General features: G+C 51.6%; 1 protein-coding gene across 2 annotated transcripts; it reads left to right on the top strand.

The window, feature by feature from the left end:
- Positions 1-18,963: 18,963 nt before the first annotated feature.
- On the top strand, positions 18,964-64,088 carry GPD2 (glycerol-3-phosphate dehydrogenase 2). Of its 2 annotated transcripts, XM_084209035.1 has the most exons (18): positions 19,045-19,115; positions 27,136-27,287; positions 28,689-28,796; positions 33,378-33,546; positions 34,995-35,119; positions 36,333-36,430; positions 37,172-37,335; positions 49,529-49,681; positions 50,795-50,939; positions 54,944-55,137; positions 56,926-57,060; positions 57,306-57,481; positions 57,946-58,077; positions 58,376-58,534; positions 59,312-59,424; positions 59,503-59,581; positions 59,681-59,779; positions 63,543-64,088. In XM_084209035.1, the coding sequence occupies exons 3-18, from the start codon at positions 28,695-28,697 to the stop codon at positions 63,666-63,668; spliced, it is 2,169 nt and encodes a 722-aa protein (XP_084065161.1). In that variant the 5' UTR covers positions 19,045-19,115; positions 27,136-27,287; positions 28,689-28,694; the 3' UTR covers positions 63,669-64,088. The 2 variants fall into 2 exon arrangements, with proteins under 2 accessions (XP_084065160.1, XP_084065161.1); XM_084209034.1 differs by lacking the exon at positions 27,136-27,287 and having other exon boundaries at positions 18,964-19,115.
- Positions 64,089-66,570: the final 2,482 nt, after the last annotated feature.

Here is a 66,570-nt window from a genome sequence, read left to right as displayed (position 1 = left end):
CCCCATCCCCATCCCCATCCCATCCCCGTCCCCATCCCGTCCCCATCCCGTCCCCGTCCCCGCCCGCCCCTGTACCTTCCTCCGCCGCGGGAGCGGAGCGGGGCGGAGCGGCCGGAGCCGGGACCGGAGCCCGGTGCCGGGGGCCGCCGCGCCCCCTCGCAGCTGCCGCCGCGCGTCAGCGCCCGTCACGGCCCGTCAGCGGCGGCGGCTGACGGCAGCGCCGGGGGAGCGGCCCGGGGCCGCCGCGGCGGGGGCTGGGCGGGCGGGGGCGGCCCCGGGCTGACCCGTTCCCCACGGGCTGACCCGTTCTCCCCCGGGCTGACCCGCTCCCACCCGGGCTGACCCGTTCCCCCCGGGCTGACCCGCTCCCACCCGGGCTGAACTGCTGCCCCCCGGGCTGACCCGTTCTCCCCCGGGCTGACCCGCTGCCCCCCGGGCTGACCCGCTCCCAGACGGCCGTCCCTCTGTCCCCTCTGGGCTGACCCACCACCCCCGCACACCGCCCCGCTCCCATCCGGGCTGCCCCGCTCACCCCGGGCTGTCCCTCTGTCCCCTCCGGGCTGACCCGTTCTCCCCGGGCTGACCCGCTCCCACCCCGGGCTGCCCCGCTCACCCCGGGCTGTCCCTCTGCCCCCTCCGGGCTCCCCCCGCGCCGCCGCTCAGAGCTCCCGCATAGCCGAGGACCGGGGAGTGCTCTGTGTTTTGGTTTGAGGGGGGTTTCATTTGGGTTTTTTGTTTGGTTGGTTTGGGCTCAGTTTAGTTTTTCCCACCCACCACGCACCCCTCGATGTTCCAGCACCGCGCTGGTTCAGGGAGCATTCTTGCTGGAAGTGTTGGATCGGCTCCAGCCCTGGCCCTGGGGGGCTCAGCCCGGAGCAAAGGAGGCTCAGGGGGCCCTTGTGGCTCTGCACAGCTCCTGGCAGGAGGGGACAGCCGGGGATCAGGCTGTGCTCCAGGGAACAGGGACAGGAGCAGAGGGAACGGCCTCAGGGTCGGCCAGGGCAAGTTCCTTCCAGATATTGTGGAAAATTTCTTCCCTAAAAGTGCTGTCCAGCCCTTTTGGGATGGCCCCCAAGGATGGGGTCGCCATCCTTGAATGGATTTAGAATCCCCATCCTTGAATGGATTTAAAACCCGTGCGGATGGGGCACCTGGGGGCTGGCGTCAGTGGTGACCTCAGCAGTGCTTGGGGAATGGTTGGACTCGATGGCCTCAGAGAACTTTTCCAAGCCCAAGAGTTCTGTGATTCTGTGATTTTAGGATCAAACGGGCCCAGCCCTGCCCAGGGGGCAGCTGCTCCCCTCTGTGACGAGGAGCGCATCGCTGGGTTTGATGTCAGACACACGTCCCCTGCATGCAAGTGATCCCAGCAAACAGACTATTTAAAGTGCCTGCTGAAGTTTTCTTACATAAAACATCTCCAGACTCACCCCCCACGCACACACGCTCAAACAGGCGTCGGTTGGGTTTTTAACTTGGCAGCGTTTTCCTAAAAGGCTTGGGAACGCCAAAAGCAGTAACTACGCTGCAGAGTCTGTTACAGCTCCTCGTGCTATGCAGTTCTGAACTCCTGCTCGCCGACAGGCTGCCAGCCAGGCTGCAAGAACGGAAAAACAACCCCAAGACCGTCCCAGGAACGGCACAGACCCCCTGGCTGCAGGTGGGCTGGGGAAGGATCGGGGACAGGCAGCCCAGCCCCAGGGACAGACGGGCAGAGCTGCCCCATTCCCACTCCTCCAGCAGACCACGGGGACACAGCAGCACCGTCCCCTCTGGAATTCACCTGTAGGGCCACCGAGCTGCCCCTGGATGCCCTCGGTGGAGGACACTGAGCCCCACAGGAGCAGCAGGAGGGGGTCCCAGCTCTGGCCACGGTGCTGGGGAGGTGTCCAGGGTCTGCACTGGCCATCGCCTGCTGCTCTGGGAGTGCTCTCAGGGACTGTCTCAGCCCAGGCTGTCCTGCCAGCTCTGGAAACCCCCAAAACACAGCGCTTGACTGATGTATTTGTGCCACAAACAGTCAAAAATAGCATAATTGCCCATTGTTTTCCCTGTATTTTGGGAATTACTGACACGAGACGCAGAAATCTGGAATAATTAACTGCTTTTGTTAAGTGAAATGTATTTTGTTGTTTTGAGTGAAATCCTTCCTCGGTTTGGGAAGAATTTGCTCAACATATCTGGGATCCTTCCCTTCAGAAGCACATTCCCTGGAGGACGCTGCCAAGCAGGAAAACAAGTGCCCCCCGAAGCAGGGAAAAGGGGCAGGTTTGCAGTGACTGCTCATAGAGGGAGGTGCTGCTGGCCCAGCTCCGGACGGACAAGGCTGTGCAGAGGTCCCTGCACACACAGAGGGGTCAGTGACGAGCTCCAAAAGTGCCCCTGGGTCTGCTGGGAGCAGAGGCCAGGGGAGATGCTCAACACAAAGCCCCGTGTTCTTCCTCCAAGGTGTTTCTCATTGCCAGGGCCCGTGCGAGGTCTCTGGGGCTTGTATCAGGAGCCACGTCCCCGGTGCCAAAGCCACCCGTGCAGAGAGGGGGTCCTGGGGACAGCAGGGCAGCGCTGTCACCCGTCCTGCTCTGCAGCGCAGGTGTGACACAGCTCCCACCGAGCCAGCCCAGGCTGCTCTGCGAGCCCGGCCCCAAACCAGAGGCTGAATTCCTCCCCATTTTCTGTGGGATTTCCGGCTCAAAGGCAGGCAGAGCCTGGCCTGGCGAGCACAGCCCTGCCGAGCACAGCCCCAGCCCCTCTCTCCTGGAACGGGCACAGCCAGGGACTGCGGGGAACGGGGAACGGGAACATCCTGGAACAGAGAAACGGGCACAGCCAGGGGCTGAGGGGAATGGGAACATCCTGGAACAGAGAAACGGGCACAGCCAGGGGCTGCGGGGAGCGGGGAACAGGAACATCCTGGAACAGAGAAACGGGCACAGCCGGGGCTGTGGGGAACGGGAACATCCTGGAACAGAGAAACGGGCACAGCCGGGGCTGCGGGGAATGGGCACAGCCAGGGGCTGAGGGGAACGGGGAGCAGGAACATCCTGGAACAGAGAAACGGGCACAGCCAGGGCTGCAGGGAACAGGAACATCCTGGAACACAGAAACGGGCACAGCCAGGGGCTGAGGGGAACGGGAACATCCTGGAACAGAGAAACGGGCACAGCCGGGGCTGCGGAAAATGGGAACATCCTGGAACTGAGAAACGGGCACAGCCGGGACTGCGGGGAACAGGAACATCCTGGAACAGAGAAACGGGCACAGCCGGGACTGCGGGGAACAGGAACATCCTGAAACAGTGGAACGGGCACACCCAGGGGCTGCGGGGAATGGGAACATCCTGGAACAGAGAAACGGGCACAGCCGGGGCTGCGGGGAAAGGGAACATCCTGGAACAGAGAAACGGGCACAGCCAGGGGCTGTGGGGAACGGGGAACGGGAACATCCTGGAACAGTGGAACGGGCACACACAGGGGCTGCGAGGAACGGAGCCCACGGCACCACCAGTGAGAGCCCGGCCCGCCTTGCCTTGCGGCTGCAGGGGCCCGTCCTTCCCCTTCGCCCACAGCTTACCAAAGGCATTTTCCACCGGGGCTGCGAGCCTCGAGGCCTCCCGAAGCAGAGCTATTTTGAGTATTTTCCACAGCATCTCTGAGCACTGCTGTGCTCAGGACTGGTGAGTGGGAGATGCATGCACGCAGCTCTCCGGAGTGTGCCAGCCCAGCCTCCTCCTCCTCCTCCCTGCAGCGGAGCCTGGGCTGAGGTCGCGGCTCAAGCAGAGCCCCACCAGCCCCAGGCTGTCCCAGGCTGTCCCTGCAGGGCTGGGTGCAGTCCTGGCACCCTGGGTCACACACTGCCTGTTGGAGGCTATGTCCCCTCACCAGGACATGTCCCAGGCAAGGGGCTGCTCCAGGGATGGAGGGTTTACATCTCTCCGTTCCCTCAACAGCCCCAGGGATGGCCTGGTTTGCAAAAAATGAGATTAATTTCTAGAGGGGACCCAGCTGTGTTTTGTATTCATGGTCTGAACTAAAGCTCTGGCAGTGTCCCAGCCAGGTGGGACACTGGGGCTTGGAGCAGCCTGGGGCAGTGGAAGGTGTCCCTGCCATGGCTGGGGTGGGACACAGTGAGCTGCGAGGTCCCTTCCATCCCAAAGCATCCTGTGGCTCTGTGATGCTGAGCCCAAGCTATAAAGCACAATCTCCTCTGGGCAGAGGCTGCTGGAACCTTCCTTCACTGCTGAAGGTCCCGATGACACTGGCAGAGTGTGACAGCCCCAGGCTGCAGCCCCGAGCCCAGCCAGGCCTTGCCCAGGCTGCAGACAGCTCCTCCCCGGAGCAGGGAGCTGCCGCTGCCTCCTGCAGGGATGTGGCCCAGCGCTGGGCTTGGCAGCAGTGATGGGTCAGTGTTTGGGCTCCGTGCTCTGAGAGGGCTTTGGCACCCCAAACCTCCTGTGGCTCTGAGGCAGCCCCCAGGGATGGAGCTCAGCGCCGTGTGTGTGTCCTGCCACCCGGCTGTGTGTCCTGCCAGCCGTGTGACAGCGCTGCCTCCCGCTAAAAGGCTCGCACTGTGCTGCAGGCCCCAGAAAAGGGGCAAAACAAAGGGAAAACAGCTCCTGAGAGTCATGAGTTTGCTGTCGTTAGGGGAAAATGGCAGGGACAACAAACCCATTAATGCAGCTGTTAATTGAAAGCAGGACCGGGTGGAGAATGGCGTTTGTAATTATGAGAATAGTTATTGAAATACCATTTCTGCTTTTTAAAATGCCTGACTTCAGTACAGAGTATGGAGGAGTTATGTTTTAAAAAGTTAATTCTTTCCAGGAGCCGGGAGGGGCCGGGAGGAGGAGCCGGGAGGGGTCGGGAAGGTTCGGGAGGAGCCGGTCCGGCCCCACTCCTGAGCCCGGCGGGGCTGAAGGCGCCCGGCAGCCGTGGGGACAGACAGACAGACAGACAGACAGACAGACAGACAGACAGACAGACAGACAGACAGCGTTTGTGTGCGGACTGAGCGCAGCTGGAGCCGGGCGCGTGTGAGCCCAAACAGCTCCTGCGGGCAGCACGGGCTGCGAGAGCGCTGGGCTCCGATTCTGGGACAGTGATTCCTGCAGGGGCAGTGATTCCTGCTGCAGGGACAGTGATTCCTGCTGCAGGAGCAGTGATTCCTGCTGCAGGAGCAGTGATTCCTGCAGGGACAGTGATTCCTGCTGCAGGGGCAGTGATTCCTGCTGCAGGGACAGTGATTCCTGCTGCAGGGGCAGTGATTTCTACAGGAGCAGTGATTCCTGCTGCAGGGACAGTGATTCCTGCAGGGGCAGTGATTCCTGCTGCAGGGACAGTGATTCCTGCAGGAGCAGTGATTCCTGCTGCAGGGACAGTGATTCCTGCTGCGGGAGCAGTGATTCCTGCTGCAGGGGCAGTGATTCCTGCTGCAGGGACAGTGATTCCTCCTGCAGGGACAGTGATTCCTGCAGGGACAGTGATTCCTGCTGCAGGGACAGTGATTCCTGCTGCAGGGACAGTGATTCCTGCTGCAGGAGCAGTGATTCCTGCAGGAGCAGTGATTCCTGCTGCAGGGGCAGTGATTCCTGCTGCTCCCAGTGCCAGAGGGCAGGGATGGGTGGGAGATTGGGAACTGGGAATTCCTGGCTGGGCTGGGATTGCCAGAGCAGCTGTGGCTGCCCCTGGATCCTGGCAGTGCCCAAGGCCAGGCTGGACAGGGCTGGGACAGGGGGAGGGGTCCCTGGGTGGGATGGGATTGGATGGGATGGGATGGGATGGGATGGGATGGGATGGGATGGGATGGATGGGATGGCATCTCAGGTCCCTTCCAGCCCAACCCATTTTGGGATTCCATGATCCTACAACCACGAGGGTCTCCAAGCTTCAGCTCCTCTTTCCCTCCCTCAGCACTTCTTTGCTTCCAGCCAAGCTCAGCTGGGATTCAGCACAAGTGTAGGATGGACACACACCCAGTGGTACAAAAATGTACATTCTCCCTTTCCCAACAATGGAATAATCACGGAGAAGAAGGCAATTAATCATGCATAGTAAATAATTTAGTCTTTTTTGCAACACCTGAAGCACAGTGAGTAAAATACCAATGATTTGAGAAGAGTAGTATTAAATAAAACTATGCAAAATGAAGCTCAGCCTGCACACTGAATGGAGGAAAAACTGGGTTTTATTCAATTTTAATTAAATGGGATCTGGTTCTTCAATATGGAAAAACTAGATTAAAACTGAGGCAAAAATTGAATCCCATTAATATTACCAGTAAATAAAAATACATTATTTTTTGGTTGAGGGAGCTTTAATAATAAAAGGCATCATAAAGAGAGAAATCAAAACTGGATTGTACATTCACCAGATTGTTCAATACAAAAGCCAACAAAATTAGCCCATATTGATGTGACAAGCAAGAAGAAATATATTAGTTTCCAGCTCACAACATTCCACTACAAGATATCATTGGAAAACCGAGTCAATTTTGATATCAGTCAGATCCCGATTAAATGAGGCCACACCTGCAGCAGCAATCCCACAGGCCTGGCCCCCACAGGCACACAGAAAGGAGAGGAAAATGGATTTATTGCAGCCCCTCCCCTGCTCTCCAGCGGGGCCTGGCTGGGCAAAGGCTTGGGGTGGCCAGCACAGGAAAGGCCAGGAAAAGGCTTTTTCTAATATCTGCAGTGAGACTGAGCTCTTCGTGTTCGAAAGGATGCTGGGGGTCAGCCTGGATAATGAGGGCTGTCTGGTGCTTGTCATGGAAGGTGACGTGTTCCAGGGATATAAATATGTATTTCCAAGGCTGTTCCAGGAAAAGAAAAAAAAAAAATTGGGTCCAGGAGAGAGTTCCTAATAGCCATACCTTGAAAACGTGATACTAAGCAAACAAACTGAAAACCAAATATTTCTTACCTAACGTGTTTCTGCTGGCTGGGGGCAGAGTGAGAGCTGCAAGTGGAGAATGAGGTTCAGGGAATAAGTCAACATTGAAGGAAATATGGTAATAACATCAACAACAGTATGAACTATATTAGTAACAATAATAGCATAATAATAATAATAATAATAATAATAATAATAATAATAATAATAATAATAATAATAATAATAATAATAATAATAATAATAATAATAATAATGTGTACTTTTTAAGGGTTAGGGTAAAATATTTTAATCAGGCATTCTCTAAGCAAATGGAAAGTGCCCTGTTGAGTGATCTGCCTAACGAGGCTCCACGCAGGTTTCCAGAGCAGCTCCTGCCTTGCTTTCCCAGGAAGGGCAGAGAATTAAAGGCCTGTGAGGAGGCAGGAGCACCCCGCTGCCTGGACAGCTTCCTTACCAGTGTAACCTGGTAATTGTGCTAGAGCCTGGCCTCCTCCTTTTGCCTCAAATCCTGAAATGTTAATTTTCATCTCTGATTAAGCTGCAGACCAGTCAAGGCTCCTTTTATTAAGTCAGGCAGACTCCTACCTGCTTCCCGAGGGCTAAATTTGGCTGGCAAAGCCATTGTAATATTGTGTAATTAATTTGCCAGTCAAATAATTTCTGCAGGGCTCTAATTTACTTATCTGTCTGCAACACTAATGAATCTCCCAGCTCAGTACTTTAATCATGTTTTCTGCCTTTTTATCTCCTTTTTTTACTCCAACTTTCCTAATTGTTTACTATGGGCTCATCTGTCACCTGTATTTTGGGGCTGTGCTTGTTCTCACAACAAAAGGCAGCCAAGCAGGTGGACTCTGTAGTTCTCCTTCATGGCTGGGAGCTGCTGAAAGAGTTCCTTGCTTTATTCTTCAATTACAACAAACAAGAGAGTTGAGTCAGTAAAACTCAAGATGCAAAAGTCAGGAGAAAAAGCCATTTGTACTTGGAGGACTTAAGGTGGGAGCTTCATTCCAGCTCGTGTAACCTGTGTGCAGAACTTCCTAAAGGTCGTTCTGAGCACTCTATTCCCTGATTAGTGCCAGTGGGAAATATGTTTCAAAAATGGGGATATGACACCTGAGGGCACCTTTGGAGGGTGGCCATGGTGGTGGTGGTGGGTTGACTCGTTATCTGAAAGCTCTCTTCCAACTTTAACGATTCTTTGATTCTTTGAAATGTAACATGGTCAGGTTTTTTACTTGTTTAACTTTGCAAATCACAAGTCTGTAGTCATTTTTTGTTTTTCTAATGCATTTATTACATAAAATGCTGCAGTAAGTGGCACATTCCTGTAGTACTTCAGTGTTCTTCCAACACACCAACTCTGATGTTTGTCACTTCACAGTTTTCCTGGTCTCTAATGGGAATGGTTTTTGAAGGAGAAGAGGAATGATAAATAAAAGATAAATACTCATACAGAATCACAGAATTCCTGAGGTTGGGAAAGCCCTCCCAGCCCATGGAGTACCAGCTGTGCCCACCTTGTCCCCAGCCCAGAGCCCTGAGTGCCACCTCCAGGAATTCCTGGGACACCTGCAGGGATGGGCACTGCAAACCTCCCTGGGCAGTTCCAATCCCTGAGCCCCCTTTCCATGGGCAAATTCCTGCTGTGCCCACCCTGAGCTGCCCTGGGCCAGCCTGGGCCGTTCCCTCTGCTCCTGTCCCCGTTCCCTGGGATGATCCCAAATCCCCCCGGCTGTCCCCTCCTGGCAGGAGCTGTGCAGAGCCACAAGGGCCCCCTGAGCCTCCTTTGCTCCAGACTGAGAGGCTGGAATTCAGGTTGGAATTCTGCACCCCCTCATTTGGATACCTCAAATGAATGGATGATATGGCCATGTGATGAAAGAATCTGATGTATTTAAGTGTAAATGGCTGGTGCCAGTGTGAGGGCTCAGGTGTTACACGGAGGTGTCAGACACACCTGGGAGCAGAGACCCTCAGCTCTGGCATTGCTCCAGGGCTGGATCCACCACACCAATCCTCTTCACCTGTTTGTTTTACACCACTGGGCTTTGCTGCTGCACTCTACTGAACAGGAGCGCTGGTTTTCAGAAGGAACTTTGAGTGTAAACATTTAATCCTGGGAACACGTGCCGTGGTAGGAAGCTGTGCTGGAAGGAAACACAGACTTGTCCATCTGTCTCCTCAGAGCCCTGCTGTGATCCCTGTTCCCGTGCAGCCCGGGGACTTTGGAACAGGGCTCTTGTAGGTTCCACCAATGTGCAGAAGAGTCGCTTGGAAAATGTCGAGTTTATGCTTGGAAAACTCGAGTTTATGCGTGTATCTGACAAGAATTGACGAAAAATCAGAAACTTGAGTAGATCAAAGACAAGCCCATTCCCAGGGCCTCCCTGAAAGGCGAGAGGTTCCCAAGGTACCAGGAATGAGTTAATCCCACCAAGGAATGCGGACGGGCTGCCAGATAACAGAGTGACATTGTTTTTCCCTGATGTCAGCACAGAAACCCAAACACAAAGAGGTGAATGTAGTCCTTGGAGGCAGCTGAATGTGGAGCTTGTGCCGGCATCCAGCCGCATTGAAACAAGATGACAAAGTGTTTCCTGGAAGCAGGGGCTGGGCCGGCCAGCTGGGCCGGCCACCGTGCTGGGGAGGTTCAGGGATGTGCCCTGGTGGGGAGGCTCAGGGATGTGCCATGTCAGGGATGTGCCATGTCAGGGATGTGTCATGGTGCAGAGGCTCAGGGATGTGCCCGGGTGGGGAGGCTCAGGGATGTGCCCTGGTGGGGAGGCTCAGGGATGTGCCCTGGTGCAGAGGCTCAGGGATGTGCCCTGGTGGGGAGGCTCAGGGATGTGCCATGGTGCAGAGGCTCAGGGATGTGCCATGTCAGGGATGTGTCGTGGTGGGGAGGCTCAGGGATGTGCCATGTCAGGGATATGCCATGGTGCAGAGGCTCAGGGATGTGCCATGTCAGGGATGTGCTCTGGTGCAGAGGCTCAGGGATGTGCCCTGTCAGGGATGTGCTCTGGTGCAGAGGCTCAGGGATGTGCCCTGTCAGGGATGTGCTCTGGTGCAGAGGCTCAGGGATGTGCCCTGTCAGGGATGTGCTCTGGTGCAGAGGCTCAGGGATGTGAGGGGCCCCATCCTGCTCCCTGCTGTTTATGAACACACAGCTCTGATAGGGCTGGGGCTTCCACCCCACAATGCACATCCATCCATGGGCATTTCATTTTCCTTCACGGTCACTACAAGGCAGCTGCTTTTCTCCCGTAGCACCCTAGTGCTGTGTCTTGCCTGAATAATTTGCCTTATTCCATGTTTGGTAGGTGAGGAGGTCTAGAGGATATTTAGACCAGGCTGGAAGAGAAGCCTTGTTTCACTTCAATACAGGCAGCACTTGTGTTGCTGCCACAGGGACAGTAATTAAACACTTGCTGATAGGCTTTGGATGCGGAGCTGCTCCTCTCAGCAGGCAGAATGTGCTCTGGCTCCATCCACCTCCCAGACGGGAAGTTTCACAACTGGGTGACTGTCCAGCAGAGCTGACAAATCCATAACAGCATAGCAATATCTGTATTATACATTTTTGGCTATTCTGAATTCTGCAGGAAAGTAAACAAAAGGAGAAAAAACTGAAGAGAAATATTTAATTGCTTTGTGTTTTTATTACAAGGTTGGTATTAGCCCCCTTGGCTCAGCCTGGGGAGGAGCCATGGCCATTCTGCACCTTAGGTTACACACAAACCAGAGTTTGTAACCAGATCCAGTAACTCATGGAAAGCAGCTTCTTAAAATCCAGCTGGAAGAAAGTCAAGCTGTAAGTGCTGTTTTTTGACAGGATGGAAAAACCTGAGTGGCCAAGGTTATGGATGTCAAAATGGGAATGGCCGGGTGCAGAAGGGCCCTGAGGGATTGGTATTGCTGCTTGTGGGAGAATAAATTAAACTAATTTATTTAATAAATTAAATTTAATATTTTATGTAATAAATATTTATTTTATAAATTAAATAAATTAGTATCCAGTGTTCCTCCCTGTGAGGGTGGGCAGGCCCTGGCCCAGAGCAGCCGTGGCTGCCCCGGACGCCGGGCAGCGCCCCAGGCCAGGCCGGACACCGGACGCCGGGCAGTGCCCCAGGCCAGGCCGGACACCGGACGCCGGGCAGTGCCCCAGGCCAGGCCGGACACCGGGCTGGGAGCCCCGGGGCAGTGGGAGGTGTCTGTGCCCTGGCAGGGTGGCTGCCATGGCATTCAGGGTTCCAAACCCCGCAGGCTGTGAGCTGTGCGGAGGCTGGGCCGCACACCCAGGGCACGCAGGGCTGCCGCGGAAAGGGAGTTTGGGCTCTGGCACCGGCGGCACCGGCAGCTCCGCTGAAGGCAAGGGACGGCGCCGGTTCTGCTGTGCCTCCGCACGGCAAGAACGTGTTTGGGCTCCTCTCCGTCGGCACCAGGCCTCCAGACCCGCCGGGTCCCGTCCCCGCCGGGGATCCCGGGGGATCAGCACCGCGGGCTGCCCCGGGCCCGGGGCTCTGCCCGCGGCTCCCCGCACACGGACGGGCCGCTGCCGCCCCCGGAGCTCCGTGCCCGTGTGCCGGGGCTCCATGGCCCTGTCCCGCTCCGTGTCCCGGTGCGCCGGCGGGTCTCGGTGGCCGTGTCCCGGAGCGGGCCGAGCGCGGTGCCGGCAGAGGGAGTTGTGTGGGGATAGAACAGGGCAGGACCGGCACCGGCACAGGCCGCGGCCTGCCCCCCATTTCAGGGCGCCCGGCGCGAGGCCTTCACAGCCGGGGATGTAGCTCAGTGGTAGAGCGCGCGCTTCGCATGTGTGAGGTCCCGGGTTCAATCCCCGGCATCTCCAGGCGGTTCCTTTTCCTTTTTTTTTTTTTTTTTTTTTTTTTTTTTTTTCTCAAATATCTTTTTTTTTTTTTTCCCCGTCTCCCCACGCGGCCGCTGGTTCCGCCGGGCCAGGCCAGCCCGCCGTGTCCGGCACGGCACGGCACGGCACGGCACGGCACGGCACGGCACGGCACGGCACGGCACGGCACAGCACGGCCGTCCCCGTGCCGCGTCCTCCCGCTCGGGAGCCCCGCGGGGAAAATGAAAGCGCGGCGGCCCCTCCGCCGGCAAAAGACAAGTTGCATTGGCCGGGAATCGAACCCGGGCCTCCCGCGTGGCAGGCGAGAATTCTACCACTGAACCACCAATGCGCACTTTGACAAGTCTCCCCGCCCCTGGCTGAACCAGCTCACCCCGGGCACCGACGGCATTGCACGGACCCGCTTCATTCTCTTTCTCAGCCGCACGTGCTCATGCAGCTCTGCTCAACCATCATTTCCAGGGCAAAAAAGTTCTTCAAAAGTCAGCACTACCCGTTATACATTGTTCCTGTAAAGGATTAAAAAAGAAACGGGAAAACACCCATCATACAACCCACAGAGTCTGGCCTGACTGTTGGTTTTGTTCATCTCTCACAGATGTAAGATATCACTAATCATTATTTCTCTAATAATTTTAAAAACTTTTTTTTCTCAGCATATTCCTTGAAAACTTCTTTAGTTTCTAACCATTCTGTTTGTACCAGGGATAAACTAATAAGCAAGGAGCAATTTAATGGAAGAACTTCAGGAGATTACAAGTGAAGGTTTCCAAGATTCTTTACCCCAAGCACTATGGTTGGAGTCAATCTTAAAGGTTTTCTCCAACCTAGAAGGTGCTGTGATCATTCTTTACATTTAAAAGCTTTCAGATTAAGTCACAAATTAGTATTTTTGTTCCTTTTCCATCCTGGAAGGACTTTGCCAGGGGAGGCCAATGGTTAACGGCTCAGAGGCTCAGCTGACCCACAAAGGAGTCATCAGAGTGTGCTCACGATGGTCTCTGTGACTTGCCAGGTGATGACATTTCAGCACACTGTGCCTGTGAGTGGAGATGTCAGCAGCGAGTCCTCGATTGTGCTGTGACATGGCCATGCTGTGTCCCAAAATAAACGATGCACACTCCTGACGCTCAGTTTGCCTTGGACATGCTCCCACAAACAGCCACACGTGAGCCAGAGTCCAAGGAAAAGCTGCAACGAGTGCTTCACGTCAAGGGAACATCGAGATTTACGTACAAAAGTGCTGGAGAACACGGCCTGGAAGAACAGCTACAACCATGCACCTCAGCAGCACAGGTCAGAAGCAGGCAGGTGTTGTCTGGTTCAACCTTCTGGCACTGCAGGTCATGTTCCAGTGTCCTGTGTTTGGATGTGCATGAACACCACAATGTAACAACCCAGCACAGCTCCCTTTCCTTCTCAGCTTCCGCTGCCAGAAGGCAACATAATACAAACTGTAAGTAATAATTATTATTTAGGCTGTGGCTTACGGTTGGATTAGTCAGCCTAGCAAAACAGTTTTCTCAGACAAGCCCAGGACCAAAAACCCCCCAGGCACTTAGGCAAAAGATATTCATATTGAGAAGCCCTAATTCCCTGTTTTACTGTGTCTGGGAGTCAGCCGTGCAGAGGCTTCCCCCTCCTTCTGTTCTCCACCTCCTCTCACTGCTGGGGAGCTGAGGCTCTGCCAGGCAGGGACATCTGGCAACATCTGTGCCCAGCCAGCTGGGACCAGCAGCGTGCCCTCGGAGAGGGGCACCGGGACAAAGAACCGGGACTGGCTGGGGCTGGAGAAGCCCTGTGAGATCACCGGGTCCAAGGGGTCACTCGGCGCTGGCAGGGCCCTGTCCCCAGGTGCCCTGTCCCTGGTGCCCCTGTCCCTGAGCCCTGTCCCCAGGTGCCCCTCTGTTCTGTGGGGCAGGCAGAGCAGAACGTGCTGCCTGTGCTCGGAGAATCATTGCACAGAGGGTCCCCACAGGGACAGACTTTGCAGTACCCCTTCCAGAGCAGAAATGGCACCTGTCCTTGCACTCATGGGTAGCAACTCACTGAACAGTTTCTCATGTCCCTCAGACTGTTTTGCATCTGCTCAGAACATCTGGGAGTGTTGGCTGACGTCCTGCAGGGAATTCTGTCACCAGGAGGAGTTTGGTGACTCCCAGGCCTCCCTGGGGCACAGATGTCACCCCAGAACATGCTCTAGGAACCTGTTCCCAAGCTGTGTGAGCCAGACTCACACTTGGCTTCCCTCAGAACTGACTGGGAGTAGGAGAGTGCTGAACGGGGCAGAAATCAACACCTGCAATATGAGAAACGGTGCTCCAGAGCCTCAGAACTGTTGAAAATCTCACAGGATCGGTTCAGCTGAGTAGGAATCAGAACCCTACTCCAACAAAACAAGGAGTTCTAAGGGGTTCCTTGCCTTAGTTGTCACAATGGCTGGGAGAACGTTCCCTGCCAAGCTTCAGCCTGGAGGGGAGCAGGCTCTGAGCACACCTCACAGCCCCTTCCAGTGCCTGAAGGGGTGCACAGCAGAGGCAGAGAGGGACCCTTCACCAGGAGCTGCAGGGAGAGGGCAACGGGGAATGGCTTCACACTGACAGAGGGGAAATTTATGTGGATATGTGGAATAAATTCTTCCCTGTGAGGATGGGCAGGCCCTGGCTCAGGTTCCCAGAGCAGCTGTGGCTGCCCCTGGACCCCTGGCAGTGCCCCAGGCCAGGCTGGACATGGGCTGGGAGCAGCCTGGGATAGTGGAAGCTGTCCAGGTGTCCCTGCTTCTGGCTGAGGCCTGACAGGGCAGAGCCCAGGAAGTTCAGGTGTTTCTGCTGACTCTGCTGTGCCCCTCTGAAGAGGATGCTGCAGCTCAGGGCCACCCGCAGCCTCTCTCCCCAAGTTCAGCTGGTGCACTGTGACAGGAACAAGGTTGGGTTGATAGGCCATGGTAAATCTGCTCAAATCAAGCCTAAAAGTGCAGGTGTGGCTCACCTGGGGTGTGGCAGTGGGTATCATTGCTTCCCTCCTGCCTGCTGGCTTGGACACATGCTCCCATGTCTCATGGAGGGGCTGTGCAGTCACCCCATATAAAATGGGTGTTGCACTGATCTTTGTCCTGGCACATGAAATGGGAAGTGTGACGGCACAGCTGTACCTGCACCGCTGCCTCTGGGCCACCTCCTCACGTGGAGCCGTATTAAACCATGTATGTCCTGAAGGAGCAGCTGAGGGAGCTGGAAAGGGGCTCCCTGGAGAAAAGGGGGATCAAGGAGGACCTTGTGGCTCTGCACAGCTCCTGCCAGGAGGTGACAGCCGGGGGGTCGGGCCGTGCTCCAGAGAACAGGGACAGGAGCAGAGGGAACGGCCTCAGGCTGGCCCAGGGCAGCTCAGGGTGGACAGCAGGTTGAAAATTTTTAGCGATTCAGGAAGAATTTCTTCACAAAAGAGTGGTCAGGCCTTGGCAAGGGCTGCCCAGGGAGGTTTGCAGTGCCCATCCCTGGAGGTGTCCCAGGAATTCCTGGAGGTGGCACTCAGGGCTCTGGGCTGGGGACAAAGTGGGCACAGCTGGGATTTGGTGGTCTTGGAGGCTTTTTCCAACCTAGGGATTCTCTGACTCTGTAAATGGAGATCTTTGAAATAAAGCCCAATGAGTAAATCAGAGCACCATGAAAGACAGCAAACCTCTGTGTAAGAACCAGCTGGTGTTTCACTAATTCACACACCAGGCAAGCCCAGTCAAGACTTCCAAAGGACTGAAGATGACAAAATGGCTTCTCAAAGCCTCTCCATAAAGGTTTCCCAAGCGTGTTCCTGTCTCCTCTTCCAGAGTGCAGAGAAGTTGCTCCATCCCCGGCGAGTTCTCCGCTGAGTGGAGCACACGCACATCAACTTGATTTTAACAGGTCACGGAATAAGCCGGGCATTTAAAAATATCCACCTACCCAAAAGGACAAATGAATCCGTATTGTGGAGCCCTCAGCAAAGATGGTTGGAACAAAACAAACAAAACAATCCTGGTAATCTTTTAGGGAAGACTTATAATGTAGAACAACTTGTCAGTGCGGGTTAAAGTTTTAAGGCCTAGCAATTTTGACAGCGTCCCTTTGAGCACAGCGAGCGCGCGGGGACGAGCAGGACAGCAAAAGGTCACTTGGTCACACATATCTGCTGCCTCTCTGAAGTTTAGCTCAAGACCCACCAGGCACGTCCCAATTAATTATTTAAATCTGCAGGGAGAAATATTTCAGTAGATGAAAAAGCATAATCTGAAATTCCGGGGAAGGTACAGGACGGCTGGCTGGCGTGGTCAAAATGGTGCTGAGGGAAAATGGGGCGAGATATCCCTGCCACGGGAGACAGAGGAGCCACTCCCAGCCAGGAATGCTGATTGCTCCAGATACCAGCCTCCCAGGGATTTTCCAATATCCTTTCTTTTTCAATGGAATCGTTCTGGATCACAAAAGGTCACTGAAACCAAATTGACAATGATACATGTGGTTATTTAAAATAACTTTTCCCGGCACAATTATTGATGAGGTTGCTGGCAATCTGTAAGTTCCTTATAAACCCTGAAAGTGTTCATCCCAGATCCTGCCTAAAGTGTCCCAAAGGAAAGCCATCAGGCAGGAAATGCCAGGGAAATGGGCATTGGAAGCAAACAGGAGACTCAAATCCTGGATTTATTCATTACAGGACACCAGGCTGGGAATTTTAAAATGTCGCTGTATATGTCTTTGAACAGGTTTTCTAAGCTTTTCCTAATCAATTCAATGGAGAAGATACCTGGATAAACAGCAGACGTACAGTCACCAGGGCTGGTTTTCATCTGTCATTGTCTGAGAGAAAAAAATAATACAGCACAAATTCTGAAGAGCCTATTGCCTTGCTTTTGCTCAATACAGTTTCTCACTCCAGCACATGTACAGAAAATAAATTTAATAGGGTTTTTTTTCAGATTTCCTGCCACAACAAAGCTCCTTAAACGTTTAGAGAAAATAACTACTCTAGACTAGTCCAAGCAGTCTTGCTTTCTAAAAGATACTGTCCTTTCTAAAAGATACTGTCCTTCTTTTCTTTACCAATGGAATTCACGTTGTCCATCAGACCTAGCTGGGCCATTTGCCCCAGAAAAACACAGATGCTCCACATCCCTTCCTTCCATTCCCTCCTGTGCTGCCATTGCAGGGAGAGGCCAATTAATTACGGTGTGTGTTCTGCCACTAATAACGTGACCCGTGACCTTATTCTATTAAAGCTGCAATTTTTGCATTTGTTTCTGCGGCTCAGCCCCGATGCGGGACCTCGATGGGACAGCCAACAATCAGACGTAATTACAGTGATAACACAGCATCACAGAAAAATCAGCCCCTTTCTCTCCTCAGAGTGCTGGATCTGTCTGCTGCAGGGCAGGGGGACACCTGAGCAGCAGCAGCAGCAGCACACGGTGCTCCGGGGAAGCTGAACAGGGGAAGCCACGGGCTGTCCCCGCAGTGACACCCGACACCCGGCCCGAGACGGGAGTGATCTCAACGCCTAACCACAGCCACCACCGGGCACTTGCATCCTCCATCGGCAGGACCTACCCTGGATCCTGCTGGGAAAATCCCAGCAGAGGAATTCTGCATCTGTTTCTGTCCCTTTGTCTCAGCTCTCCTGCGACTGTCACCACCCTTGCTCCTCACAAAGACATTTTCCTCAAGACAGATTAGCAGAAAACATATTTGCGAATGTATGAACAGATTTTCTTCTCGTGATACATAACTTTGGCATGCAGTCAGGAAACGATGATGATCTTTTTCCCCATCTTCCCTTGCTAATGAAGAGAAACTGCCTCTGGGGTTGAGGACAAAAGGTGAACACTCCCTGCACACAATTTACACCTGCTGAGCACATGATTTTGGGCATCTGAAATTCCCGTCTTGGCAGGTGTCCCAGTGACCAAGCCACACGCACAGAGACTTACTCTGGAGGTAATATTTTCATCCAGGCATTAAATAAAAAACAGACTTGAGAGGGATGAATTTTGCAATATTTTCAGGCATCTCAATTTTTTACTTAACCTTGTAAAACTCTTTCACTCTTCAAACTTATGAAGCCCAATGTTGAACAATCAGTAACTAAGATAAAAAAACTGCTGTAGTTGAACAGAAGCCTAAAGTAGGGGAGAGAGCAGCCCATCCCTGTTTGTTGGTAGCTGCACTGTGAAGGTGGGGAGAACCTCCCCTAGAAAGTGAGATTGCTCGGGAAATGTGCTCCTTATGACGTTTACACTTTCCCTTAATGAGGAGAGTAGTACAACGCTCTCATTTTCTACCCCTTCAAGATTGTGCAGGTTGGAAAAAGCTGGTGAGACATAGCAGTGCAAGGGTGCAGAAAATGCTCACTTGGAAACCAGCCATAGATGCATGCTGCAGTCATAAACTGCCCTATATCAATAAAAATTTGTCATGAACACTGACAGTGCAGCTACATGTGGGTAGACAACCACTTTGAGGAGTGGGAGGAAAGGGGATTCTCCTTCTCTCATTTGTTAGAGATGGATGAAACAACATCTAGTGCCATGTTGGAACACATATATGGGGTAGGCATCCACATCCAGAACTTGTATGTGTTGGATCATGCTGAAATTATTTGCCAAAAAAAAGCATTTAAATACTTTTTTTTTTTGGTATCCCAATTATTCTTCCTTTGCGCTCCAAAAAACACACACCCTAAAACCACATCCTTAGAAAATAATGGATCGTCTCGTCTTTTCCCTTTTATTTTCAATTCTTTCTCTTCAGTTGACAGCTTCTAAGCCGGAGTATCTACTAATTCCAGCTGCCACTCGAGATCTCAGCCCCTTTTAAGAGAACTAATGTTCCTGGGATAAACACTGCTCCCATCACCAGCGACTGAATATCACTGACTTTGCAGAACTCACGAAATCCAATCCTTGCAGTTGTTTACTGACTTGAAATGACACCCAGACAGCTGAAGACCACGATCAGCTGCGCGGGCGGTGGAGCCGGGCCCCACGCGTGGGCCGGAGGCCTCCGGTACCGCCACGGGCGCAGCCCCGGGGAGGGGCGGCCACGGGCGGCGACCCCCATCACGCAAGGCCGGGGATGAGGAGGCCGCAGCGGGCCCCTCCCCGCGGGCCCAGGCCGCAGCGGCGGCGCTCCCGCGGCCTTGGCGGGGCAGCCGCGGCCCCGGGCGGGGAGCAGGGCGGGGAGGCGCCGGCGGTGTTCGAGGCGGAGCTCGGGGGAGCCCGGCTGGCTGCTGCAGGCGGAGGGCGGGCAGGGAGAGAGCCGCCCTCCCCGATCTCCTCGCGGCGGCCGGCGAGCAGCCCGCAGAGGGACGCGGGCTGGCGGCGCTCCGCAGTAAGTGCCTTTCGGGTTCCGTGCGAGCGGGGTCGGAGCCGCGGCGGGCGGGATGAGGGAGCGGGGCCGGCCCGGACGCGCGGGTGCAGCCGCGCCTTGAACACCGCAGTGCCTTTTATTATAAAGGCATATCAAACGCGTATCAAACGCGTATCAAACGCATCCTGCATGCCTGCCTGCCCTCCACATCCTGCCCCGCTGCCCAGAGCAGCTGTGGTGCCCCTGGGTCCCCGGCAGTGCCCCAGGCCAGGCTGGGACAGGGGAAGGTGTCCCTGCCATGGCAGGGTGGGACCGCAGCATCTTTAAGGTCTCTTCCCACCCGAACCATTCTGGGATTTTCTCGTTCCCTGTGGAAGGCTCAAGAACAGCACAGGTGGATGGGATATTGGGAAGGAATCCTTCCTGGGAGGGTGGGCAGGCCCTGGCACAGGGTGCCCAGAGCAGCTGAGGCTGCCCCTGGATCCCTGGCAGTGCCCAAGGCCAGGCTGGACACTGGGGCTGGGAGCACCTGGGACAAGGAAATGTGTCCCTGCCATGGCAGGGTGGGATGAAATGGTTTTTAAAGGTCCCTTCCAACCTAAACCATTCCATGATTCTTTGATCTTACACAGCAGCATTCACTACCAAGTGCTCTCAGCCTCCTCCCCCTGTTTTATTTAAGCTTTTGGATGGGAAAAAGAAAATACTAAATAAAAAGGAGAGTGTGGCAGTTTTACAGAAGTGGTGCAGACCCCCTGGCAGCTGTCCTGTGTGTGGGTCATCCCTGTGCTCCCTGAGAATGTCCCACAGTGAGAGGTCCAGCCTCTGTGTCTCCCTGTCCAGGACAGCTGCTGTGTGCCTGTAGGTATCTATATATAATAAATAAGGAGGTTGCAGAGCTCATTAACTATTTTTTTTCTTGGATGGAGCTGATAAATATAATAGCGCCCAATATAAAAAAGCCCCCAAATTCTTGGTAAAAAATAGCACAGCTGTAGTTACACTGAACGTTGTAAAATGAAAGTAAGTTATTACTTCCTCTCAACGTACTTGTGGGACCATTACTTGGTGTCCTAAACTTCTCTGAGTTCTTACCTCTATTAAGCAATCAGTAAATGTTTGTAAGCCTGATTCTACAGGAAAAGATGTAAATGTGTGTGTGGAGAGCTTGGGTTCCAAAGCAGCCAGATTTACTCCTGCCTTGACTTCCTCTGGTGTTACTGTGAGCAGGTAGTACAGGTGTGCTGAGGGCAGCTCCTTTCACCTGCTGCTGGGAAGCAGGGGCTCTCCTCCTCTCCAAAGAATTTGCATTTTCTTCTCTTCTCTGCTCCTTTCCACCCTTTTCTTTTCCTTGCTTATTCTTGGTTACAGTTCTTTGGGAGTCGGTGATGGGCAGTGACTGATTAGCCAGTAATGACTTGGTCTGATAGTTCAGGATCTTTCTGTGTAATATGTAAAGCAAAGTCCAGTATTGCCCCTTCAATAGCAATAACCAGAATATTATTCATTTTAACATTAGGTATAAACAGCTTACTTAGTCTGAAGTCGGATGGAAGTTTTGAGTAGGCACAAGTGTGCACAAAAAATGATTCACACCCCTTGTATCTAATTGGTAGCATTACTTTTTTTGTGTATATATATGGATTTACTCTTTGTTTTGCTAAATTATGTGTGTGCACAGGAGCACAGTAATAATAACAGCTAGACCTCGCTGCATAATGTAGTATTTTCTCTAGAGATCCATTGCTACCTGCTGCTGTCCCTGACAGGAATTTAGGAAGCCGGCAGGATGTGGTCAGTGCAGAGGCCATTCATGCAGAGCCGTTTTCCAAAGGACAGCTCCTGCAGGTTCCTTGCTGCTGCCTGCTCTGTCTCCACACAAGTCTCTGCAAGCTTAGCAAACATTTGAAAGAAATGTGCATTTTCTGCTGTCAGTCTGCAGTTGTGACTTTTACCTTCCACTTGTAGCTGATGGTTTCAAAATAGGGCTTGGCATTTGCAAGTAGCTCAGTTAGGCAATCTCTTCCTTGTGCTGGTGCTTGCTTGTGTGCTGGCAAATGGGACCCGGGGAGTTATTTTGCCTTTTTATGGGCTGGGTGCCCTCAGTCTCAACCAGAGCTCTGCCAGCCTGGCTGTACAGATGAACCAAGCCACTGTATGTTCTTGGCCTCGTGGCTGTAGTTGGCAGCTGGGGTTTTGCAGGGATTAGCTGTGTCATGGTGGGTGTGCTCCTGGGAGCACAGGGTGTGAGCGCCAGGGTGCTGATCCCTGTCCCTCCTGGCACCTGCTGGGCAAGGGACACCACGGCTGAGGGTGGGAAATGGGAACAGGCTGGGCTCTGCTCCAGGGAACAGGGACAGGAGCAGAGGGAGCGGCCCCAGGCTGGCCCAGGGCAGCTTAGGGTGGGCACAGCAGGAATTTGCCCATGGAAAGGGGGCTCAGGGGTTGGAACTGCCCAGGGAGGTTTGCAGTGCCCATCCCTGGAGGTGTCCCAGGAATTCCTGGAGGTGGCACTCGGGGCTCTGGGCTGGGGACAAGGTGAGGACTGGGCACAGCTCAGACTCTATGATCTTGGGGGACTTTCCCAACCTCAGTGTTTCTGGGGATTCTGTGAAATAAGAATTAAAGGGTGGAAAAGGAAAGCTGAAGCAAGTGGGACAGAAGTAGATGACCCTTTATGGAAGGATTCCTGCACTTCCACTGCTCCATGGGTGCTTGTGGCTCAGACTGGAGCCACTTGGGGTAAACACTGTGGAGCACAGATACCTCAGAGCTGTTTGCAGCAGCTGTTGGGCTCTAGGGCTCCACTGATTAGCTCTTGGTAATGTAGATGCAGCCTATTTCTTCCAAAAAGCTTCACTTTAGGAAACAGCTTTTGTTACATAAGGAACAGACAGTTTGTAATCAGAGCTCTTCCACAACATCACAGTATTGATTTTGGAAACGTTCCATATCCCTAAATGGCCCTCTCTGGGCTGGGTTCCCGAGCCAGCGTGTAGCTCTGTCTCCAGGGGTTTCCAGGTGAACTCACCCCGAATCACAGCCAGATCCTGTGGATGGAGTCCAAAGTCTTGGACGGGGTTGATTTTAATTGCTTTGCAAAGCTTCTCAAACGAAGCGCTGGTTCTGGTTTCAGAGTGATTCTGAACGCAGGCCCCTCCTCCAGGATTAGATTTGCATGTGCTATCAGGTCTCAATCTGTATCCCAGGATATAAAACTAGGCTACTTCCTGGCCACACCTAAGTATTCACCTAGTTTGTAGCTATTTTTTGAGCAGGTTCCTGTTTGTGTGTGCAGGTATATGTCCAGTCTTGTAAAAAGCGAAACACCTGGTGTTCTAACCCTGCTCATTGAGTCTTGGGCTAGGGAGCGGAAGGAAGAGCACGGATAAAGTGCCAGCACTGGGGTCAAGTTGAACTGGCTGACTGTCTGTTCCAATAGCGGCATTAAAAATGATATTGAGGGGAATGAAGAATATATAAAAAAAGGGAAACAGCTATAAATTAACTGTATCTGACAAGAGCATTTCCTTCTAGTGGCAGTAGTTGGCTTACAGTCATTGTATTGTGTGCATGGTTGATGGCTGATACTAACCCCCACCAACAGTGAAAGCAAGAGTGATTATCTGAGAAGTTTAAGTTGAAACAACATTGGCACAAGAACACAAAAGTATAGAAATCATCCTGCACACATTAGTCAGTGATCAGGCTGGAGACCAGGCTTCCCACCCCTGCCAGTAGGACAGGAGAGAATTGAAATACTTTCATCTAGAACTTGATAAATATATTGTGATGTATGTATGCTGGGAAAGCTCAAAATACCTGTTGACATTGGAGTTTCTTTGTATTCCTGTTAGTCCTTAGATACAGTTCTTGGGGTTACAGCATTCCCTGTCTGCGGTGTTGCCTCATTCCCAGAGACATGCCACTGTCTGTGGCAAGACTATTGCTATCGAAATTCCAAGAGAGATTTACACAGAGGACTTTTCCCCTCATCTCTGTAAGTGGGAGGGTAATGAAGCAGAAGAAAAAGAAGTGGTTAGGCTAAAATCGAAAGAGGAGCTTAAGTTTGTTCCTTGTGGAACAGAGTTCATAGCAGTTGCTCTGTCATCTAAAGCAGGGTGGGAATATCTTGGTGTCTGAGTACAGAAGGCAGATGAAGCAGTTGGAAGCAGTAGGACTAAGAGGAGGAATGAGGATAGGATACCTATTTTCTGCTTTGTTTCTCCTTTATTTTTGACAAGTGCTACAACCACTTTTGGGCATGGGAGCCGAGCTGGTTGCCTGTACTGGAGCGTGGGAAGGACTTTCCCCTTATGGTGAAGTGCTGCTTGGCTTCCACTTACCGGCACGGGTGGCCGGGGGACAGGGGGTTTAAATCCTGCCTGCAGGATGTTACACGGCTGTGGGGTGACCCTGTGAGCTGGACGGATATCGCAGGCTGTGTCCCTGTGCTTGGCTGGAGAGGTCCTTGGATAATGACTTTAAACCAACGCCCTACCTTGTGTTTGAGAGCCCAGAGTGAGCGGGGAGGCTCCAGGGCGGGCTCTGGAGGGTGGCTGTGTCCGTGCTGTGTCAGCCCTGGTGGGACCCTCTGCAACCCTTCCTTGGGTGCGTTGTGTTGTTCCTCACCAGACGTCTGCCTTGCAGGGGAAGCATCTCCAGCTTGGCTTGGGTTAAGCTTTAATCAGTTCCTTTCCAGCTACTTCTGTTGCTCTGGCCTGACGTCCTGTGTAACATTAACCACTCCCGGCTTCTCAAAGGCTCACGAGAGGCTTGCTAGATGATCTGCTTAAGAGGGTGCTAATTGGGCTCTTTTCTGGTTACATCTCCTTTTCTTGTTAGTTGGCTGCTTCCTGCATTGACACACCCTGCAACTGCCGGTAACAGACCCGTACAGCTTTAAAGGCTGGAAGTACGCCAGTCAGAGCTTAACTTGCTGGCCTTGCTGCTAGGCCACCCTGGCCACCTTGAGTAGTCCTGCGAGAGGGATGAGAGCTGGGCTGGAGGGAGCTGAGGGCAGGACTGCAGCTCTCTGGAGAGACAGGAGTCAGCTGAGCCCGGAGGGATGCCAGTCTGCGCCTCCCATCGTCCCAAACTCACCTGAGGAGCTTTGGGAAGGAAGAAATTAGACAACGCTCTTGCGCCAATGGCAGGTTATGCAAACCGTAGTGGAGATGATTATAAGTTTTCTATTTTTAAGCCTTGCATGGAGTGACTCACTTTATTAGACGTGTTCGTTTGCAATGGAATGCGAAGCGCCCGGATTCCATGGTAATGGCCTCGTAAGGCACACGGGTATCCAACATAACAGATTGGGTTTCTCCTCCCAATTTCCCTGTGCGTCTCAGAGCCTGTCTGATGGCAGCGCGGGGCGGCTCACGCAGCCATCCATCCATCTGTCCCTCTGCTTCTGCTGCAGTACTCATCCTGCTTCGCCCTCCAGCTCGTGGCCCTGGGGCTGAGCTCCCCGCCATTCCCCTTCCCTCACTCCTTTCATTCTTTCCCCAGCTTTGGCCAAGGGCTGCTCAGATCCAGCCCAGTACCCGAGTAGAGAAGTGCTGGCGGTTGTGGTGTTTCCCTTTCAGCCACCTGCTGCCTCGGGTGGCAGTGGGTTGCACAAGTCCCAGGAACATCCAGATAATAGTCTGGCAGCTGGCTGGGCCGGGCATTACGGGAAGTGAGGAAGGCAAGTCACTCCCAGGAGCTGTGCCAGCCTGGCTGCGGGTGGCAGAGGTTTGCCATGTGGGACACGCTGTGCAGAGGCATCTGCTCAGGATGGCTGTTGAAATCCCTTCTTTAAAAACCAGGCTGTAAGTGGTGCCTTGTAGGGTTTTGGGCTTGAAGCAGTGTCAGGAGTGCATTAACTGCTGAAGTGGAGCCCTTGCCTTTGACACAGCAGGTCCAGGGTCTGATACCTGGGGTGGGTCACCTGGGGACCTCGCCGAGGCAGGGAGCTGGTCACCAGCCTGGGTCTGGAGGGGGGACTCCTCTGGAAGTGGCTGTTCCATGTTGCTGTAGTCCAAGTGAGTGTGACTGATGGTTAAGGAATGCACCAAGGACTTCCTACTGTGACTAGGGTTTGTATTAACTTTTGGAAATTGAAAGTAGGAACTTGTGCTGATAAATCTTTTGTGTAGTTTCCATTTTGTGTAGACTGCTCTCCCCGCCCCTTTGTGTCCTTTCAAGTTTAAAGTCTATTTCTTCTTATCGTGAATCCTTTAATAGCAGTTTGAGCTAATGTCCCTCTGAATCTTCAGCAGTGCTCAGCTGTTCCTGGGAACTGTTCCCTGGGGTTATTGAACTCCTTGGACAGATCACTCTATGCAGTAGCTACTCCTTGTGACATGCTCCTGGCTCTACCCACGCCAGCCAAGGGCTCCTGCTCCTGCCACAGCTTATTCTACAGCCTGTCAGGGACCTCAGCCCACCCTCCAGGTGAGGCCATGGGTCCAAAGGTGCCATTTATGGCTTCTATTGAAATCAAGGGTAAGGCTTAACATGCAGATTTACTGTGTCAGATGGCACTGACAGCACTGAAACACTCTGAGCCGCTTTTAAAGGTGATTCAGAATATTTGCGTGATGGAAAGATGACATTTCTGACTGTGGTGCTTCTCGTGCTGGCTGCTATTATAATTTTCATTAAAATAAAATCCCATTTCTGTCACAAGCTATTGATCTCAGCTTGGAAGGGAGGCAGGTTTCGGTACCTGCTCCCAGAAGAGGAGGGGTTTGTGAGCGTGGTCTCTCCCCTGGTACAGCCTCCGTGGGAGCCACGTGGACTGCATTCCTTCCCCTTTCATCTGCACTCGGGTGGATCCTGCTCGGAGCTGGCAGCAGCCTCCCTCAGCTGTCTGGGACAGAGCTGGGGAAAAACCCAGTGTCTGACCAGAGCCTCTCCTTGCCCTGTGGCTTGTGGCTACCAGACAGTGTTCAGTCCTTTCCAGAGGAGACCTTGTGTGCTATTTGCTGCCTGCAGAGCCATTCCTTTCTGGAAGAACCAGAGCTGAGCCGTGCCCTGGCACAGCCTGGGGCAGCCTGGTGCCAGCGGTGCCTGGGCTCTGCCCACCTGCAGTGCCCTGAGCTCGCCCATGCTCATCCAGGCACATCCTCAGAAATGCAGGCTTGTGGTTCCCGGGATGCAATTGAGCTGTTCCAGGTGCAAAAGCACCGTCTGGTTGGAATGCCTGTCTGGTTTTGTGCTAGAGTGGCTTATGCTAAGCCCTATTTTCCTCTCTCTCCTGAATAAGCTCCTCTTAGGGATGGTGAGCAAGATTGATGTGGCAATTTGAGCAGCTGCTCTGCTGGGAGAGTTCCTTTCTCGGGAGAATTGCCTGTAATCGGCTCCCAGCTAATGCAACACGCCCCGGGGCCAGGCAAGGAGTGGAGAGCCCTGAGGCCAGAAATGCTCCTGCACAGGGCCACAGTCCCTTTCTGGATGTTAGAGATGTTACCTGCAGGATGAAAGTGGGAAAGCTGTGCCCTGTGGCGTGTCTAATGTCACTTCAGCTGGAACAGCCGTACCTGACTGGGCTCAGGTGACAATCACTAATCTTCCTAGTCAGTGGTTTGTGTATCTTGTGCTCGAATTCCATGGAAAGGAATGCTGTAACTGGCAGGTGTGTCCCTGGTGTCCCAAATGAAGTCTCAGGAGAGGTGCAAGGCAGGGGACGAGAAGCAGGGCTGAGTGTTGTCTGTGCTTGCAGGAACCGTGGTTCTGAGCAGGGTCTGTGCTTCAGCCATCACCCTTCCTCCTGAGCACGGGAAGGGCATGCTTCCCTTTGTCTGCCTGCAAGCCAGCATCTCTGTCATTCCTGCCTCCTGGAAAGCCTGGGGCACAGCTGTGTGTCCCACAGTGCTGGGTGGGGTGGGCAGTGCTCCTGTCACCGTCTGTGTGGCGGGTGGGAGCGATGCCTGCTGAGCTCCTTCAGGGTGGCCATGGGAATGTTCCAGCTGCTCTCCAGCTCCTGTGCTCTCCTGGATTCCACCTTGTCTTACAACTTTGTGACTGTCCATAGTCTTCCTCTTTGTTTTCACAGAGGTGCTGTACTCTTTGAGGCCAGACCTCCACGGTAACTTCCCTCCCAGGAGCTTTCTTTGTTGGCGTTTGTCTGTCGCTTTTCTCTTTCACTCCCTGTCATGGCACAAAGGAAAGATGAAGCTGATCCTTTTTTTGCAACCATAGTAAGAAGTAAATGAAAAATGTGATGCAGGAAAGGCAGTCATGGTGGGAGTTTCCAAGAGCATAAGTGCCCCTCTTTGGAAAAACTTGTTTGAAGCTGCAAGTCTTGGCCTTCTGTACACGGTCCCTTCCACAGTTTGTACACACAGCAGCTCTGCACCAAATGCCTGCACCAGAAATTGTGTGGGGGATTTCCCCCACGCTCAGTGTGCTACAGGCAAAGTGTTCAGGAAATGAGGTCAAGGTTTGGCTTGGGAGGGACTTCAGAACTCATCTCATTCCACGGGCAGGGACACCTTCCCCTGTCCCAGGTGCTCCCAGCCCCAATGTCCAGCCTGGCCTTGGGCACTGCCAGGGATCCAGGGGCAGACACAGCTGCTCTGGGCGCCGTGTGCCAGGGCCTGCCCACCCTCAGAGCCAGGAATTCCTTCCTTTGAGGCATTCCAGCCTGAGAACATGTTTCCATGCCCAGCCTGGCATGGGGAGCTGGCTCCCTGCTGCTGGTCCGGGGCTGCTCCCCATGCCTGGTAAGAGCGCTGGTGCTGCGGTGTTGGCACAGGGCTGCACGCACAGTCTGCCCCACTTTAGGCCTTGTTGGTGCTAAATCGCTGTCTGGGGAGTGTGGCCAGGACAGGGTGTCCCAGGGGGCCCGGGGTGCTGATGGGATCCCCGGGTGGGAGGGATGCTGTCCCTGAAGTGCTCCAGCCCTGTGCACCGGGGAACACGGAGCAGACTGGGCCTGCTTAACATTCCGGTCAGTGCCGTGCACATTGGTCATTCAGGATCCGAACACTGGGTCTATTAAGGATGTGCCTGACCCACATAGGGCTGGTTTCAAGCCCTCTGGAGCTGGGTGTAAAGTGCCACTCGGTGCTGTCCCTGTGTGTGCTGCTGCTTCTCGCTGCGGGCCCTGCTCCTGCTGCACCCCGGGTAGGACGGGCTGGGCTCTGGGCAGCTCCTGCCTGCGAGGCAGCAGGGACTGCAGCAGGGATGTGATGGGACGGGCAGGCAGCTGCAGGAGGGGTGAGGAGCCGATCAGGTCTGCCGTGGTGGTGGGATGGGGGTTTGGTGGCACTGTGACTGCAGACAGGCTGTGCCTGGTCTGCCTTTCCGTGGGATTGGCACTACATGTCACACTCAGGTCACTGTGGGCTGTGTGTATCTACTCTGATCTAAATACTCTGATCCTTCAGCTTTCTCAGCAGACACCAGAGCACTCTGGCTTGCCTCTGTCTAGACTTTGTTTAGAAGTTACTAATATTGCAGTGAAAATCTCTAATTAAGACATTGCTACCCTAAATTTCAACTTGTCACAACATTGTCATTAGTTTCTTCAAATGGTTTATTCTGTGTGTACCAGATCCTGACACGGTAAAACTGCCAATTAATTTTTATCTTCTTTTCTTACAGTAAAAAATGGCATTTCAGAAGGCAGTGAAAGGAACTGCTCTCATTGGAGGAGGTGCCATAGCAACAGTTTTTGGCCTCTCTCAATTTTCTCAGCATAGAAACAAACACGTAAGTATTAATTATGATTTTTGATAAAATAGGAAACTTAAAATCTGTCACAGCATATGTCAGGCTTGTACAAATAGTTTTAAAAAATGACCTTTGGCTGCCACTGAGGGCTTTACTTAGTTGCCGGAGGAGTGGAAAGACCTGACTGAAGTAAAAGTGCTGTCTGCACAGTGTTTTCAAGCTGAGAAGCTGGAATTGAAACCACCAGCACTACTGGTGAGCATCCCAGCCTCAGCACAGTGCTGGTGCCAGCTCCTGTTGGGTTCCCAGGGCTGGGGAAGGATGTTGCCAAGGCAGGCGTAGGGCAGGCTCCTGTGCCTGTGGTGGGCCAGGGTCCCTGCAGGGCTGTGCCCCAGCTGAGGGGGCATGGACAGAGTCAGCTCCCCCAGCAGGGCAGGCTGCTGCTGGAGCCCTGTCACAGTAAAGCAGCACATCCCATGTCAGTCTGTGCACTGGGTCTTGCTGCTGGAGAAAACAGATTTCCCTGGATATCTGCTCCTCCCAGCAGGGCTGGAGTGGCTGTGCTCTTGAGCTCCCTTCATCATTGCACCATGGACTTGTTAGGGCTGGCAAATTCCTCCGAGACTCCAAACCATTCCCCCAGCACTGCTAAGGCCTCCATGACCCATGTCCCCCCATCCACAACGGTCTTTAAATCCCTTTTCTGGCTGTTTCTGTGGGGAGGAGGAGGAGCAGCTGGGAATGAGATGAGTCATGTCTGGGGAGCCAAGCTGGGAAGTGGATAAGGCAGGATTCTTATGGCTTCAGATACTGCTGCAGAAAATAAACCCCAGCATTTCAAGTGAGCTCCCCATCGGGCAGCCTGCCTTGCTCCAAGCTGGTAATGTTCTCTCCAGAGCCTTTATCCCGGGGTTTTACAGCCTGGCTTCATTACTGTCAGAAAGGGCAGCTGCAGCTTTTAGGACTGCTGAATAAGAGAGTTGGAAGGGAAAAGTCACCTGGAGAGCTCACTTGTTGCATGTTGTCTGCAGTACTCCAGAATTCAGGGAATTCCTCTTTCTCTGGGGATGGATGGCCACTATGAGCTTCCAGAGACAGATTAAACCCCAGCTTTTACAGAGCGTGACCATGGAGTCAAAATCACACAACCACTCGTGCTTTTATGCCAACTAATTTTTCTGTACACACACATCTGCTGGCAGTTTGGGTCACATTTATGCAACTGGAATTGAATCACTGAATCCCAGAACAGTAGGGATTGGAAGGAGCCTTAAAGCTCATGTCATTCCAACCCTGCCCCATCCCTGGAATGTCCCAGGCCAGGCTGCACAGGGCTGGGAGCAGCCTGGGACAGTGGGAGGTGTCCCTGCCATGGCAGGGGTGGCACTGGGTGGGCTTTAAGGTCCCTTCCCACCCAATGCTGTGATTCTGTGATTTAGCCTCGAACACTCAGACACCTGCACAGCCCAGGTGGCACAGTGAGCTTTTGCTGGCTGTTTCAGCAGCACTTCAGCACAGAGTTGGACACAGATCCTCCTGCTTCCTTTCTGCATTGCTGCATTCTGGCTTGGGCCTTTATTTAATCATCAGCCTCAGCAGGCTGGTGCCAGGGGTGAGGTGGGGTGTTCTTGGACAGGTTCAACTGGAGATGACTGGTGCCTTTTCCTTCCTCTCTCCCCTCATGATCACTGAGGGGAAAGGCAGTGCTTTGGTTTGGAGTTGTAGGATTCTGCTGTCCTTTCCCAGCCCTGCTCTTCCTGGTGTGTGAGTGTGTTGTTGGTCAGTAGGAATTGCTCAGCAAGGTGAATCCAATAGTGTGATAATATGATAATGCATCAGGGCCTGCTTTGGGGAGTTCTAATTACTGTATTTTTTTGTTTAAATGAATAAGGATGATGAATTTGACTCTGCAAACCTACCTGGAGATTTACAGTAGCAAATTAACGAGAGCACTGGATTATGGATTACTAGATCACTTTATAACTTGATGATTAAATTCAAACTGCCAAACTAAATTCCTCTCACTAAGAGCGTAATCAAAACCATTCAGGGAACTCTTGCCTGAGAAATTGTAGATATAAACAGCAATTGCTTATTTCAGTAAACACACTTGTTCACTGCCAAACTAATCACGTTACTGCAGATGGAATCCCTGTGTGCAGCTTTTCTTCACTCCCCCATTTAATTGACAGCAAGATGCATCATATCTATATCAATTCCTGGTACTAATCACTCTGCTTATATTCCAGGGCTAATCACCACACTCTGGCTATACCAGGGGCTGGATGCAGGGGACTCTGCTCTGGGCTCTGCTAGGAGCCATTTGTTGTAAATCATGGGTTTAAAAGCAAACCTAGACATAGAGTCAAACCCACCTGATGCCAGTATTTCTTGAGCTCCAAGTCTGTCTTTTCTGGTGTTCTGTTATTTTCCTGAAGTTAAGTAGCATGCTTGGAAATTTCTCAGGAAATGTAGTGTAAAGTAAATTTGGAGGTGGGGATTTTCCTTCTCCAGAGCTCGTGGAAGTTGATCATGTGTCGCTGAGCTTGATGAGCCAAAACACGTGCAAGATAGGGTGTTTTCAGTGTTCCAATTTCCTGCTTGTCACTGCTGTCTGGCACTGGCAGGGGGGCCTTTAAGGTCCCTTCCAGCCCAAACCCTTCTGGGATTCTATTATATGCCTTTATTGTACTTTGGGGATATAAAAGTTTTATGGCAGTGCTGGAGCCAACAGGGCCAGTGAGAGAGCAGGGCAAGAGGCAGGAGCACGTGTGGATGGGCAGAATTCTGTGGCCAGGAGAATACCGTGGCAGCTGAGTTTCTTTGATGCTCCCAAACTTTTCACCTGTCTCCTCCCAGCCCCAGAGTGCCTCAGCAGCTGCAGGCTGTGTTGGAGGCTCTGTGTGAGGGCTGCTGTGCCTGTGAGCACCGGGCAATGAGCAGAGTTTGCTGCCTTTGCAGCTGGGCACAGCTGGGCACAGCTGGGCACTGCAGCTCCCGGGTGCACACGTGGGCTGGGGGACAGAGCTGATCACCACACTTGGGAAAAACCAGGATTTCTTATGAATCTATTTTTATTTCTTGTCCCCAATCCCTCTCCAGCTCTCCTGGAGCCGCTTTGGGCCCTGGAGGGGGCTCTGAGCTCTCCCTGGAGCCTTCCCTTCTCCAGGGGAGCATCTCCAGCTGTCCCAGCCTGGCCCCAGAGCAGAGGGGCTCCAGGCTGGAGCAGCTCCAGGACCTCGCTAGATCCTCAGTATGGAGTGGAGGACTCTGTCTCCAGCCCCACTTTCCCCATTGTACCACTCGAGCAGTGACAGAGGCTGCTGCTGTCCTGAGGGATTTCCATCAGCTACTTGCATTATCGTCAGTATCACCCCTGATTGCAGGATGAACCTGCCCATTAATTATCCTTGGAATATGCACTTCCTTGAGTCATGGCTACTAGTTTTTAGATTTTATTTTCAGCTCTATAGTAGAGAGAAGGACACAGAACTAATGCATTTAAATCATGATACTGCTGAGGAATGAGCAAATAATTCTGAACAAAAATATTTAGGCTGCATGCACCATATAATCTGAACTGAGGCTTTTTGTGCTTGGCTGGAAAGGAGTTTCTGTGGTTTGTCACTTGAATTTTTATTAGTCTGCTCTTTCCTGTCTGGGAGATCTGGGCAGAAGCTATTCTGCATAGTTAAGTCTGCCATTTGGCCTGGAGACTGCGCCTAAATTAGGTCTTAAATTAGGGTTAAACAGGTTTTTCTGGTGTTCAGAGTGTTTATAATTTTCAAGAAAGTCTGGAAACGTTTAGAATTCAGTTTAAGTTAATGTTAACAGAAGTGAGCCTTTAGAGACTGCTCAAACCCTTCCTGCTTGAGCCATGGTCCCTGGTAGGTGACTGAGCGTCAGCTCTCTCTCCCCAGTCACTGCACAGACAGCAGCATTGGCTCTGGGAATATCAGCCCAAAGAGATCCTCAGGGCCATTCCAGGACAATGGGAACTTGTCTGGAAACTTACACTTTGTTAAGCTTTGTCACTTTAAAGTTATATTGTAACATGCTGTAGGACATAAACTGCATTGCTTAGAAGTTTCTCAAAGACGAGGTGAAATTAGTTTCTTTGCTGTTTCAGGGCTCTACGTTGACAATCACATCACTCCTGAACCTCATTAAACTTGAGCTTGGATTAATGCCACTGCATGAGATGTGAAATGTACACTCAGCTCTGCAGCCTTTGCTGTGGTGAATTTTTTGGTGGAGAGTCCAGAGCCCAGCCATGTGTCTGTTTAAAATGCTTCCTTTGTAGTGTTTATTAAAATAATAACAGCATCCTGTAACATTTGAGAGTTCCTAGAAGGGATGAATACAGGTAGTAAGACTTGAGTGCACTGTTACATTGAGGTGGGCAAGGTGAAGTAAAGGTGTGGTAGCCCTTCATGCTTTAGGTACTGTTTGCTCCTCGATGTTCAATAAGATATGATTGTGGAAAGTGGGGGAGGTGGCTGGGAATCAGTGAGTTTACCTTTGTGGCTGTAGAAAAGGCTGTGTTTTGGGGGTTCTGTCCCCATCCGTGTGTGTGCAGAACAATGCCGGGGCCTCACGGGCTGTGTTCCACCTTTGCAGGGTGCCTTGGTGCAGGTGCAGGCTGCAGAAGCTGTTCTAGTGAGGAAGGAGCATCTCCCCACGAGAGAGCAGCAGCTGGCGGCCCTGCAGAGCAGCGAGGAGTTCGACGTGCTGGTCATCGGCGGGGGAGCCACGGGCTGTGGCTGTGCCCTGGACGCAGCCACCAGAGGTGAGGGCCTGGGCCTTCACCTGCAGGCTCCCTTTGGGCTACCTGGCCTGTAACAGACTTCTCACAGGGGCTGTTCTGAAGGACCCAGAGGTAGAGGGTAGGTTTTCCTGTCTGGGAAACCTCTGTTCTCAGAAGGCAGAAGGACCCTGAGGAAGGTCACGCGGCAGATCCGCGCTCCCGTTGCCCCATCTTTGGGGAAGTGGCCAGAGCAGAGAGCCCTGAAGATCTCAGGCTCTTTAACCTGGACATGTACCTCAGAAACAGAGGCAAAACCCCAGGAGAGCCTTTCAGTTTGAGCTGGGGAACACTCATCCAGCAGGTGTGGTAGTATGAGTGGGTAAAGCAGTAGGGCACAGGGAGCTAAGTCCAAACTCCAGCCTGGTTGTTATATTGAATGACACGGGACAAAGATCTTCTCACTTCTGCCTCTGCTGTGCTTTGGCAGAAAATGCAGTTGTAAAGCAGACAGAAATGATTACAGTTAATCTCTGTTTATCCTTTTCTTGGGTATACTGGTTATATCAGTAGGTCTCTGAGGTGTGAAATATTCACGGGCATTTGGTTAATGAGTTGTGTCTCGTTGCTGTTCATTCATGGAACTTGCTCTTTTATCGTGTTTGCTTCGCTTAACAACAAATTTTGCTTTTCGTGTGTTTGATAAATCTTCGCCAGATTATTTCTGATTGTGTCCATTAATCTTCGGTCACATTCGACAAAAATAAATTGCTCTGATCTTTCTAAGTTACTAGTAATAATTAGATTTTTTTAAGGACATAAAAGTTTTGGGAGACCAGTAGATGTTAAAATCTCAGTGTTGGCACTGCTGAGGCCCCTCGGGTGCTGTGTCCAGTTCAGGGTCCCTCATGACAAAAGGACATTGAGGGGCTGGAGCGTGGTTGGACTCAGTGATCCTGGAGGTCTTTTCCAGCCCCAGGGATTCAGTGGTTAAGGCTGATCAGACTGTTTCCTGTGTATGTCAGAATTCCAGGCCTGCCCCACGGGTTTGGGCACCTCTGAGGCAAACTCCAAGTAAGCAGAGCTGCCAGTTGTCTCCCTCTCTGGAATGCCACTTAAATGGTTGCTGAAGAGGTGTAGAGCTCCCTGCTGCAAAGGGTTAAAAGTGTCCATGGAGCTCCTCTGTTCCTGCCATGCATCCAAGCTGTCATTTCCCTGGGGAGCGTGGCCCCGTAATGTGCAGTAATGCCTTTCCATTGTGAAATACCCAGCTTTTAATGTGCTGCTGTTTAAGTTCTGCTTTGACTTTTCCCTCAGGAAGAAGGCTAAAATTTTTCATTACAATATAGACAGTGCACTACACTTTGAATACAAATTTATCCATGTACAGAGTAATTTTTCTTGTGATTGTCTCTACCCTAGAGAAGTGTCTTTAATGAATTACATACAAATTGTGTAATTTAAGAAGTTAATTTGGTTTTCTGGTAACACAGGACTAAAAACAGCCCTTCTAGAAAGAGATGATTTCTCATCGGGGACCAGCAGCAGGAGCACTAAATTGATCCATGGTGGAGTGAGGTACCTCCAGAAGGCCATCATGAAGTTGGATTTCGAGCAGGTAATTTTTTGTGCTGGTTGTTCAGCAAGAATTGCTTGTAGACGTTTCACTCACTGTCCCAGTTAGAGCTGAGTCTCCTCTTGAGCTTGTCAGTGCTGGATTCCAGTGTTGTGTTCCACAGCCACTGTGCATGGGAAATGTCTTCTCTGGGGGAGCTTTCCAGTGCTTTGATGGGCAGTGTCACTGCCAGGCCTTGCAGGCTGTGGGTTTTGGGAGAGGCAGGCAGAGACAGGGCTGGTCTCAGAACAAAAAGAGCTCGAAATAAAATAAAATTAAAAGAGACGGGGAATGTCATGAACTGGGGGGAATGAGTTGCTGTCCTGTTCTGGAATGGGAGAGAAAAGATGGTAAATGAGTGATTTAATTTGGAATGGGGGAAAAATATTGTAAATGAGCGACTTATTTTGGAATAAGGGGAAAAAAGATGGTAAATGAGTGATTTATTTTGGCATGGGGAAAGAAAATATGGTAAATGAGTGAGAGTTTATAAATGCTTTTGTGAATTCTTGTGTGGGAGGAAGCCTGATATTCCTGTTTTGAGGAACCACATTGTCTTTCCATTGGAGCCTCTCAAAGTATGTTTCAGTGGTTGAAATGCTGTTGCACAAAGGATGATTTTTCAGGGGGAAATAAACAAACCCTGCAGTTATCCACACAGAGAAACCCACCTTTTCTGCCAAAGAACAACTCCACATTGATGCACGTTGGTTGGTTTGGAGAAGAGCCCTTCTGCATTTGCAGCTTGGAGTTGGGATGGGGTTGAGCTGTGGGAATTGGCACAGAGCTGTGCTGTGGGATCAGTCCTACCCCTCCTGAAGTGCCTCCTGCCCCTCGTTAGGGCAATGTGGCTTCTTGAGCTTTATGTTCAAATGAAAAATTACACAACTGCGCTGCCAAGACCCCAAGATGAAACTACCAAAGCTTTATTTTATTGGGAATCCTTTCCCTTAACCTTTGGGTTTCTCAGCAGATCGCAGTGAGAAAGCCCAGTGACAAAGGTGGGAGGTGTTGATACTTGGATAAAGTCTGTTACTGAGTGTTTGCCCTGGTGCCAGGGCTGGCTGCCGTGGCTCTGACCCTGACTGCTGTTTGGCAGTCCAGGATGGTGAGGGAGGGCTGGAGGAGGTGGGTGCTGTGGCTCTGGAGGAGGGTGGGTGCTGTGGCTCTGGAGGAGGGTGGGTGCTGTGCCACTGACCCTGCTGGTGTTTTGCAGTACAGGATGGTGAAGGAGGCTCTGGAGGAGCGTGCACACCTGCTGCAGAGCGCACCCCATCTCTCAGATGCTCTGCCCATCATGCTCCCCATCTACAAGTAAGCTCTTCTCTGCTGTGCCTTCTCTCCTTTACCTTGGCTTCTCACAAGCAAGCCCTGGCCTGGGAGGGGTTTCTTAAAGCTGTCCCAGGGGAAGTTGCTGGGCTGCAGAAGCACAAAGCTCACTTGTGCCCAGCCAGCAATCGCTGCTTTGGGGGGCACATCCTGGGGTGCAGCCCTTCCAGCACCCCAACAGGGATTTTCAGTCTGTAAGAGCAATTACTCACTGGGACAGACTATTTAGAGCAGGGAGGTTTTGCTGAAGGAGCCTAATTTTATTAAGATCGTTCCTGTTTTTATTATTCCTGTCTTAGTGTGAGGGGCTTGTAAGAGCTGCAGCTTGAATAGGTCAGTGGCTGCCTGCATTTATCGTGGTCCTGTTTGTGCAGGAGGCCTTAGACCCTGCCTTGGGGGAATCCTCTCAGTTTGCACACAGCTCCAGTGTCTCACACAGAGGCACATCAGCCCCATTTAGATCCTGATTTTAGAGCAAATAAATCCTTGAATGTGCTTGACTCACCGCAGGGAGTAGCTCAGCTGAAAACAGCGGCAAACAACACCTAAGTGTGGAGTATTTACATTGTCTTGTTACCATGAGCTTGTAATGCTGAACAAGGTAGAACTGCTGTAAGAACATTCTGTGTTGCTCGCCGTGTTCTGTATTGCAATAACGGCGTGTGCACGCACTTCTAAACGCTTCATTTGTATCTTTTCTCACTGGACGGTGCTGTTTCCCCCCAGGTGGTGGCAGCTGCCATACTACTGGATTGGGATCAAGCTGTATGACCTGGTGGCAGGCAGCCAGTGCCTGAAGAGCAGCTACGTCCTGACCAAGGCCCGGGCCCTGGAGCTGTTCCCCATGCTGCGCAGGGACAAGCTGGTGGGAGCCATTGTCTACTACGATGGTGCGTGGCCTCTCTGCCTGCTCTGGCCTCCTGGGCTTTGGGGTTGGGCTTGAAACACAAGCTGGAGCCTGGAGATTGTCCCTGGGTCTCTGCAGCTTGAAGGATTCCGCTTAGTTCGGGAGATAACTCACGTTTTCACAGCAGGAACTTACTGGATGTAGGAGAAAATGCAATGGCTTTTCTTGGCTTTCCTTGGGTGTAGAGCAGTGTGAAAGTCTTCTGGTGGAGATGTGGTTTCTGACCTTTTGGCAGCAGAAAGGTCTTCACACAAGGTGGATTATAAAGGGAATTCTCTTCCCTTTGTAGAACTGCATTTTGAACAATTCGTCAGCTCATCAAAGGGGTTCTGGAGTGGGAAGAACTCTGGAAACACACTGGACTCCAGTGGGGTTTATGAGGCTTCTGGCTAAAGCTTGTGTTGTTAATTGCAGGTGTCTCAGAGCCCAGCAGTGTGGAAATCAATTAAAACTTCATATATATGTGTGGGAATATGTATGTGCAGATTCTTGTTTGGGAGGAGGGTTGGATTTCAAGGATGGACTTGGTGTTTAGTTGATTTTACTACTGATAGAAGCTGCATTTTATCTTATTTTTAAGGTCTGGAGGAAATGCAAAATTTGAATATGTAGCAAAATTTGTTGTGGGATTATGTGGTGGGTTTTGTACCCAGTACCAGGACCTGCCATACACAGCACACAGAGAGGGAATTCAGGTTTATTTTTTCCCTATCCTGAGCTATTCCTTAGCTTGTTTTAAGGGATCCCAGGAGCCTGCCAGAAGAACGAAGTGGTTCTCTTAACTGTAATTACACTTCTCATAAGAGCACTATAGCTTGAAATCTATTTATAATCTAGTGAAGTTTTTTCTGATTAAATAAATAATTTGGCTGTATCGTGGCTATTTACTACTCCAGCATTCCAAAGATACATCTTTTAGGATAGCCTTAAAATTGGTCTTCGTGTTTCTTACATGAATAGTTGTTTTAAACAGTGCTGTAAATCTAAAGATTCAGCATCAAGATGCCATGTGGGCTTTGATGGCAGACATGGGCAGGGCAGGGCTCTGCGTGACTGAGAGATGTCCCTGGAGGTTTAGTCCCATCCCAACAGAGGGAAACAAACCCCCACTCAGTATTGGGAAGGAAGAGTAAAATAGAAAAAAAAGGGGAAAAAATCTGTCTCGCTTTATTTTGCTTTCTCTATAAGACACAGCTTAGTTATCGTCGGTTTTAGGCAGGATGTAAAGAAATGCTGTTTTGAATTAAAATTTAAAAAGCTCTCCAAGCCCCACCAAACCTCAGTTTCCCTGAAGAGTAAGATGGGTTTGAAGGACTCAGGGATGAAATTTGTGAGTGGATAATGCACATGTGAGTGTTCTGAGGCTGCACCTAGTGCAGAATGAAGACTGTCCAGCTGGAGTGTTAATTCAGTTGTGAACAGGACATGTTTCAGCTCACTCCTGTCTGTGTCACTCTGATCTGGGGTGGCCCCTGGGGCAGGTGGGCTCCCGTGGGGCTGGGGCACATGAACAGCTTTGTCCTGATCAATTAACCTGTGTTCTGGCCACGGGAAATGGGCTTTAAGTCACAGCATTTCAGCAAGCTCCCTTTAGGTCTTGTAAATTATTGTACTTGAATTTCAATGATGTACTGTCACACCCTAAATCCAGAGGGATGGAGCACAAAGGGAGAGGGAATGGAACTGAAAGTAGGGGAAGGGGTGATGAAATTAAATTAGTCATAAAATGGAGTATTAAATAATGGCAAAGCAAAATACTAGTCTTAAAGTAGGTGGCATCTTTCTCTTCTCTGTGCATCCCTTCTCTCTCCCCCAAAGGATGAATTGATAAATTGGCCTTTTAAGGATGGAGTGTCTTAACTGTAAGTGCAGTTAAATGCAGTTTTATCCTATTTCCTCACTTTCCTTTAATCCTTGTCCCTGTAATTGTTACAAACAGAGCTGTTAATGCTGACAGCTGCCCAGCACCGAGGGGAAGAGGTGCAAGCACTGCGTGTGCAGGTTGATTTTGGTGTGCTGCAGCCCTGCCCAGGGGTCCCTGTGTTTGTGTGGTCCCTGTGGGGCCGCTGGCACCTCCAGCCATCCATAATTCATGGGGACGCTGTGTTCCCAACCGCGCCGGGGTCGTCTTCATTACATCCTTTAAATTGTTTATACAGGCACAAAGAAATGGTACATCATAAACGTTGGGAGTACCAGCAAGAGCAAATCACAGCCTTGTCCAGAGGCTATTCTTGCTCTGCCTGAGCATCGGGAAGCCAAAGCATATGTTGGATGTTAGCCGGGGTGTACACAACGTGTCCTATTTATTCAAGGTTTGCTTTGAAGCCACAACTTACAAGTTTGTTTCTTAGGGGGACATGTCAGACTGCATTTAGCATTTGTTGGTATTAGGATACTCCTGAATAGCAAAAAGGCAACATTTTGGGGGGAGAAGGCGGCTGCTATCTGAGCAGGGATCTGTCAGATCCACTTAGGGGCTGCGGGAGAACTGGAGAGGAGGCACAGGCAGAGGCTGGGCTGAGCTCAGGATCTCGGGCAGGATTGTTCCAAAGCACTTTAAATGGAAGAATTAATCTCCATTTAAATTATATAGAGTTCATTATGATAAGAACTAGGAAAACCATTAAAGCAGGGATCCAGCTGGCCAGAGTGTGTCAATGTAAAGTGTTCAGCAATTCCAAGTGGCACGGTTCTCTTTATGATGTATTATTTTTCTGTCTCTAGGTGCTTGCAGGCTTCTTTAACATATTTTGCCTTGCAAGAGCCCTTAGGTATGTAAGGAAAATCTGTGTTCTGGAATCAATCCTGAATTTAAGATGCTAGGGCTCTGCTGACCGTGCTTTCTGAATTTGCTGCTATTTCCTGAAAGAAGAAATTAACATATGCTGTGTCTGGGACTCTCTTGCTACATCAAGATACCGGATTGTTTAATGTCTACAAATCTCCGGTATGTTTACTGGGATGTAAGTAGTTGTTTTTTGCTTTTTGCATTCTCAGTAGTTTTGCATGCATTCTCTGCTGAAATATTTTAATGTGGAGGTTATTTAAAAGTAGAAAAAGCCTTGGCAGAGGATTTCGCTTTCCTGTTTACAGCAAACCCCCTGAGAAATGCTTCCCAGGCACACGTGCACACACAGACACACACACAAAAATCAATGCAAAAGAGTAGGGCATTCATTAAGCTGTCAAAAATGGAATAAATGCTTTTTTTTATTTGGGCTCTTGTAGCTATTTTTCCTAGGATTTGAGTGTGTCCTGAATTATGAAATGTTATAGCTTTATAATTCATGTTTGACAAATGGATATTTGGAGATGTTGAGCTGTAATAGGGGTATTACAGACAACTCTGTGGCTGTTTTCCTTCCCTGGATATAAAAACTCTGACAGTTTGTCACTGAACAGACTTTCCATAGGTGAATTTAAACACACAGCTGCCCATATTTCCTGGTATTTCCAGCCTGAGGCTGGGTGGGTGAGGGAAGCCTTGCAGGCACGCTGACCGTGGTGTGGCTGGGAAACACTCGGTGTGTGTCCATGACCCATGGTGTGCCAGGGCATTCTGCATCACAGGGCTGCCTGTGAAATCCTGCAGGGTGCGGGGCTGGCAGGGGCAGGGAGCCCAGCACAGAGCTCTGGAGCATTCTGGAGCTGGCACAGACAGGCAGGACCAGCTCCCAGGGGTGCAGAGAGCCAGTGCAGAGCTCTGGAGCATTCTGGTGCTGGCACAGACAGGCAGGACGAGCTCCCAGGGGTGCAGAGAGCCAGTGCAGAGCTCTGGAACATTCTGGAGTGGGCACAGACAGGCAGGACCAGCTCCCAGGGGTGCAGAGAGCCCAGCACAGAGCTCTGGAGCATTCTGGAATGGGCACAGACAGGCAGGACCAGCTCCCAGGGGTGCAGAGAGCCCAGCACAGAGCTCTGGAACATTCTGGAATGGGCACAGACAGGCAGGACCAGCTCCCAGGGGTGCAGAGAGCCCAGCACAGAGCTCTGGAACATTCTGGTGCTGGCACAGACAGGCAGGCCCAGCTCCCAGGGGTGCAGAGAGCCCAGCACAGAGCTCTGGAGCATTCTGGAGCTGGCACAGACAGGCAGGCCCAGCTGCCAGGGCTGCCCAGCTCCCAGAGCTGCCCAGCTCCCTCCGGCGCACGCTGTGCCTTGCCGCTCCGGTCCCGCCGCGCTTTCCCCGCCGGGGCCCTTTTATCATTTTCAGAAGGAATAAAATCAATGGCCTGCACCAGCTGCATCTTTAACCCAGTTTTGCCTCTGTCGGAGGTGCGGGCGCAGCCGCGTGGCTGCAGGAGGAGCCCTTTGCTCCCGACAGAAGGGCGCTGCCTGCCCGCTGCCCCAGGCGCCTTCCCAAAAGCACCGGATGATAACTGCATCTCCTGCTGTACCTGTAACAATTTAATCGTGTGAGTCAGCCCAGTCAAGCATCCCCAGCTCATGACTGGGAGACATGAAATTCATTGTCATTATTGTCCCTGTCATTTTGGATCATTATATCCTGCTGCAGAATTTTCCTCACTCCAGTGCTTTCTTACCTCCAGGAAGCAGGGATTATGGCTGAGGTTGGGGTGGGGGCAGGACTGTGAACTACATTTACCTCAGGGGAGCCACAGATTAAATTGGCTTTGCTTTCTGACTTGCCGGATTCGTCTGTTTGTACGCTCTGGGTTTAAGGTTGGAAATGATGAATATTCCGGTGAATTCAGGGCCTCTCTCTTTTCTTTTTTTAATGCTTGTATAAGCAAAGAATGGGGTTTGTGTCCCTTAAGAAGTGAACGGGGAATAATTCTTCAGATCGTGTTACCAAAAAGATTTAAGATTATTCCTGAACAAGACAACGTTACTTGTTCATTGTGGCACAAACATCTGCGTGGTCCCCGGTGTGTCGTGGCTTTCAGGGCAAGGGATGGAGCTCTGCTGTGAGCAGGGGCTGTTTGTGGGAGCTGCAGTGGGTCACGGGGTGCCAGGTGCGCTGCTCCCCGTGGGACGTGTCCTTGGGAGGGGAAGTGAGTGACGGGATCCCTGCCCATCTCACTGCTCCCAGGGAACAAGGGACAGGAGCAGAGGAACCGGCCTCATGCTGCCCAGGGGAGCATCAGAGTAATGTTAGAAACAGCTTCTCACTGGTGGTCAGGCATTGTAGTAAGGTGTCTGTGGAGGTGGTGGAGTCACCATCCCTGGCAGCGTGCAGGAGCCATCTGGATGTGGCGCTTGGGCCGTGGTTGTGGGGAGATTATGGTGATGCCGGGTGGTGTGGAAGGTCTGTTCCAGCCTTGCTGCTGTGGGCTCTGTCATCTGTGGGAGCAGGGCTGCTCTCTCCACTGTGGCAGGGCACTCTGTCCCTCCAGGCACTCCCTCCCTCTGGCCAGTCTGGTGTGGTTCCCCGGTGGGCTCTCCTGCATGGCACAGCAGCAGCTGGCCAAGCTCAGCACACGGTGGCTGATGCAGCCATCGCTGCTTTGTTGGGAGCTAAAAACCAGCACAGGCTGGCCCTGATGGGAGCTCACCCTGGTGGGATTTTCCCCCTGGGAGCCGTTGGTGGCAGTGGGGACACAGAGAGCTGTGGTGACATCCCAGGTCCCTGCCTGGCACGGTGGCATGGCCGCAGCAGCCCCGCCGTGACGGGCGCTCACGGTGACATTTTAGCGCCGTTTCCATAAACTGACAGTGACAATGTTTAGTTTCATTTTAACACGGTGCTTTTCCTGCCACTGACACGGCAGTCGCACTGTAGTGACAAGTTGAAGGCTGATACAAAAGAAGTGGGAAACAACGTAATTATAAAGCAGTCACACAGAGCCAGAATTCCAAATTTTGTCTGTCACTGGATGTGGTGGATATTTTGGCTTATTTTTGTGGCTTTCTGGGATCTTAGTTTCAGTAGGAGTTTTAGCTCCTGTGCTGTAACTTGGCAGCAGACTTGATCAGACAGACATTTGAAGGATATTGGGATTTCTTCTGTAAAAATATTTTATGGTTTTCTGCCTCTTGTTTGTGATATTGCTTTGTGTATAACTACAGAATCTGGAGCAAATCATCGTAGAACAAAGGCATTGGCTTTAAATGGACAGAGAGCAGGGGGAGGTGGGAGATCAGGAAGAAATGCTTCCTTGTGAGGATGGGGGGGCTCTGGCACAGGTGCCCAGAGGAGCTGTGGCTGCCCCTGGATGTGTCCAAGGCCAGGTTGGCTGGGATAGTGGAAATGGTCCCTGGTAGGGGGGGTGGAATGGGATGAGTTTAAGGTCCCTTCCAACCCAAACCATTCTGTGATTCCAAGAATAGGGAGGTTTAGCTCTTGTGATCTGAGCTGGTGCTAAATGGAGGAGGTCAGAAATTAAGGTGACTACTACTGGGTCATTTAAACTGGATGTGTCAAATCTGAGTTTGAATCTGTTGGGATCAATTTACCTGTGAGAAAGCTGGAGGCTTCCCCTGCCATGAAAGCTCACACCTTTGGGCAGGTGTTAAAGAGCTGAAATGTGGGGTGTGGTTATTTCCAGTGCATGTTCAGTTGTCCACCATCCTTCCCACCACCTGGGCCCCAGTTCAGCAGCACGGGTGCCCAGGGCACAGCAGGGCTGAGCTGCAGGGACAGCTGGGGGGATGGAGCCCATGGAGCCCAAGTCAGAACGTGTCCCCCTGGAGCAGGACAGGAGCAAGGACATGAGTGCTGCGCAGCCTAGAAAGTCTGGGAATTTGCAGAAAATTCCACTTCAGCTTCTTGTGATTCAGAGAGCTGGAGAGTTCAGGTCTGAGGGCATTGTTCTGACTTGTGACTCACGAGTCAAAGGGGACATTCCCCCTGAGCTTACTCTGCTTGTGTTTGGGGAGGAGAACTCGCTGAGCTCTCACTCAGAGAAGTCTGGAACAATTTTGAGTCACTCCAGCTGATTCATCCTGCCTAACTGGGATCTAACCCTTTCCATATGCACAACAGCTCCTGGGCTCCTGTTTACTGCTTGTAATAAAACTGCTCGTGCAATTATGCACTTCCTTAAAATTATAGGAGAGGGACAGTCTTGGTGACTTAGTGAAGTGTAGTTGCATATATCTGATGCACATGTATAATTGTGTCATCACTCACCAGCCTTCAATGTGGTGAGGCTGGGGTAAGGTTTGTGGGTACACAGTGAGAAAACCTTGAACAGGAAAGGATTTGGTTTCCTGTGCTGCTTTGCTGTGTGCCTGCAGTTACCTGGTGCAGGGCTGCAGTAAGGAATATACCTGTAAGCAGGTGAGCTTTAAAGGCCCTCTCATGCCCAGCCTGTCGGGGGCTCTGTGAATCGGTGTGACAGGGTAGTTGTCAGAGTGACACAGGACAGAACATACCAGAACTGCCAAAGTGCCTCATTCATGCTCTGGTTTTCACACAGCGCTCCTGAACCAGTCCCAAACAAATCTCTCTGGTCTGTGGGCTTTGTTACCACTCTCTGCTGGCTGGGGCTCAGCTCTGATAAAAATAAAATTGAATGTACACTGTGTGCACTCTGGGGGAGGATCCTGTCAGTGCCAACGGAAACATTGTCTGTTCGGATGTGAAGCAATACAGCATTTGCTACTAAGGAGTGAAAATAGAATTCTCCCAAATTACACAAAAATAAGAAATTATAAACCAAATGGCATCACTGTTGGGCTTAACGTGGTGTGGGATAGACTTACTCAAACTGTCTTTGCACGCTAAATGTCCTCAGCAGTGTGGCTTCCAGGATTGAGGGGTTTCTGAGAGGGTTCAGTGTTAATTTGGTGGAAGCACTTAAGCCAGTGTTTTGGGAAAAGCTGGGTTGTCCGCCCTTAGTAAAAATGAAAGTATCTCTTCATTGTCACCTTATTACAGTAGGTGAAAACAAAAAATAATGGAGGGATGATTCTTTCTGTTTTCCTCTCTATTTTCAAGAGGCCCTACACAAGGAGCTGCAGAGAGCTCAGCATGTTTCCTCAGTTGGCTCAGGGAGGATTCTCCCAGTGTGCTGAGCTGTGGCTGCCTTCTGTCGGGATGCAGCAGGTGAGAACTGGCGCCGTGCAAGGAACAAACGCTCAAAGCCAGCCCTGGAGCAGCAGAGTCCTCTCCAGGCAGGGCACTGGTGAACATCTCTTCTTGGGGAATGCCACAGTTACCTTTTCACTGGGTTGCCTACACTTAGGAGATTTAGGGGATCTTCAGGGGCATACTCAGCTGTGGGGAAGGATGCCAAATTAATTTGGCTTAGCCACTCCGTTAGAAAATAACTTTTTGGCTGAAGTATTTGGAGAACCCCAAAGGATCACCAAGGGGTCACCTGTGGTAGCAAGGGGGGATCACTATTCTGTTTGGCTTTGGAGCCCCAGTGGCTGCTGTGCAGGACAAGGATGGCTGTGGTGGGTAATCCAGGGTGTCCCTGGGAGCCGGGGTTCCCTTGCCTTTGATCCCACCCCTCGGGTTTCTTGGAGTGGAATAATGGAACAGGCACCTTGGGAAGGTGCAACGGTGCTCATGTCAAGAGAGCTTTACACATCTGGGCTGGAGGAGCCAAAGCTTAGGGGTGCTTTTCTCTGGTGTTGGGGGATCTCTGTGTCTGGGGAGAATGGCAGTTGATTGCAAGGTCAAAAAGGCTGAGATGCAAAACCTTGGCTTTGCTTTATCCTTCCCTTTCTCTCTAGAGTGTTAAAGATCATCACTGTGGTCTTCAGCTCCCTCCCAAGGGCAGCTCCCATCTGCTCTCCATGAGCAGGGACAGGACCCAAGGGAAGAGCTGGAGCTGTGTCAGGAGGGGATTAGGCTGGAGATCAGGAAAAGGTGCTTCCCTTTGGGTGAAGGGTGCTGGCACTGCCCAGGCTCCCCAGGGAATGGGCACAGCCCCGAGGCTGCCAGAGCTCTGAGAGCTTGGGCAGTGCTGCCTCAGGGTGGGAATTCGGGGTGTCTGTGCAGGGCAGGGAGTTGGAGTGGGTGATCCCTGTGCCTCCCTGCCAGTCCAGGATATTCTGATTCTCTGTTCAAGTGCAGGATTTTAATGTCATTATCTAGGGAGAATACACACATGCCAGTTGGCAGGCTTTAAAAAAAAAGGCAAAACCCAGCTGTACCTGAGTACAGAGCCACTGTCCTGTGACCCCATCTCTCCTAAACTGCACTGTTGTTCTCCATAGATGATAAATTCCCAAGGCGGGAAGTCACTCTTTACTCCTTTCAAACCCAGACCTCTCCAGATCTCTGCTGTTCATGCCGTGAAATACTCAAGCACTCCACACTGTAGGTCACATCAATCTGAAGCCAGTGTGTTTTTCTAGCCGTGTAGTTAATCAGGAACTGGTTATTTCCCAGTCCTCTGCCTGCAAATGCATTCCATGGGCACTCAGCTGCTTTTGGACAGCTGAGGAGTGAGTAATAGCATGGGGGTTCTTGCGTCAGAATAATGATGAGGGGAAAATGGATGAGAGGTTCAGAGAAGGGAGGAAAATGTTGTTTTGAACACAGTGGTCCAAATCCTGGCAAGTGCTGAGAGCGTTCTGAACTCACTCTGACTTCAAGAGCATTGGGAGGCTCAACAAAATGCCGAGCAGCCTTTGGATTTGGGGCTTGCTAAACAATTGTTACTTGGAAGTTTGGTTTTATAGAAGCTACCCATTTCCACATTATTTATTCTGCTGATTGGCTCCTCTGGATTGCTTTTGCTCTGGACAAATAAGAGAAATCTGGGAAGAGGCAAACTCACCAAATTTAAACAGTCAGGGCTCCATAGACCAAAGCTAATATTGGCTGAAGTGGGGTCGTGCTGAATGTGATGAATCCCCACGCCAGGGCACCACAGGAGGGTGGGGTTTGTGTCGGTGCCACTGGGGCACCGCTGGCAGGAGCAGAGCGAGGGGTCTGAATCCCCACGGCCCCAGGGTCCTGCTGCAAGGAGGGAGCAGATCCCCTTGGCACGGCAGGGTTTGGCTTTGGGGGCCCTGCCTGGGGGAGGCTGCTGCATGGCCGGGGACAGCTGAGTCCTGTGCCATGGTCGGGCTGGCCCCAGTTCAGCCCCAGGGAAAGGAGGATGTCTCCAGAGCAATGAGCTCCTGAGAGCCCCTGGCTTCAGGCTAGGGCAGCATTTCCTGGATTACAGAATCACTGAAGCATTTATGTTGGAAAAGCCCTCGGAGAGCATCAGAGCATCGAGTCCAAGCTGTGACCTCACTTCATCAACCAGCCCAGAGCACTGAGTGCCACATCCAGTCCTTCCTTGAGCACTGGGTTCCTCTGGAATCCCTGTTGTTATGTGGAAGAGCTGCTGTACAGCAGCTTGTCGCTGTCCTTTGTCCCTTTTTCACCCAGCGCTCCCTCTGCACACGAGCTGTACCTTCTCTCAACCCTGCTGAAGCTGGGCAGCTTTGAGGTGACCCTCATAAGGTCATTTATCCGTCCCTGCCACGGCGGCAGCAGCAGGGCCCGTGCATTTACTGAAAGCTTTGCCTGCCAGCTCTGACCGATGGTTGTTCCCTCTCGTGCATCTCGTGTGATGGAGCATCCCCAACTTTTCCTGACGCCTTGCTCGGTTGTTTTGCTGTTCTTCCGTTGTTGCAGCTGATTCTGGGCATTGTTTGCTGAGTGGAATTGGAGTTACTGTTTGTTTCTTCATTGGTGCTTTATCATGCTGCCGTTTCTGCACACTTTGTGTAACTTTTTTTCTCATAGCTGAAGATGGATGGCACTGCACAGCCTGGGCTGGGTTGGAATGAGGGGTTTGGGGAGGGGAGGTGGTGCTTGCGTGGCCATTGATCCCATCTTTATAACTTTGCCCTTTTAGCTGGGAACAGATGATTTGCACGGGGGTTGGAGATTTGTGCAGGCAGAATCCGAAGGACCAAACTTTACATAAACCATTTATACTAAATGCTTGGAATGCTGGCAACATAAATCACCTACAGTATCTATTACAAATTTATCACTTTATCAGTATGGTCCGTGATAGGAGTGGTCCAAGCAGGTGGGGAAGTGAACCTCAGGAAGTTTAGCCTGCTCGGAAATTAATTATTCAGGACACACAGAGCCTGGCCCCTTCAATGTATAGTAATTCTTTCCAGCCAGCATCCAAGCCTCCAACTTCAATGCAATAATAAATAGGAAAAGTCTCAGGTGAAGCCAGTATTTCAGAGTAATTAATCATCTTCCCCTCACAGTCCCTCCACCTCTCTCTTGGTTTTCTTTAACGAGGGAATTTCAGTAATAAATCTTTAATGATATGTGTTAAGAATCCTTCATTAATTCTTGTCCACTTATTTCCCTTTTTTTGGTTGCTTTTATGTTGTATGTTGGGAAGTTCAAAGGAATATACAAAAAAAAACCCAGTTAAATTTGGCAGAGTCTCTAAAAGGACGTTTAGGATGTCGAGTGTCATGTGTTCACTTGGTAATCGGACTTGGTTAATACCAGTTGTATTGTCAAAATCCTGGGTGTGGGTACTGAGTTAGAGCAGGATGATAAAGGAAAGGCAGGGATGGTTTGTGTGCTGCTCAGTGCAGCGGTGCAGACCCTCAGTGAGAGGCTTGGTGTGTGTGGGGCAGGCGCAGGGCTGGCCCGGCCCGTGTGGGGCAGGCACAGCCTGTGTGGGGCAGGCATGGGGCAGGCCCAGCCCGTGTGGGGCAGGCACAGCCCGTGTGGGGCAGGCACAGCCCGTGTGGGGCAGGCACAGGCATGGGGCAGGCACAGGGCTGGCCCGGCCCGTGTGGGGCAGGCATGGGGCAGGCACAGCCCGTGTGGGGCAGGCCCAGCCCGTGTGGGGCAGGGGCAGGCATGGGGCAGGCACAGGGCTGGCCCGGCCCGTGTGGGGCCGGCATGGGGCATGCATAGCCCGTGTGGGGCAGGCATGGGGCAGGCCCAGCCCGTGTGGGGCAGGCCCAGCCCGTGTGGGGCAGGCATGGGGCATGCACAGCCCGTGTGGGGCAGGCCCAGCCCGTGTGGGGCAGGCATGGGGCATGCATAGCCCGTGTGGGGCAGGCGCAGCCCGCGGGGTGCGCCGGTCGCGGCGGTGCCCGCCCGGCCCGGCTCGGCCCGGCCCGGCCCGGCTCGGCCCGGCCCTGCGCGCAGAGCCCGGCAGCGAGCGGCCGTCAGCGGTACGCGATGTGACAGGGACAGCTGTGACAGATCCGTGCTGACACGCTGCCGTGGCGCCGGCCGTGCTGCGGGTGACGGCTGTCCTTCCCTGCAGGACAGCACAACGACGCGCGCATGAACCTGGCCATCGCCCTGACCGCCGCCCGCTACGGCGCTGCCACCGCCAATTACACCGAGGTGCGGCACCTGCTCAAAAGAACGGACACGGGCCGCGTCTGCGGGGTGCGCTGCAGGGACGTGCTCACCGGTGGGTCGGGGGTCTGGGCTGTGTGTGGGGTCTGGGGTGTGTATGGGGTCTGGGGTGTGTGTGGGGTCTGGGGTGTGTGTGGGGTCTGGGGTGTGTGTGGGGTGTGCTGCAGGGACGTGCTCACCGGTGAGTCTGGGGTCTGGGCTGTGTGTGGGGTTTGGGGTGTGTATGGGGTTTGGGGTGTGTACGGGGTGCGCTGCAGGGACGTGCTTACTGGTGAGTCGGGGGTCTGGGCTGTGTGTGGGGTTTGGAGTGTGTGTGGCATCTGCGGGGTGTGCTGCAGGGACGTGCTCACCGGGGGGTTTGGAGTGTGTATGGGGTGCGCTGCAGGGACGTGCTTACCGGTGAGTCTGGGGTCTGGGATGTGTATGGGGTTTGGGGTGTGTGTGGGGTCTGCAGGTTGCGCTGCGGGGATGTGCTCATGGGTGAGTGTGGTGTTTGGAGTCTATGGGGTGTCTGCAGGGTGAGCTGCAGGGATGTGCTCACAGGTGAGTGGGGTCTGTGGGGTGTGCGAGATGCACTGCAGGGATGTGCTCACAGGTAAGTGGGGTGTGTGGGGTGCACTGCAGGGGACAGTGACACCCTGGGATAACACGGGAGGGAGGAGCGTGGCCACTGCCGTCTGCAAACAGCCCTGAACCAGCACAGGAGCCATCTTTCTGGGCCGTGCCATTAGTGTCACTCAGCTTCCACTTCTGTCATGTTTCTCACTCAAACCCCAGTGTTTTGGCAGGCCAGACTGAGCCTTGCATCCCAGCCTTTCTGTCAAGTAAAGATGACATTGTAAAAGGCTGTACAGTGTAATCCCGTTTACCGAGTCTACGGGCTGAGACCGAAATCTCTCTTCTTGAGCGGCAGATTTCAGCTGAGCAACTTCCACCCTGCCTGCCTCTCTTCTGCCCTTACAGATAAGCTGGGATTCCACTCTAAATATTTCTCAAATCTGGTGTTGGGTGAACACTCAGTTAATTTTTAGAACCCATCCCAGCTGTTGTGTTCAGACACACAGGGTACACTTTACAGTAGGTTGAGTTCATAGAGAGATGAATAACAAAGAGCATCAGTGAGCAGGAAACAAATGGTGTCTGTGATTGATACTGTTTTCTTTCACAGGGAAGGAGTTCGATGTCAGAGCCAAGTGTGTTATCAATGCCACGGGACCTTTCACAGACTCAGTCCGCAAAATGGATGATCAGGAGGTGCCCAACATCTGTCAGCCCAGTGCAGGCGTGCATATCGTGATGCCTGGTTATTACAGGTGAGGCACGGGGAGCCTGCTGCCCGTGTGACACCATTTGTAATCTCTGCTGCTGCTGAATAAATCAGCTGGGAGAGGCGCACCGCTGGCTCTGCGGCAGCTCGCAGCGCACAGTTTGAGTCTGATTTTTGTTTGTGTTTTTCAAAGAGGATCCTGGCGCTGTGCCGGTGAGGAGAACAATTTCATCTATTCAGAACAGACTGAAGCCGTGTAGTTTTTAGTTAGAGCTGCCCAAGGCAGGACTCCTGCTGAAGGAGAAGGCGTTTAGGCAGCACATCCCCAGGTGTGAAAGCACCTGTTTCAGTGATGCCTTTGAGCTGAGTGTGCTACTGCTTGGTCACCCCCTCAGGGAAACAAGGAGCATGTAAAACCTTCCAGAGAGGTTTCACCTTCATGCAGAATCTCTTGTCCTGTTAAATCATGGAATCACAGAGTGGTCTGGGTTGGAAGGGACTTTAAGATCATCTTGCTCCACTGCCTGCCTTCACATATGAAACTCTCTGTTCAGTGACTCCGCCAGGATGTGGCTCTGCTCAGAGAAAACTGGAGTGCAGAAGCACAGAATAAGTGAGAGGATGGGCAGAATCAGTAATAATGATTACTGTCACTGGCAATAGAAGTAGCTCAGAGTAGCACAACCACATTTGCTGTGGCTCCAAGCCACCTGCCCACCCCTGGGGGTTTTGGTGGCCAGGACGTGCCCTCCGTGTTCCAGGAGAGGTTCCCGTGGCACTCTGCTCCCTGCAGTCTCCTGCTCCTCTCCCTGTTTGCTGTGCAAAGCCAAATCCCCTTCTCCCGAGCCAGCCTTGTCAGTCGGAACTCAAATATTACCTTTGGTTCCTGAAGTCATTAGCATCCTAATGGAAATTCCCCTTTATGGACTTAGCCCAGTTGTGTTGATACAGTGCCTTTGCAGTAATGCCTTCCACAGCCCCTCTCAGAATGGGAATTCAGCCTTCCAGTGCACCAGGGGGTGTTTCTGCCAGAGCTGTCCCAACAGGACACCACCACACACTGTAAAATTGAGGCATTTTTGGCCTGGTGTAAAATCACCCCTGCATTCTCTTCTGTTTTTTTTTTTTTTCATTTTTGTATCTTTCTCCATGAAAAATGGTAAAATGACCTGATAGCTGCTTTAAAGTACTAAAAATGTGGAGAAATGGGCTGTAATCCCAGTTTCCTCATATGCCAGGAGAAGGATGTGTGTGATTAGCTTTATGGCCCTACACAAAAACATGGAAAGCTTTAGAACCTGGGCTTACTTGGTAAATTCAAAGTACAAGATGGCTGGATACACTTGAGAGCTCTGATTTATTTATTCTGTAATAGCCCAATAATTTTAATTGGAAATGTGGAGAATTCTTGTTCTCCATGTTCCCCGGTGTATGTCAGCATGTGGGCATTACTTTCCTTGGAAAATAGTATCTGCCCACACACTGCCTCCACAGCACAGCTGATAAGATAACACTGCACTGAATTTCCTTGGAGTGGGATAGCTGAAAGCAGGGATCTGTCTGCTAAATAGAAAACACTCGTGGGATTTAATCTTGGTTGTATCAGGCCTTCCTTCTCGTGGTGCCAAGGAACACTGCTCAGCGCAGGAAGGTTGGCATTTCACTGTGTCCACGTGTGCCCTGTGAATGTGTTACAGGATTTTGGCCCACAGTCACACAAATGATTTCCTTTTTTTTAACATCTAGAGGGTTTTAGTTATAAATATAGTCAAGATTTTGTAAAACTAATGTTAACCTAATGCATTCACTCCCCATGGGTTTCTTACTCGTTGAAGTCCTTCATTAATAGTCCCAGAATTCCTCCCCTCATTAATTAGGCTTCCTGCCTGGAATGTGTCTGTGAAGGCAAGGCTTTTTCCTCTCCCTTCTGACCAATTTCAGATGTTTCTGTCTTTCTGGAATTTTCCTCTCTGCTCTGCATTCCACATTCCAGGTAAACTTGACTGTTGAACCTCACTTCTTCTCTATGGAAGGTCACTTTTTATCATTCTTTAACAGTGTTTGTGGTGCTTTGGTCAAATACTTCTTCATCTGGAGATCTTCCATGGATCCAAGACCTTCCATGGATCTCCCAGACCTTTTGCCTCTACATTTCTCTGTAAAGGCATTGCTTTATGCTTCAAGTTGGAATTTCCAATCCACAATTTGCTCATTTTAACCATCTCTAGAGAGAAATCTCACCAGGGCTACATGATTCTTACCTCCTTCTCCCATCCATGGTGGAATCGTAGGAATTCGTGCCTCATAAAATCGTGTTCTTTCAGAGGTATTCCTGGTGTGCAGCAGCATGACTCCTGAGGCCTCAGGAAGGCCAGTATTTGGGTGTTAAGATGCTTCTTTCTGATGCAAAACACCACATTTTGCATTTGTTTGGGTGGTTCTTTAGTTATTTAAATAAGCTGGAACAAGCATGGCAAAGGGCATGGAGAGAGAGCTTCCCAGGATAGCTGGTATCAGTGATTCAGTAAATAATTGGCATATGAAAAACTGTTCCAGCCTTTCTCAGCACTTGCTGTGCAATCTAAAACACTTCAGTCCAGAGGTGCTGTGGGGAAACTTAGTTGGATAAACTTTGCTTGTTTATCTTCCTTGTTTTTAGCAGTTTTTATGAAATCACATCAAAAAAATTTCATACTTTGAAGAAAATGTCTATGAAGTTTCTGAATTCTGATACTGTATATTAAATCTCTGATTTCCTCTGTCTCTAAATCAACAGCTTTTTCATTTTAAAAAGTAATCATTTGTCTGAGGTGATTTACCTTTCCCAAACCTGTGTTGACTTCCCCTATTAGATTGTACCTCAGCCACCGTATGCCTAAGCTGTCTATAAATATCAGCTAAAATGGGTCTAATATACATGCTAGCTATGAAATTCTCAGCCTCTCTCCCAGCCTTGCCAGATATTGCCAACTTCCCTTCAGTAATCACTTCAGACTTCCTAAAAACGCAATATTCAGCTTGAATAGGTAATTCCCACCCAAGCAGGTCTTTGCCTGCCTTAGGATTTGAGTCCACTGAATAATCCCCCCTGAAGTCCATAACTGCCACCTAAATCTGCATCTCCTGCCCTCCTTCCATGTGCTCCCTGTATCTCAGGAGCAGGGGCACAGCCTGAACAGCCCTGACCTGACTGCACATGTTTGTAAAGGGAGTTGCAGCACCTTAAATGAAAGTCAGCATCAGTCCTTGAAGGAAGAATGATCGAAAAAAGGAGTAGTTCAATATTTTCCTACATAAAAGCTGTTTACTTTGAAGTGTTTATAAAAGCCTTTTGTTTTTTGAAATACTAGCAGAGCTTTTTATAAGCCATGAGGAGGTAGTGGGTTTGTACCTGTGGATATCTTTCCTACATTACACCAGAAAAACCCTATGCATAAATTAAAATCTATCCAAAGCACTACGGTTTTTCATCCTTGTACTGAATCATTCTGTTGTAGCACTGGCAGAAGTAATGAAAAATGCCCGAGTAGCAGCATCCACTGAGTGTCCCTTTTGCCTTTTTCCCCTCAAAGCACAGTTCCCCATTCAGGAACAGAGCTGGAAGCACTCAGGGCACGGTCCTTGGTCCAAATCCCTCGGGAGTCTGTGGGTGTTCCTTCCTGCTCAAGTGGCGGGTGGTGACAAACTCAGGCTTAGTGTCACTGCAAGGATATTCCTTAAATGTCTTCATTTCTCTTCTTTGTTCTCCTTTTCCTCTCAGTCACCATCCCTCACTCCTCCTGCTCCACCTTTATTTGGAGGCAGATTGGAGGAATCACTGTGATTTTACAGCATAAAAACATCCACGGGCCTGTTTTGCCAAGCTTCTGGGACATCTGTTGAAAGCCATGTCTTGGCCACACGTGAAATCCATTATTTGCTGATTTATTAACCCCTTTACCTGGGAACAGGTGCTGTGTCCCAGTCCTTGCTTGGGCACTGGGGGTGCAGGGACAGCCCTCAGGTGCCACCCCCTGTTCTGGTCTGAGCCAGGCCCCTCCTGTCTTCCAGCCCTGACAACATGGGGCTGCTGGACCCAGACACCAGCGATGGCAGAGTGATCTTCTTCCTGCCCTGGGAGAAGATGACAATCGCAGGCACCACGGACAGCCCCACGGATGTCACCGCCCACCCCATCCCCACCGAGGAGGACATCAACTTCATCCTGAGCGAAGTGCGCAACTACCTGGGCACGGCCGTGGAAGGTAACCCCGGGAGCTGGGAAGGGCTGGGGGGCATTCCAGCCTGGGGAGCACTCCAGCCTGGGGGGCACTCCAGCCTGGGGAGCACTCCAGCCTGGGGGAGAATGTGCTGCTGCCTGAAGCTGTGGCTCTTGGGATCTGGCTGTCTGAACCTGCTGGGCTGAGGTGTCAGCATCAGCTGTGCAGTGCTGCTGCTCCAGTCCATCACACATCTCCCCAAGTGCCACATCCACTTGTTTTTTGGGCACCTCCAGGGAGGGTGACTCCACCACTGCCCTGGGCAGCCATCTTCCCTCCAGACTTAGGGATTGGTTTGTTTAAATTATTCTGTACTGCTGCGTTTTTGCTGCAGCAATAAAATAAGTCAGAAAAGCACTCAGGCAGGAACATTGTAGCATACCTAGGTTTAGGAAAACCTGCTGTCTGGAGATGGGAAATGATTGATTCCTTGATTCTTAAAGTGGAGAATTGATGTCTGCATGTTGTATGAAGTTCTGAAAGTGTCCAGGGAAGCAGTGTCTGGAGTGGGTGTCTGGAGCAGCAGTTAGTGTTAGAAGCACAGGAGACTAGGGAGGGAGATGGGAATGTGAATAGGACAGAGATCAGATGGGATATTGGGAAGAAATTCTCCCCTGTGAGGGTGGGGAGGCCCTGGCACAGAGTGCCCAGAGCAGCTATGGCTGCGCCTGGATCCCTGGCAGTGCCCAAGGCCAGGCTGGACAGTGGAAGGTGTCCGGCCATGGCAGGGTGGGATGGGATGGGCTGTAAGGTCTGTCCCAAGCCAGGCCATTCCCTGTTTTCCCACGTATTTTCCAGCAGCACATTCAGTAGTGTTCAGTCCCTCTGGCTCAGCCCAGCTGGGCCTCTGCCTGTTTTCCTGTGCAGTTACTGTTTATAGATGGCTGGAGCTGAAATAACAACGGCACTGCCCGTATCACCCCTCGACAGCCCTGCCTCTGCTGCCAGAGCCAGTGCCAGGGTTATCAACTTCCACAGGCTTGGACACCTTCCAGCTGCTTAATTACAGCGTCACGCGTGCTGCTTTCTGTAGTTTCATTAGTTTATAAACCTAATACAGGGTCTTGTGTCTGTGATTAACACTTCATTTTGGCAGGTTGAACACGCTGGCAGAGCACATTGATTTTGGAAATCTATTCCGTGTTCTTTGGGGGATGTTTTTTACACCCTTTTAGTGATTTTTCAATTATCGGTCATTTGAAAGTTGTATTAAACACATGTTCCAAAGACTTCAGTACAAAGCAAATTGGTAACTGCACTTAGGGTGAAGGCTGTGGATAAAGATGGCTTGTCAAGAAGAAATCTTGGAATAACAACCTTCAAGCTAGAGGAAAAGCTTGGGAGATCTGAAAAGAAATGTTACACTCATGATACAAACTTTATTTTTGTTTATAAAATACAATGTAAGGACTGTTCAGCTTCATTGGGAAGAATTTTTGTGGAAAGGGGTGTTCAGGCTTGAGCTGCCCAGGCAGGTTTGGAGTCCCCATCCCTAGAGCTGTCCAGGGAACACTTGGATGTGGCGCTCAGTGCTCTGGACTGGTGCCAAGGTGGGCATTGGTACCAGTTGGACTTGATGGACTGGGAGGGCTTTTCCAACATCAGTGATTCTGGGATTCCATAGCCCAGCTTATCCCCTGGCTCTGGGGGCTCTCCCCAGCCCTGGGGGTTGCTCAGGGCCAAGCAGGGTGTGGAGCAGCCCTTGGCAGTGCCCAGTGGGAATTGGGCACCCCTGGGCTCGGGCTGGCCGTTCCTCAGTGTGGCTCTGCACAGTGAGAAGAGGAGATGTGCTGGCAGCCTGGAGTGGCATCCGGCCCCTGGTGACCAACCCCGACTCCAAGGACACCCAGTCCCTGTCCCGGAACCACGTTGTGACCATCAGCGAGAGCGGCCTCGTCACCATTGCAGGTACTGGGGGTTCCTTAAATACAGCTCTGCGGGGCCTCCCCAGGGTATTGCGTGCAAAAATCCTGTTCTGCGGGAATTCTTCTACTCCTATAACCAAACCGCTCTGTCTGTGGCAGCGCGACTGGCTTGGAGCAAGCCTGGCACCAGTCACGTGCTCTGTGGAATATATAGATATGTCTGTAGGGTGTAACAGCTTGTATTCCTGCTGCTTTCCCCAAATAACGAGGTGAGCACTGTTCCCCCAGGTGGGAAGTGGACAACCTACCGTGCCATGGCACGGGACACCATCGACGCGGCCGTGCGCGAGCACAACCTGCAGGCAGGCTCCTGCAGAACCAAGGGGCTGCAGCTGGAGGGGGCCGAGGACTGGAGCCCCACGCTCTACATCAGACTGGTCCAGGACTATGGACTGGAAAGTGAGGTGGGTCCTGCCTTCCTGCCTTGGAGGGCTTTGGTCTTCCCCTAAATCAAGCACCAACATAACTTGGGCAAAGGTCTGGTGAGCCCAATCAGAGCTGGGGCAGAGATAGTTCTAACAGAAATAAAGTTGGTAATTGTTCATCATCTTCCCCTTTTTCCTTCCTCCTAGTATTGACTGTTTCCTGCTAAAAACTCTCTGACTTGCGGGGTCTGTGCTCCCTGGAGCCCCCCAAGCTGTGCAGCAGCATGATCACCGTGTGGCAAGAGAGCTGTGCTCTCAGGCCTGGCGGCACAGATAGAGCGGGGCAGTGCTGATCCAGCCTCCCACAGCACAGAGCTTCCTCCCACACTGTCACACTCCAACACCCGTGGCAGCCTGTTTGTTACTGGGGGTGAGGAATGGTCAAGGAAAATGTCTCTTTCATGTGCTTTCAAAGCATGCTGGATTTGTTTTCCTCTCCACAGGTGGCTCAGCACCTGGCTACCACCTACGGGGACAAGGCTTTTGAGGTGGCCAAGATAGCCCAGGTGACAGGGAAGAGGTGGCCTATTGTTGGGAAACGTCTGGTTTCTGAATTTCCTTACATTGAAGCTGAGGTATGTCACCTTCTGTCCTTGAGACGAGCAGCTTGGCGGCTCTGAAACATTTCCTTGAGCCCTTTCCTTTGGGGAGGCCAAGATATTTTCTGTGTCTGTACCTGGGGCACACTTTGTGTATCGATATATACACATATTGATACATTTGTGCACAATTAAATATTTATATGGTGCCCATTTTGTACTTCACGTACAAACGCTGGATCCCAGGTGGGTTGTGTAAAGTGTCCCAAGGAGAAGGGGCTCTCCCAGGCGTGTGTGGGGCTCTGGGTGCCACCCTGCTGTCCCTTGTCCCCAGGTGGTGTACGGCATTAAGGAGTATGCGCGCACCGCCGTGGACATCATCTCGCGCCGCACGCGCCTGGCCTTCCTCAACGTGCAGGCTGCCGAGGAGGCCCTGCCCCGCATCGTGGACATCATGGCCAAGGAGCTCAACTGGAGTGAGCAGAAGAAGAAGGTACAAAGGGCCCTTTTCAGCTCCAGCTGCTTTGTTTTGCTTGAGGAGTTTCCGTGTTAAGGATCCCAGCTGGTTGAATAGAGAGCTACAAGTGATGTTTTATTCCCGGCAGAATGAGTCACTTGGTGCATTTCATTCTAAAGACTTTATCAAATGGCTGTGAAATGGGTTGGGATTGGCCAGGGGGTGGAGGGGAAGGGGAAGATCTGTATCCTGTTGCTCCCCAGCCTTAGAAATGAAAGCAGGTTTGGCATTGCTGTCCTATTCCTGTCAGTTATTTTGCTTTACTGACACTTTACAACAGATCTGCCTCAGCAAAGGAAGCTCCTGTAACCATAAAGAACCTGCCTGGTGTTGAGCTCCCTGATTTTTTCTGATTTTGGACAGCTGAGTCCAAATCATCACACTAAAGATCACACTAAATCATCATCACACTAAGATATCAAGTGGGAGAGAAATGACAAGTTGTAGGCCTAGCCTAAAAAGGCCATTTCTTCCTGAAAGGGGCAGACAGACTGTGAGTGACTGAAGGTGTGGATGCACCTGAAAGCATTTACACAGAAATTAGAAGTTTTTACTAGCATGGATACCTTTTTCCAAGAGTAAAAAGTGCCTAAGTTTAACTTTTTGATACTTCTCAGCTGCCGTCTGCCTTATTTTGGGACCTTAGAAAAGTACTGGTTAAGTGGAAGAACCTAATAGTAAAGTACAAAAAATAAGTACTTGTGTAAGAACTTGCTATTGCTCAGATACTCAGGTTTTGTGTTTTCATTGTAGGAACAGCTTGAAACCGCTAGAACATTCCTGTACTATGAAATGGGCTACAAAGTGAAAACAGATCAATTAACAGACAGCTCCGAGATCTGCCTGGCGCCTGCAGATATTGAGAGGTGAGTGGGCAGGAGGGCTGCCCGTGCTGCTGTCCCCTGCAGCCCGTGGAGCCCTGACGTGCAGCCCCTCCCTCGCAGGTACAAGAAGAGGTTCCACATGTTTGACAAGGACAAGAAGGGCTTCATCACCATCCTGGACGTGCAGCGTGTGCTGCGGGTGAGCTGCCCCTGCTCCCGGCTCCCTCTGGGAGCAGCCTGTGTCAGTGGCTGAGGCCCAGGCTGCTGAGCCCCCTCCTCCTGTGCTCCTTCCGTGCAGAATGCCAGCATACAGATAGATGAGAACACCCTCCACGAGATCCTCAACGAGGTGGATCTAAACAAAAACGGGCAGGTGGAGCTCAACGAGTTCCTGCAGGTACGTGCTTCCTTTGGTTCCAGGAAAGGCTGGATTCTGAGCAGCAAAGACACAGCTAGGGAACTTCCTTTGGTTCCAGGAAAGGCTGGATTCTGAGCAGCAAAGACACAGCTAGGGAACTTCCTTTGGTTCCAGGAAAGGCTGGATTCTGAGCAGCAAAGACACAGCTAGGGAACTTCCTTTGGTTCCAGGAAAGGCTGGATTCTGAGCAGCAAAGACACAGCTAGGGAACCTCCCCCCTTGCTTAGGCTGGGTTGGAGACCGGGGGAGTGTAACCTGGGGTGTTGGTACAAGGGGCACACAGAGCCATCCTCAAGAATTCAGTTGGTTTTTTTTTCCCAGTCAGACTCAAAGAACAGGTCCAATTTACAAAGCATGCCCCAGTCCAGACCTGAATTTGGCATTTTAAGCCCAGAAATGCTGTTTAAATGTATTTAAAGTGATACAGGTGTCCATTGGAAGGTGCATGGCACAGGTGTGCGCACTGACATTATCCACAGATGTTAAGGGTTGTTATAAAAATTAGTAAACTAAGAAACTGAATAATAAGCAACGAAATAACCAAATATTTATAATGATAAATAGTAATATAACCATAATAATAAACTACATAACTAAATAATAAACTGAATATTATAAAGAATTAATTAGAGCCCATCCTAGGCCCTATAACCCATTTTAATTCCTGGATTGCCTAAATTGTCCCAGTTTCTCTGAAAAAAATGACATGCATCTGCTTTTTGGGGGGCTTTCAAGCAAACCCAAGGGTACTCCCTTTGCATATGCAGTTTGTCAGCTGGGTTGGGGTTTGAGTCTTTTTTGGGGTGGTATTTCAGAGCCTGCCGCGTCTCCCCTGCCCGGTGGCAATGATGAATGCCAAACAGGAGAGAAATTAATGCTGGGGATTTTGGTCAATGTCAGCCCTTTCTTCACTGTGTCAAGTTAAACAAACAAGATCAAGGCAAAGGAAATGGTAATTGTCTCTCTGGAGATGAGCTGGGGATAAGAGCAGCATTGTTGAATCTAAATGCAGAAAATTTTCACAGGTTGTGTCCAGCATTAGCAAAAAGGAGTATTTATTTGCCTAAAATGCAGCAATTGAGCTGAGGGGCTGCAGTGAACTTGGGGGAAGGGGAAAAGCTAAACCAAACAAGCCAGGGGGGAAGGAGAACCAATGGCTTTGGGAGTTTATGCTGATCTGCTCAAATGGGAGAGAACAGCCCAGCTGGGTTCTGGCTGCTGGAAAGGGACACCCTGGTACCTCTACTGGAAGCCTTTCACTGGGGCAGCCCAGCCCTTTCTGCAGGGCTGAGCTAGCTGCAGTTTGCTTGGGTTGGGTACATTGGCTGGGGAGCTGAAACAACCAGTACTTGTTGTTCTGTGGGGTTTGGGGGCCTTCTGGGGTGTTTTTGCTGGGCTGAGCAGGTTCACCAGGGATTGCCAGCCCTCCATCATCCCATACAATGCAAAGGCCAGGCAGTATTTCAGGGTTGTTTCTGCAAACCTGTGTCACTCTGTGGCTCCTGCACATCTCCCAGAGCAGCCTGGGTGTGGAGCAGCAGTGATGGGGGTGCCTTGAGAAGGCTGCCCTAGAGCAGAGGCTGGACAGAGTCCCAGAATAAAGCAGGGATTTATCCAAAGCATCTCCTCCATGGATCCACCTGGGGCAGCACCAGAGCCCAGCCAGGGCTGCACCCAAGATGAACCAAAATGGCCCCAAAATGCCCGGCCGGGCACGGGGTCTCTCCCTGGGATCAGCTCTGCTCCATTTGCACCTTGCAGTTCATTGTCCCATCCCAGCTTCAGCCCCTGCAGTCCCACCCTGCTTGTTTTTCTCTCTCCAGCCCACGGGGTTTGTGCTCCTGGCCTGAGATTGGGATCATTTGTCCTTGGTGTCCAGCTGGAGCAGGAATTGTTTTGTCTCCCTGCTCTGTGCAGAGAGCTTAGCAACGCTGAATGTGAAGCTCAGAGCTGCACACTAAAGCAGCAGAGAGCCTGAAACACAGAAAAGCCAAACCTGAGGCATCAGTGGCACTGCAGGGCTGAGCCCTCTCCTGTGCCTTGCGCTGCTCCAGGGAAGCACTCAGTGCTAAGCACGAAGGTGCCACTGAAGTGAACTGGGGTTGCCATGGAAGGAGCAAAATACATTAAATGTTTGTTTAATTTTTTAATGGATCTGTTAAGTCAGTGCCCAATACTTGAGTGTTTGCTTTCTGAAAACTTTCAAGTAATTGCGTTTCAGCGCAGAACTTGTGCGAGCCCTGGGCAAATATTTGTGGAGGTTTGTGTTGGAAAATAGAGCATGTTGTGCCTGGGGGCTGCTGGCCTGCAGGTGGGAGCAGAGCAGGACCAGCCTTGGCCACCTGCAGTGTGCAGAGGGGCCTCAGAGGGCTGGCAGAGAGTGGCCCTGGCAGCCCCTGGTGCTCAGAGCCCTGGAGTGATGGGCAGACAGGGCTGCCCGAGCAGGCGGCACAGCTGGCACAGAGCCCAGGGCACAGGAGCTGCCTGGGGCAGGGCTGCGCTCCCACAGAGCCTCCTGCTGCCAGTGGTGCTCCAGGAGGGACAGGGAGCCTTGGAACTGCTGGTGGGACATAAAGGCAACCACCCCATGTTCAGTCAGGAGGAATCGTGGAAGGCCAGGGTGGTTTGAGTGGGAAGGGACCTTAAAGCCCATCCCATTCCTCTAAAGCACATGGCCCCAGGCTCTGGCAGACTGGGGGCCCAGGAGGGTGACTGGGCAGGAGGCAGTGCCTCTGCTGCTGGGAGATCCCTGTCTGTGCACAGGCCTGGCCTCCTCCCTGTGCCTCTGGAATTGGGAGGGAGGCCAGGGGAAGGCCACACCACATTGTCACAGGTCCAGCTGCAGGTGTAATGAACAGCTTTTACTATGGGGGAAGGAATCTGAGGGATTCCTGCAGTCAGTGGGAGTAAGAAATTGCATTTGGCAAGTGCCAATTGCTTCCCCAGCAGTCTCTGCAGAGCTGGCTGCAGGTAATTTCAGCTCTAATGCTGCCTTTATCCATGGGATAAAAAAGAATTAACTAAAATCTTAGCACTAGTGTGCTTGCACTGGGAGAGAGCAGAGTCCAGCTTCCAGGACTTAGAGGCAAATTAGTTTTAAAAGTCTATAAAGGAATTTGGATTTGAAAGAATTGTGGGAGTCAAGTACAGTGTCTCTCCAGAGAAAGGCATGTGGGTGGAAAAGGGCAGGTCTGGGATCAGTGATGGATCAGGAATCATGAAATCCCTGCAGGATGTGGGTTGGGAGGGACCCTAAAGCTCATCTTCCAGCCAGGGCCAGGGACACCTTCCACTAGATCAGGTTGTACCAGCCTGGCCTAGGGCACTTCAGGGATTCAGGGGCAGCCACAGCTTCTCTGGGCACCCTGTGCCAGGGCCTGCCCACCCTCCTAGGAAACTATTTCTTCTTAAATGGAAAAAAATCCTGAATCTTCCGTGAGCTGCATCCTTCAGATGTGACAAATAACCGCAGAAAGCCTGTGCAGCTGCTGGGTTTTCCCACATTCTGAAGTGGCATGGAGAACCCCCAGTGATGATGTTGTCTGCCCTGCTTCCAAGCGGGTCCTGTTTGGTGCTTGCCCTCCTCCTGCCCCCCAGGCCTGCCCAGAGCAGTCTGTGACACCCCGGGGTGTGCTGAGCCTGGGGCCGGGCGCTGGGGCCGCAGCTGGGCTTTGCAGTTGGGGAGTGCAGGGCTGTGTGCTGGCTGCGTGGCGGCCCGAGTGACGCTGTGCCCTGTCCCCAGCTGATGAGTGCCATCCAGAAGGGCCGAGTGTCGGGCAGCAGGCTGGCCGTGCTGATGAAGAGTGCCGAGGAGAACCTGCGGCGCCGCCAGGCCATCCCCGTGGACCGCAGCGGAGGGGGGCTCTGAGCAGCCCCCGCGGGGCTCCTGGGCCCCGGGGCAGCTCTCCCAGAGACTTGGTGCGTTTGTCCTCCTCCTCCTCGATGGTTTCCTTACTGCCCCGGGACGTGGCTGGCTGGGTGTGCCGGCAGGAGCTCGGCAGTGCGGGCTGCAGCGGCCTGGGGGCACGCTCAGCGCGTCCTGCCCTGGCCATTCACCTGTGTGCCGTGCTCAGAGTGAATCCTGCCCTGGCCATTCATTCACCTGTGTGCCGTGCTCAGAGTGAATCCTGCCCTGGCCATTCATTCACCTGTGTGCCCTGCTCAGAGTGAATCCTGCCCCGGCCATTCATTCACCTGTGTGCCCTGCTCAGAGTGAATCCTGCCCCGGCCATTCACCTGTGTGCCGTGCTCAGAGTGAATGCTGCCCTGGCCATTCATTCACCTGTGTGCCGTGCTCAGAGTGAATCCTGCCCTGGCCATTCACCTGTGTGCCGTGCTCAGAGTGAATCCTGCCCCGGCCATTCACCTGTGTGCCGTGCTCAGAGTGAATCCTGCCCTGGCTGTTCACCTGTGTGCCGTGCTCAGAGTGAATCCTGCCCTGGCCATTCATTCACCTGTGTGCCGTGCTCAGAGTGAATCCTGCCCTGGCCATTCACCTGTGTGCCGTGCTCAGAGTGAATCCTGCCCTGGCCATTCATTCACCTGTGTGCCGTGCTCAGAGTGAATCCTGCCCTGGTCGTTCACCTGTGTGCCGTGCTCAGAGTGAATCCTGCCCTGGCCATTCACCTTCGCAGCACCCTCACCTTCAGAGCACACCGTGCTCAGGGTGGATCCTGCCTCAGAGTGACTCCTGCCCCAGCCATTAACATGGGCAGCGCCTTCACCTTCAGAGCACGCTGTGCTCAGAGTGAATCCTGCCCTTAAACGCGCTGAGTTCTGCAAACACAAAATCTCTGAGCTGCTTCTGCCTCTTCACCAAGGAGCTAGAGTGGGAAAGCTGTGTTCTGGATGGAGATACCATTCCAAAGGAGCAAACCCAGCACTTCTGGGGGTGGTGGAGACCTGTCCTGAGCCTGCTGTGGGTGGTAGGTTTGCCCTGTTATTCCAGTGGTGCCAGCACTTGGCCACTCAGAAATTGCAGCTGGAAAACAAGGCATCTGGATTAATCACCCGAGGTAATGATGTAGCTGAAAGCTGGGCACAGCTTCCCTTCTCCACTGTTAACACAAATAAACTGCCTCTAATAAATGGCATTGTCTGCAGGTGTTGCTTTGTGCAGTGAAATAAAGGCAAAAGGTGTTTTTTGCTAAAAAGAGCTTCAAGTTTGGGGCAAACCCTGATGCTGTGTAGGTTGGGGCAGGTTTTGGTAGCACAACATTCTTAAAAGTTAATTTTAAAATGCTCAAACACGGTGAAAAAACAAAGTGTGTTTTGCATCCTACTAACTTTTCTAGAAAAAAAGGCTGTTTTTCAGCAGGCTAAATGAAAAACCAAAGCATGGAGCCCTCACTGGAGCCGTTTCCAGCCCTGCTGCACCTGCCTGTTGTCCTCCTGCTGCTGGGTTGCACTGAGATCAGCTGGGAGATTGCTGCCTGATGTAGAACAAGGCAGGGAAACCTGGTTTTCTGCTGGATTTGGCATCTGCTGTATTCCCTGAGTAGAGCAATTTCCACCTCAAACCAAGCTTCACTTCCCAGGGGTCAGAATTTCTGCTGGAGTAAAATTTTCATGTATTTAACTGGTATCACCACATCCACTGATGGAAAATAGCGTCCATCAGGGATGCCCAACAGGGCAGGAGTGAACAGCAAGGATTTCTTGGATATTTTAACAGGGAAAATGGCTCCAGACACAAATGGAGATGCTGGGGACTGGTGGGATGTAGCACAGTGAGTGCAGATGCTGTCTTTGGCTGCAGAAGCAGAGCCCTTAAAAAAACATGAAACATTTGAGTGTTGAAAAACAGCAGATTCAAAAGAAAAGGGTTAGACTCCCCTAAAATGAGTTCCTAAAACGGTTCAGATGGTTTTTGCATGTTCAGTTTGTTTTTTGATGCAGATGTTGTTCAGGTTCTGGCTTTGTGCTTCGAGCAGGGGCTGAGGAAGGGGGAGTTGGCACATCTGGCACAACAAGGACATTTCAGTGAACAAAGGGGTTTGCTCCTGTGCTCCTGTAGGCTTTTCCTTTTGAGCTGTGTTCCAGAATGTTCAGGTGAAGAATGGAATATTTGTGTCCCAAACGCACAGTAACAGATCTCACACGTCCTGCAGGATGGAGGGAAATGAATATATAACACACAGGCATTTTGGCTCAGTGGGCAGGGGAAGGGGTTCAGGATTCTGCTGTTAACAAAAGTGTAAGGGGAAATAAAACAAAGTAAAAGTCATGAGACCTTTTCCAGGCCACGTGCAGAAAAAAATATTTCCAATGTTGAACAGGTTTTTTGTAAAGAAAAAATTTTTCACTATTGAACAGCTTTTGTACAGTTTAAAGAGAAATTCTCCACTCCTCTCTAACTGGCATTGTTAAAATAATTACCTGGATTTACCTGGATTTCTGTGTTGTACCTAAAGTATGCTCTTTGTTCTCCTGTTTTGTTAATCTTGCATCTGGAATGGGGCTGTGGGTTCTCCTGGCTGTGTGTCCCCGGACGTGGATTTGCTCTGTGTCTCAGGCACTCGTGTCACCTCCCGCTCCCCTGCACGGCGCAGCCAGGCCTGCAGTGACAGGGACAAGTGCACGTGTGCCCCAGCAGTCCCTGGCAAACTCCTGTGTTTGTGTCCCCTCGCTGTGCCTGCAGGAATGCTGGCTTTGCTCGCTGGGCTCTTCCATGTGCATGCACTGTGGGAACGGTTGTATGATGGCACTGGCTTTCCTTCCTGGGGTGGAAAAGCAGGAATGGGGTTGTGTGTGTGAAGGGAAGATTTCTG

This window comes from Fringilla coelebs, assembly GCF_963513975.1.
Source record: "Fringilla coelebs genome assembly, chromosome: 7".
Classification (NCBI taxonomy): domain Eukaryota; kingdom Metazoa; phylum Chordata; class Aves; order Passeriformes; family Fringillidae; genus Fringilla; species Fringilla coelebs.
The sequence above is the reverse complement of the archived record's forward strand: the minus strand, read 5'-3'. Positions and strand labels throughout refer to the sequence as shown.

Bases quoted from the DNA above. Each gene is read 5' to 3' on its own strand.
- GPD2 (XM_084209034.1), top strand. From the start codon at position 28,695: ATGGCATTTCAGAAGGCAGTGAAAGGAACTGCTCTCATTGGAGGAGGT. The intron at 36,431-37,171 runs GTAAGCTCTTCT...GTTTCCCCCCAG, and splicing joins ATCATGCTCCCCATCTACAA to GTGGTGGCAGCTGCCATACT. The intron at 59,425-59,502 runs GTGAGTGGGCAG...CCTCCCTCGCAG, and splicing joins GCGCCTGCAGATATTGAGAG to GTACAAGAAGAGGTTCCACA.